General features: G+C 40.5%; 1 long non-coding RNA gene and 1 pseudogene across 2 annotated transcripts in view; both read left to right on the top strand.

Annotated features, from left to right (window-relative positions):
• Positions 1-8,338, top strand: part of LOC143689502 (uncharacterized) — a 14,131-nt gene extending 5,793 nt beyond the window's left edge. Inside the window, exon 4 of one of the 2 annotated variants that reach the window (XR_013178805.1) lies at positions 8,264-8,338. This is a non-coding gene — a long non-coding RNA (uncharacterized LOC143689502). Of the gene's footprint in view, positions 1-3,731; positions 3,851-8,263 lie in introns of those variants that run through there. The other variant, XR_013178806.1, reaches the window with a different exon arrangement.
• Positions 8,339-13,825: 5,487 nt separating this feature from the next.
• Positions 13,826-65,922, top strand: LOC143690371 (transcription initiation factor TFIID subunit 6 pseudogene; annotated as a pseudogene).
• The last annotated feature ends 6,167 nt before the right edge of the window (positions 65,923-72,089 follow it).

Raw genomic sequence — 72,089 nt, 5'->3', positions numbered from 1 at the left:
GAAACCTGTTACTTTATTTTTTCTGTGTCTTCAAATAAGAGCAACGGGAAGTTAAAAAGAAGAGTACATTCAGACATCAAAGCTTTACTGCCAATAAAATGAACAAAGTTCTTTCACAAAGCTCTATTTGGGACAAGAAAACATGGCACATTATTCTGAGAAAACATGAAGAACTCAGGCAGGAATCTTGGGCAAGCAAGGCTTGGAGTACGTTTTCGTGCAACTTGAGAATAGTGAATGCTATTCTGTTTTTAACACAGAAAAGCTGGATTTTCCTAGAAGTTCTCACAACAGCCTTGAATGCTCCTATCTTTGAAGTGTACCCACAGGGCATGGAAAATAATTTCTTCCCCTGGATTTATCAAGTGATATATTCCACATCTTTTTTAGTCACCAGAATTGTCTATTGACTCAAGCTGAAAGCTTCTGGAGATTTTGAGAAGAAGTAGGAGAGGGCTCTGTTGGCAAATATGAATATGTGATTGCAGTGTGTCAAAAAAAAAACCCCACAAGCTGTAAGATACCATACCTACCATAGAGATGCCTATATAATAGGAGGAAACATACTAAATGCCATCAAACCTCCCCATAATTTAGTCTAACCCAATAAATGCAAACTAAACTTTTTTCCCTATTGAGCAAGGAGGCCCATCCACCCAGATGGCATATTCATTTACAGTCAAATGGCCAAATCATTTGAATCAAACAATCAGCAATATCGTTCTTTCTTTCTTTTTTTAAGTCAATTATTTGTCTGTCATTTGCCCATTTCTATCAATCAATTTAATTGAGAAAACAGAACCAGTTCTGTATACATGCACAAGGTATTGAAAGTGCTTTTACTTGAACCGCTCCTTTTTTTTTTTAATAACATCTTTTGACAAATATTTTGCTTTATACTGAATCATTGTACACTCCATTTAGGAGTATAATACTTCCTCAAAATTTTGCCATTTGGTTCCTGCCAGTTAAAAATGTCATGTCAGTTTAAAATGCTATGGAATAGTCTCTGCAGCTTATTCAAATGTAGTTGGTTTTACAACCTCATTATCACAGACATTAGGATGTGGGCCCAATGACCTTGAGGTTCCTCACTTGGACACAAGCAGTGACTATTTACTACTCTACCAAAAGCATTACAAAACAAAAAGGGAGACGATTTTGAAGACCAACATGATCCCTTTGCTAAATGGGTTCAAAACCTTTCTATGACATATAACTTTCTGGCCACAAACTTAATAGCTTCTGGATTTCTTATTTTTTATATAAAATTCTTTGAAAACAGGCTAATTGAGTTAAGGTGATTAGGATCAGTTCAAGGAGAGGGGGTCCCATTAGAGAGAGGACCATCAGGACCCCCAGCATTCTGTCACGGGCATCCTCCTCTCTGGGGGTCTGGGGGCAGCCTTTGTTTGGGACACAGCACATTATGTTATGTGAGTCTCACATTATAGCATTTTGTAGGCAGCTGTGCTGCCCAATTTATAATGTGTTTTAAAAGCTTTTTGATCTCCTGAGTATGTCATCATTTTGGTGTGTGGAAGGACTACATTGGTAGCCCTTGGTCCTAGGACCCACCTAACACAAACAAGGGGGAGTCCGTGGAGCATTTGAAGTGGTAACTAAAGGTCACAGTATGTCCCAGCTATCCCATTGACATTGTCTTAGTAAACAGCATTAAGAAAATTGTTTAATCTCTCCTCTTTCCCCATTTGAAAGTGTCCAACAACCTTCTGCTCTTCCAGAGCCCTGGCAGTGTTCCTAGGACCACCCTTTCTCTGAAGTTTCCTCAAGTGGAAGCTGCTGTCATTCTATACCCAGCCTATCACAAAATCTGCTGGTGTGAGAGGTGTCCTTTGTGCTTCCTCTTCCAAAACCTTCCTTTCAGACTTGTACCACCAGACTGCACTACCCATTGCTTCCCTTTGTTTCTTCAGCCTATGAACTTCCTAGCTTCTCTTGGACATTCAGGAAGGACTTTGGCAGTTTGCTCACTGATAGCTTCTGCCACTGTCATCATTCATGGTGCCTTCATCCTCCATGCTGGTGGTCCATCTACCATTCTGACTCCTTGACCTCCTCTGCCCCAAAGAGCATTCCCTTCAGACTTCAGCCACACTCCAATGGCCATCCTCTAGACTTTGTCATTAACTATAACTGCACAACCTCCAAAATCACAGCAGCATTTGGCATGTTTTCCATCCCATCTTAGTTTCCTAGGACATGACAAAATACACAAACTGGATGGCTTAAAACAATAAAAATGTGTTGTCTCATTTCTGAAGGGTAAATATCTAAAATCAAGGACCATGCTCCTTCTGAAACTTGTAGGGCAGAAGTCTTCCTTCCTTGCCTCCTCTAGATTCTGGTGGTGTGTTGGCAATCTTTGGTGTCCCTTGGCTTATAGAGGCATCACTTCAGTCTCTACCTTCATCTTCACATGGCCTTCTCTATGCCTGTCTCTTTCTTTTCTTTTAACCTATCATGTTGGATTAGGGACCCACCCTACTACAGTATGAACTCATCTTACTTAAACTAATTCCAACTTTATTTCCAAATAAAGTCTCATTCCGAGATGCTGAGGGTTAGGACTTCAACATATCTTTTGTGGGGATACCACTCAATCCATAACACCTGCCTTCTTAAAATACTTTCCTTCTTAGGCTTCCAAGACATTACCTGGTCATCTTCCCACTTCACTGTTTGCATGTTGAGCTTCTCTGATGTCTCCTCCTATGCTTCTCTCTAAAGTTTTGGGTGTCCAAGACTTGGTTATTGACTTTCTAGGCTATCTACACTCTCTCAAGGTGATCGCATTCAGTTCTATAGATAAGACATACCTTTATTCTGTTGCCCATTACATTTACTTATCAAGCCCTGACATTCCTTTGAGCTCCAGATTCAAATAGTCAACTGCCCACTTAGACATTGAACAGTCACCTCAATGTCTACAGCATCAACACTGAGAGCTTGATTTTTTTCTCCTTCTCTCAGAGCCCTCCTCCCCCACACATCCACGCTGTGTCCCTTTCAGTAACAGCATCCCCATCCTCCCAATTGTTCAGCCTAAAAACCTGGCAGTCATGACTGACTCTTCTTCCTCTCTCGAACTCCTCATCCAATCCATCTGTAATCCCTCCAAAATATGTTCCCAAACTGACTCCATCTCACCTGCCACAACCAAAGTCCATGATTTCATCATCTTTCATATCAACCTTTGCTCTGAACTGCTTTCCCTGCTCCCTGTCTTGTCCCTTATTGTCCTTGCACAGAGTAGATGAAGTAATTTTTCTAACGCATAAATCAGGTCAGGTGTCTCCCTGGCTTTCAGTCCTCCGATGCCTTTCAGCTGTGCTTAAAATAAAACTCAAAGTGGCCTCCCTGACCCATGCTGCCCCCATGGACTAGATCCTGCCCTCTCCTCTGAACGTCCCTACAACCCCTTTCCCTCCTTATTATTCTCTGTACTCCAGCCTCACTGTCTTTTCAGCTGCACTCATTCTCACCTTAAGCTATTTGCACCTGTTCTTCCCATTTAGAGCACTTCTTTCAGATTTTTGTGTGGTGGTCTCCCTCGTATTCAGGCTCTGACTCCAGTGGCCTTTCCCTCCAAGCAGTGCCCTGGCCCCTAACTCCAGATCCCAGTTTCTCTTCCTTAGAGTGCCCATTTATCCCCTCAAGGGCACTTGAAAGTACCTGAAATGATCGTATTTGTTTATTTGCGGTTTTAGGTTTGGTGCCGGGCTTCCTCAATCAGAATGTAAAATGATCATGCCTGACAAAGAAAAAGTGAAGATTATGGTTCTTTCCACCTACCACAGAAAAATATTGTAAGGTTTAATAAAATGAATACACCTCTCTCATGTCATAATGTCATTGTCATAAGTAGTACTCACACTAATGAAAACTTTACAAAAAGAAACAAACCCAGCATCCTACCATACAATGTTCAGGGTGAAATAGTAATAGATCATAGACTTACCTATAGCTGTATAATTCATATCTTTTGTATTTCAGGATGATTAATTGGCAAGAACAGGTGTTTGGAGAGTAGTGACTACTTGTTGGAGAAGCTTTTGTAGAGGCTAAAGTTTAGCTTAGCATCAGTCACATCAGAATAGTTTATCAAAGGATATGACGCAATGGGTATGTCCCTGTGAACCTTTATGTATTGGTTTCCTGTGACTGCTGTCACAAATTATCACAATTTGATGCCTTAAAATAACAGAAATGTACCACTTTGTTGAAGAATGCTTTGAAAACTATTGTTTTTTATTTCTTGGCTTTGTATATATGTTATACTATACAATAAAAAAAGATATTGTGAAAACAAATCAACCAACCAAACAACAGAAACGTGTCATCTCCCAATTCTGGAGGCTAGATGTCTGAAATCAAGGTGTTAGCAGGGCCTTGCTCCCTCTGAAACCTGTAGGGGAGAATCCTTCCTTATCTCTTCCAGCTTCTGGTCTTCTGAGATTTCCTTGCCTTTGTCTGCCCAGGGCCTTCTTTCCTGTGTGTCTGTCTCTCTTCTTTTCATAAGGTCACCAGTCACTGGATTTAGAGCCCACCCTAAATCCAGGATGACTTCATCTGGAGACCCTTAGCTAATTACATCTGCAAAGGTCCTATTTCCAAATGGGATCGCATTTGGTGGTTCTAGGTAAACTTGAATTTGGGAGGATATCGCCCAACCCACTACATCTTATACATTTAGCTTGTTCATTTTCCAAAGTAGATTTTGTTCATACAAGACCTAGATAATTGATACCTCCTGAAAGTATAAAAGCCACCTCCCTGTTGTTTGTTGTTGTTGTTAGTTTTTTGTTTTTTTTTTTTTTGCCTGGAATGTGGGAATGAGAAGGGCATGAGTCTGCTGATGGAGCATCCTGTGAGCCTAAGACTGCCTTATCAATGTCCAATGTAAGCCTGGGTGACTGTCCCTAGGGGCAAACCCCAAGGAGAAAGGCTGTAAGGATAATGCCACAAGCTGTGCCGGGGCATCATGTGGCTAGAAACACCTTCGACAAGGCTTAACAGCTATTAAGAGAGCCATCCTGAAGATACGGGTAATGGCAAAGGCATGCAAAGAATCCCTTGGCACTGGGAGTTCACACAGGAGGAAATCCGATCGAGGAGGGGAAGTGAGTCAGAGATTGCTTACAACACTCCAGAAAGCAGACAATCAAATTGTCAAAGAGACTTAGTAGCTCATATGCATAGGCCTGAAGAACTTCTCAGGTTTTTTTCCAGGCTACACTGTTGAATCCCAGAAAAGGTATCATCTCGGGAAGGCCCTTTAGGGGAACCTTGTCTATGCTGGTGGAGGAGGAACAGGTCGTGGGGCATTTTCTGAAGGACAGAAAACAATGGAACTCATCTGGGATCTTGGACAAAGGTCTGGACAGTGTTGGGGCGGGGGCAGGGGGGGGCCCTTTCAGGCATTCCCGGGGCACCCAGAGCCTTTCTGGAGAAGTTGGCAGCAGTTCAAAAACTACGCTTCATCCCATCTCCTTAGAATATGAAGCCAACACTGGATACGGTGTATGCAGGCAGGTGGTCTCTTGTTTATATGCTACTTAAAATTCTTTAAGCCACCTACAGTAAATGCTTGAAATAAATTGTGGGAAATCACTTGGATAATCTTGCAGACATCCATCTAATGCTCAAACAAAGGCCGCCTAGAGACAAGGACAAAGGCTGCCAGGAAGCAGGGTGCAGTTTACCTGGGAAGCCCCAAGAAGTGGAGGGAAGAAGACGCAGCAAGGAAATCGCCCACCTGGGCTTTAAGCAAACTCCGTTCCTTCTATTTCTTTTTCTCAGAATATGTCATCCAGCCTAATTTCAAATTCACTCTCAGAAACTTGGGAACACCTCTTCATTTTTTCACAATGTAACTAATTAAAATACCTCGGTGGCCAATGCAGAGCTCCATTCAAAGAATAAACCCGAGACACCACTTCCTCACCCACTACCGAGGGCCTTGTTGTGACTTATCCTGCCATTTGCTGTGAAATTCTCACGTGAACCATGGGAGATCTGGAGGAGGGAGGGATCCTGGTGTGGCCGCTCATCTCCTTATGAGGGAAAGGGCAAATTCTCAGAAAGGCCAGCAAGCCTATGACAGTGTTTTGGAAAACAGCCGCCCCACAAGCTGCAGGATCCTAGAGACAGCAACCTGCCTCTGTCTCATCGAGGTCCCCTCGCAGTCACCGTGAAAAGCCTCCTGTTTAAAATTTCACTCATTCTTCGCATGATTTCAAGGGATGATATGAAGCTATTTGTTGACTCTGAACATATGCTGTCACCTTGAAAGATTACTTCAAGAGTGATTTAGCTGTATCTACGTATATGTTTATTCAGCAATCATTTGCCCATCGTCTCTGCGTCAGCCTTGAGGAGTCACCGGGATCCAGAGGATGAAAAGATGAAGTTCTGCTCTCAAGGAGCCCACAATAAGGGAAAAATACAGGCAAGCAAAGTGAGGATGGGCTCTGCTGATGATGAGGCATGCCAAGTGAGTTTTGCAGGTGCAAGTCAGGACAAAGCAGAGGTGCCCAGTTTAGCCTCTAAATTCAAAGGAAATGTTTAGGGAAGAAGAGATGCATCAGTTGAGTCTTTAAGGAGAAGTAGACATTAACCTGGAGAAGAGGAGGAGAAAACGCACTCTGAGTCAAGGAGGAACTGATGTTGGGGCTTGTGGGTGTGGGAACAAACCCTTTCTGAGAGCTGGCCAGAGAGAAGGGTGGGTGTGGGCACCTGTAGTTGAGATGGGAAGGGACCAAGTGATGAAGACTCTTCTAGGCTATACGAAGGATGTCAACATTTATTCTGAAGACAAAGAGGAATCTGGCATGAACAGACTTATATTTTAGAAAATTCATTTTGCAGCAGGATAGAGGACAGATTAGAGAGGAGCAAGACTGGAGGTCCAGGATTAAGACAAAGATGGGATTGTGAGATACTTCGTAAGAGGAACTGACCAGAAGAGAGACAGGGGAAAGGAGTTGCCCGGGTTTCTGATTCTAAGTTTCTAAAAAACCACCTTTGCTTATCAATGCAACATGGAAGGGATATGTTTTAAAGGTGACAAAGTGTTTAAATTTTCTGTGGTAAACATTTTACCGTTTCCAAGGCAAACTCAAAATATCTTAATCTGACAGGTTTATTCTACACTTCACTTTGACTCTGAATCAAGAAGCGGAGGTTTTAGCTCCCAAGAGGAATCTGAATTGTATAGTTGAGTTATGATGACTGGATGTTCTCAGGATATATTACAATTCCTTCTTAAATGGGGTGTGACCTTGAGTACACAAAGGATGAAGATCCCAAGAATAGAGAATCTGCTGCCATGCAAGCGAGATATATAAATATGAATGTCAAGCCCCTCCAATGCATGAAAGGCTTTTAAAATGCCTGAGAGTTCCAGAGTGCACAGGGCCCCACATAAGCACAATGAAATGATAATGAAGACAACCAGTAGCAGAGACCACCCACCAGCGGTTTTATTGCTGTAACTAGGAATGAAGGTCTCTCTGGAACTATTGACACTGGATGGCATTGTCATTTTTAGCACATGCTAAAGCTGCGATTGTGAAAGGAACTGTCTCTGTTAAACAGGAGCCAGACTATTTATGGACAGCCCCGATCCCACCACATTCTTGCACCTTCCCCATAGGTAAGAAAAAAATGGAAAATGGCTGCTTGGTTGCCACATATTTTCTCATAAATACCCTGAACATGCTTAATTAACCGAGGAAGAAAAATGTTCCACAGACTTCTTTTTGGAAACCCTCGTGCTTCCGTTCAGCACAGGCCCTCACCTTTCTGTTGAGTCCCTTGTCTTCCAGGCAAACTTGGGGTCAATCTCCATCCAGCCCACCCACATGCCATACATAGGTCAAAGGGCTGCCTTTTAACCTTGATGGGAGCTTCTTTCTCCAAGCTTTATAAAAGGAGACAATATCACTTGCTTTAGTATGTGGAATGCAAATATCAGATAATAAAGCTTCATTGTCCCTGCCTTTGACACTCTTACACCAAATGCATACACCAAAGTACATAGACTCTCACAAATGCACACACAAAATGCTTTCACAATCTTTATGCTCCAGGAAGTGAGAGCAAAGAGACTATTTGGGGGCCAGTCCCTACACTTACTTCATACTTAAGAATCTTTTACATATGAAGAGTATGGTGGGGCTTTGGCATTTTTCAGATCCTTCTTACTGTGTGTTTTTTTTTTTTTTTAATATATATGCAGGAAGGAAGACTGGGGCAAGAGTGGCTCTGGGTCTCTCTCTCAGAGGTCAGCACAGTTCAGAGACAGACCACAGAGGACTTTGAGGTCAAGTAAGTTTATACATTTTCTTCTCATCCAAGCAGTGTGGTTACTCTCGTCTCAAGTGCTCTGTTCAGCTGGACATCCAAGTTTTTGTTTGGTTTGTTGGTTTGTTTTCTGCTGCTTCTCAGGTGGCTGCTAGAATGAGTGAGTCATTCCTTCAAGAAACATCATGCACCAGGCCCTGGAGTGATTAAAGGATGACAGAGCTGATGTGGTGTAGGTCCCCTCACAGCACCTAGGATAGGGGTACTTCACATAGTAGGAAATCTGCTAGGACTGGCTGACTGATAGGAAATCATTAAAAGCAAAGAAACTTGCAAAGAAAGGCACTTAACTGACAAGAATGGAAGGCCAGTAGTACATTGGTGCACAAATAAAATCAACAGCGTTTCTGCTGAGTAGGTTAATCATTTAATTAGGACTCAGGGCTTGCTGGCAGGAAGAATAGCAACTCAGAGAAAGGCACTGTGAAACCTGAAGCTTGATGACTGTTCTGCAGTTTGGGAAACACTACAGAGCCATCGCCAATTTTCTTAAACGATAACAAGCCACAAAGAGAGTGCTCCGACCGTAGCAAAGAAAGCACAGGCTAGAAAGAGTAGACTCTGGGGTCAGACACTCCTGGCTTGGATTTCATTGCTGCCCTTTACTAGCTGTGTAAATGCAGGTAAGTCCATCTTGTTAAGCCTCGGTTTTCTCATCAGTAAAATTGGGTGTGAAAATACTATAACTTCCTCCTGGAATTATTGTGAAGTTATATGAAGTACTGCCTGGAACAGCTAAGCATTCCATAATGTCAGCTCTTAGTAAATATGAGCCGGGGGCAGAGCCAGGGATCTGGGTGAGTGCTGGGTCTGGGCACAAAGTGGCAAACGCATGCCTCCTGACCCGGAATTTTAACTGTAACTGTGACTTCCAAATTAGGAATAGCTCTGGAAAGGGATACCCACTCTGGATGTCACTGACCTTTCAGGCCACTGTTGTCACCAGGGAGATGGATGTGTCACCTGGTTTGTCTTTAATGCCTTAGACTAATGGGTAGAAAAGTATACGGTTCAAAACCCACTTCCTTTATTTTGCTACTTTCAGCAAATTTTTACATGGTTTGGGCAGCCCAAGTAAGACCCATGTTCCCAATGTGCCTGAAGTTATAGACTGCTAGAAAAATGATTTTGTTTTCTTTCTAAGGATGACTTTTCTTTTATGAGAGTACAGCAAAAAGCACCCCCACCTCCCCCAGGTTATACTTCTTCTGGCCTTGAATGAGCCCAAATAGTTCCCAGTAGTTGGCAGTGCAGAGACAGGAAAAGAGAAAGGAAGAGCAGGAGGGTGGAAAGGAGAGGGAGTCAAGGTAGGCAAAGAGGGTAGACCAGGAAAGTGATAAGATTGCCTATACACTTATTACAGATGGAATCTGACATGGCTTTAGGGAAGAAAATCCCTGAATTGAGAAAGAGTAACTCTTATCTAATGAACCCAAAGAAAGAAGGGTGATTTTTATTGGTAAATTGGGTTGTTTGGGGGTCCTTTAATTGTTTTAAATATACTATACATTTTAACAGGCTCATTCTGTTTTACAACTTGATTTTTTTAACAGCTATACTGAGATATAGTTGACAAACTTCTCAAAGCATAAAATTTGATAAATTTTGAAATTTTTGTATACCCGTTGTGCTAGTTTGAAAGGATTATGTGCCCTAAGAAAGCCGTGTTTTAATCCTGCTCCATCTTGTGGAGGCAACCATTTCTTTTAATCTCTATTCAGTTCTGTAAATTGGAAACTTGATTCGAGTATCTCTACGGAGATGTAACTCACCCAGTTGTGGGTTTTGACCTTTGATTAGAGGGAGATGTGACCCCACCCTTTCCAGGTGGGTCTTGTTTAGTTTACTGGAATTCTTTGAAAGAGGAAGCATTTTAGAAAAAGCAAGAGAGCCATGGCAGAGCCACGAGAACCACAAGAGCCCACACAGAAACCTTCGGAGATGAAGAAGGAAAATGCCCCTGGGGGAGCTTCATGAAACAAGAGGCCTGGAGAGAAAGCTAGCAGACTTCACCATATTCACCATGTGCCCTTCCAGTTGAGAGAGAAACCCTGAACTCCAACGGCCTTTCTTGAATGAAAGGCCTGAACTCTTGTTGGTGCCTTAATTTGGACATTTTTATAGACTTGCTTTAATTGGGACATTTTCATTGCCTTAGAACTGTAAAATTGCAATTTATTAAATTCCCCTTTTTAAAAGCCATTCCGTTTCTGGTGTATTGCATTCCGGCAGCTTGCAATCTAGAACACCTATTAAACCATCATCACCACAACCAAGATAATGAACACATCCACCACTTCCAAAAGTGTCCTTGTGCCCTTTGTCATCTCACTCTCCTGCTTCCCCCACCCTCCATACAACTGTGGACCTGCTTTAGGTTGCTGTGATCAGTTTGCATAGCCTAGACTTTTATATAAATGGAATCTTGTAGTTTATGCTCTTTTTTGGGTCTGTATTCTTTCACTCATTGTGTTGTTGTGTGGATCAATAGTTAATTCCTTTGTACTGTTGAATAGTATTCCAGACTTTGAATATACCACACTTTACTTATTCATTCACCAATTGGTGGCTATTTGGGTTGTTTCCAGTTTTGGTCCATTACAATTAAAGCTGCTTTGAATACACTAGTCTTAGCATGGACATAAGCTTTCACTTTTCTTGGTAAATACTTAGGAGTGGAATAGCTGGGTCAGATAATAAGCATATCATTAAATTTTAAAAATTACCAATGGTTTTTCAAAGTGGCTGCACCATTTTCCATTTCCCGTAAGCTGTGTATGGGGATTCTAGTTCCTTTACTCCTTGTTAACACTTGGAATGGTCAGACTTTTTAATTTAAGCCATTCTTCTGGGTGTGCAGTGCTATCTCATTGTGTTTTTAATTTGTATTTCTGTAATGACTAATGATGTTAGGAACGTTTCAAGGGCTTATTTGCCATCCATATATTTTCTTTGGTGATGTGTATATTAGAATATTTTGCCCATTTTTATTAGGTTCTATGTTTTGTTCTTGCTGAATTTTGAGAGTTTAAAAACACGTTATATGTTGGGTTAATTTCTTTTTTTCCGTTAATTAATAAAAAAAATGTTATAGTAAATATATTTGACAGTTAAAAAAATACAGAATTCCTTTATCAGATAAGCAATTTGAAAATATTTTTAAAGATGACTGACTATGTATTTCCAGTCTGATGCATTATTATACCTATTGCTTAATATAAAAAGTCACGTAGGATTATGAGAGTGTAACTAACAATTCTTGGTACAAATTCAGTGGTGTCTCAAATTTGTTATTTACAAGCTTTTGAATTTTAAGGTTTTAGAAAACTAGATTGATAGACACTTACATAAACACAGGAGGTTAGAAAAATTTTTTTTTAAACCTTCATTATCCTGAACAGACACCTTTGTTGCCAGTTAGAGCTATGCTTTTTTATCCTCAAAAAGGGAACAGTAGTGCCACTTGGCTCTCTCTATTTGGGACCTACTGTTCTGCATCTAAGCTTCTGAAGAGCTCCAGGCCATTTGTTTTGCATCTTTATTCTAATAGACCATTAAACTACTCCTCCTAAAATGTGATCAGGGCCCCCAGAGAGTGAACAAGGCACAGGTATAGAGACAAAGTCAGATGTTCTTGAAACACTCCCATTGCTGAGTAGTATGGCTGGAAAAAAAAAAACAAGAGGAGTGTTTTTAAATAGAGATGGTGAAAAATATTGTCTTAAAGGTGAGAAAATGATCAACAGTAGAAATGACAGTTATAAAAAATGAGTAGAAAAATTAGTGGTGGAATAAATATTAGAAACTCTTTATGTAATACTAGAAGCTGCTTCCCCATAATTTTTTTCTCAGTCTCTCTCGAGGAAAAGTTGAAAATCTTTTTTCTTTTTTTGAACCTTAAGAAAAAGCAGTATTTTAGCCTGTCCTAAACATTCAAGATGATGTGTATAAGGGAAAATTCCCAACCCAATTTGCCCTGAAAGTTCCTCGTAAACTTGACAAGCATTGCTTTGCAACTGCTCAAGATAGTCAGCTCGGGCAAACAAAGTTGTAATAATTTAGAAACAAAATTCTTCAATCTAAGAAATATGCCTCAAACTACAGTTGCTGGTAGGCTTGGAGATGGTTTCAGGGCAGAACACAATTTGAAAAAACTGAGAGAAATTGTCAGACGGGTTTTCAGGATAATGTCACTCAACATTAATTAACAGGGTACGGTGTGGAGTGTTATCAATATCAATGACATGACAACAACCAAGATATGGGGTGGGTACTCATTTAGAGAGAACTAATAAAATCAATCAGTGTACATTTTGGGTGGTGGGGTGCCTGTGTGCCTCATCCTACAAACTTCCACCATCCCCCATATGGATAAGATAGGAAGAAAGGCAATGAACATGGATTTGTCTGTAATGTCCATGCCTCCTGGAGACACTGGCTTTGGAGAAAGGGGCAATAATGTAGTCACTTGGCATCACACAGTGGGAGAACTTAAGGAGGGCATGTAGTGTAACCAAAGAGCTGATTGCGGTCATTAATAGCAAAACAGGGCCATGCAGATTTGGAAAGTATTCTAATGAAGGAGGTAGAATAGGAACATACCAGAACTGCCTGTATACCTGCTCCAGATACAATCTGATGGGATATTAGAAATGCCGCTTGCTTTGAGCTGGGAAAAAAAAAAGAGTACTGTATGATCAGAAGCCTCTGCTCAAACCATTCACGTGTAAAGCTCACTTTGGGCTGGGGGTTGCAGCTGCTGTTTACAGAGCTTTGTGCAACTCTGCCTGCCTGCCTCCTTTACACAATGGAGAATCATTCCATTTCTTCTTACCAAGCCCCATCAGGCGGTCCGTTTGTTGCTACTGCTGCTGCCACTGCTGCTGCTGTTTCTCAGCTGTCTGCAGCAAGGCCATGTTGTTTGAAGTTGGGCACAGTGTGCCTTTGAGGGGGCTCTTTGACCCATTCATCGCAGCTGTCCCACTTGTGCTTACCACAGAGCAGCTGCCCGGTCCCCCGCACACATCCTGCCCACAGGGTCCAGGATGGGCCCAGCACCCCTTTAGTTCTGAGAGGCTGCTGTGCCCCTCCTTGTTGTTTGTTGTGAATGCTGTCTTATGTTCAGCTCTTGTGGTTACCTTTCTGCCAGTTGTTTATCATGAACTGAGCCAAGATGATGAGCCTGAGGTTCATGAGGACTGGTTAGTGTGCACACTTATTCTGAGACTCCAGAAGGCTCAACTTTAACCAGAACCCTCATAAATGTGAGCCTCTAACCCCAGGGGAGACTGGACAAGAAAGCATCATTGGCCAAGACCTGCTCCTGAGAGGAGGCGAGTCCAATATGGTGCTGGGCACCAGGTGAGTGGCACTTTGGTGGTGGGTCTCCGTCTGTCAATTCTGTGGGGTAGGGGATGTAGCAAGAAGGTGAAACTCCATAATGGCTGAAGAGAAGAGGCTGCAGCTCAGCAAGACTGAGGTGTGAAGGTGGTGGCTGAATCAATAGTCGTTGCTCAGATTCGGGATGAGACCTGGCAGTTGCGGACAGATGAGGTCGGCTACTATAGCTGGAGAATGCACAGGATACCTTGAAGTTCATGCACATGGGAAGTGACAGGAACTCACCACCAAAGACATTAACTATGTGCTGAAGCTAAAGAACATTGAGATACTCTATGGCTTCCACACTATTTCATTCCATTCTGTTTCACCTCCAGTAGGAACCAGGAGCATTACATCTATAAGGAGAAGGATGTTGATCTGAGTGATATCACCAATACCTCTTTGCTCCAGGTAGCCCTGGACATCTGCCTCAAAGCTCAGTGGTTGAACATTGAAGGCTGCCAGCCAGCTATGCCAGATAATCTCCACCCAACTACCCAGCTCCTGCAAAGCAGCAGAAGGCTGAGGCCACAGAACCCTTGAAATCAGCAAAGCCAGACCAGAAGGAAGATGGACCTTGAAAGGAAAAGGCCATGTGGCTGCCCCAGCTAACTGCAAAGGGAAAGAAAAGACGGCCCCAACCTTGCTGGAAGGGGGCTCTCTGCAAATGAAACCTTCAGGTATCTACCAGTCACCTGTAGATCAGCAGATGCATTATAAGATCATGGAAGCTTATATGGGGTCTTGCGAATCTGAGAGAGCAAAGGCTCTGCAGAGCTTTACTACAGACCCAGGCCCCTATCTGATGTTGCCTTGATTCAGTACCTCCATCTTGGAGGGGTCCATGTGAGTGTGGCACAGAACAACCTGGCCCTGCTCATCATTCTGATGCACATGGTGACGTTGCTGATGGATCACCCAACCCTACGTCTAGAAAAACACACTTGCAAGCTGATTCCAGCTGGGATGACCTGCATCGTGAGCAGACAGATGAGTCTGCCACCAAATGTGGACAATTACCGAGCACTCCAGGATTTTGCTGCCCACTTGGTGGCCCAGTTCTGCAAGCATTTCAGCACAACCACTAACCACATCCAGTCCCATATCCCCAAGAGCTGGGCAGATAGGAAAACTCCATGGACAATTCATTACAGCTCCATCACAGGCCTAGCAGAGCTGGGACACCATGTGATGAAGATTCTGATTCTGCCACATCTGCAACAGGAAGGAGAGCAGATCCACAGTGTCCTGGATGGCGCTTTGCTGAGCCAATGTGGACCAAATTGGAGCTGACTGCACATAGAGCCTCCTCGTGAAACACTGTGCCCCAGTTCTGATGATCAGAACTGTCTGCTGGGCAGAATTTGGGTCTCTCAGGCCCCTCCTCTGCTACCATATGGTTTGTCTGAGCCCAGGCTGCTCTGTAGGCTCAGCAGGTCAACAGGACTGACCACTCTGGCCATCACCCAGCCCCAGCCCACACTGACCATCTCCCAATCCCCTCAGCCTGGCTTCACACCCCTGAATTGTTCAAGGTCCCTGGCTCCATCACGTTGCCCATCCAGACACTGATATTTGCCTCTCTGCAGCCTTCCCCTCCTCTAACCAAGTTCATTATAATGTCTTCATCTTCCAGTGCCACATCCACCCAACAGGTCCTGTCCCTGAGCACCTCAGCGCCTGGTTCAGGCTCTACCACCACCTGTCCCATCATCACCGCAGTCCCCAGTATGCAGCCCATTGTCAAGCTGATCTCCGCAGCTATAACTGCACCACACAGCCCTGCTCCCTCTCCTCCTGGCAGGTCCAGAAGCACCTCATGGTCTCTTTTACCCCACAGGTGAAGGAAAAGCAGATCCCTCTTCCCATCCTTTTCCAGTTCCTCTTCCCTCAATGTCTCCATCTCACTTTGGAGGCAGTGGCCTCTGTGTGTTGGGGGGGAGCATAGGAAGCTGAGATAATACCCCCTCCAGCCCCAGGGATTCCAAAGGATGATGGTTCCCAGCCTCCCTGCATCTGGCTCCCCACAGCCTGTTCCTTGGTGCTGTCACTCATCTGCTCACCATCTTCTTCTACAGCCTTTTACACATACACATACACACACACACACACACACTGAGTGGAAGTTATTCATTCCCTCCACCTTCCTTTCTTTTTATATATTATACAGCAAGTTCCTTAGAATAAAGGTTTGATTTGCAAAACAAAAAATGAATGGTTGAACTTACGGAAAATTGTCACTGTTTCCATTAAAACAACACAGAATTTGCTCTGTTACTAATAGAGCAAATAAGACTCATCATATTTTTAAGTTCCCTTTTATTAGATTTTAAAAAGCAGTGTGAGTACTTGGGAAAGTTTTGTTTGTTAGTTATACAACTGAAGCATTTAAAAATGAAATTGAGTATATTGCTTTTATGATTGTAGTTTAAAATATTTAAAGGAATTTAAGTAGTGAACTATTTCTTAAAAGTGGCTGTAAAAGTGCATTCAATTTAAAAATAGAGTAATAGGGTTCGCAAGTTGATTCCAAATATTAAGGAAATACTAATAAGTTGATAGTAGCCCCCACATTTCCTCGGGAGTATGGATCCCTCATCAGCCCCCACTGACCTGCGATGATGTTTGAAGATGGATGCCAATTTAAATGCCATCTTGTCTCAATGAAAAGTTCTGCTTCTTAGTCAGCATTTTTTTACCCTATGCATAACAGAATTTATTGATACTTCAAAATCTTATGTAATTTGTGTAAATCACTGACTGTCTGGAACATTTCATTTATGAGGCCTGGAAAATGAAACTCAGTTTTTTGCCCAGTCCAGGACACTGAGCTTCACTTACAAAGGACATTCAGATAACACCCACGGCCTGTGTCACTTACTGATCTCAGGGTGTATATTTTTCCCTCTGTGACTGCCTAAAGCACTCGTAATTATCTTTAGTGTATTTTGAATAGAAAATATTTCCTCAGAAGTTCTAACACAAATCCTAAAACAAGCTCCAAGACCACCTATTTCCTCTATGTCAATGCAGACGAAAGCAGGAGGTCGACTCCTTGATGAAAGAGGTGAAACCACTGATGAAAAAAAATGTGCTAGTCAAAAAAATTAACATTTCGGTGAGCCTTGACCCTAACCTTCAAAGTACCCACAGCATAAAGGATAAATCACTGATAATTACAGTAGTCACTTTGAATCTTTCTATCCTTTCGGAGACTTCAGGGGCTTAACATTAATATTTGATTTATTGGAATAAAAAATACACACATTCAAAAACCTAATATTTCCTTAATATTTGGGATCAACTTACAAACCCTATTACTCTATTTATAAATTGAATACACTTTTACACCCACTTTTAAGAAATAGCTCACTACTTAAATTCCTTTAAATATTTTGAACTACATTTATAAAAGCAATATACTCAATTTCATTTTTAAATGCTTCAGTTGTATAATTAATAAACAAAACTTTCCCAAGTACTCACACTGCTTTTTAAAATCTAATAGAAGGGAACTTAAAAATATGATGAGTCTTAAGCTCTTTAAATTCTTTAAGGACTGTTTACAACCTTAGGAAAATTCCCCTGTACTTCTCAATGTAAAATCGTAGGTCAAGTTAACTAAATTTCACATTTGAAGTTGTAATCACAACAATATTCTGTTATATATTGAAATACGCCAATTTCTCCTGAACATTCCAAACACTCAAAATATCAAATGTAGTCATTTTATTCCAAAATTTAGCGTAAAATCTCAATATGTTGGTTTGATTTATTTCAACATTCAAGTATTTAATTCTATATCTTCCCAAAGTTTTTCTTTTTTTAGACATACCCACTAAAGAAACAGCTCTGTCATCTAAACCCAAGCAACTACACAGGTACATTAGAGGGGAAAAAACTAAAGACAGCCTTAGTCAGATCATAAAACTTGATTCTTGCTGAAATCATGATGAGACACCATAAGGTCTCTTTATTGTCACTATAATAGGCTCTAAAACTTGAAAGACTTAAATCATATCATTACTTAACCATATCATTACTTAACCTGCAATCCTTACCTAGACTGCAACTAAATTCTTTCACTGCCTTTGGATTTGGGTTTCTTTGACTCTTGTGAGATATGTAAATATTATCTTTTAAAAAAAATAGTAGTAGAGAAGTTGTGGGTTTACAGAACAATCATGCATAGAATACAGGATTCCCATATACCACCCTGCCACCAACACTTGCATTAGTGTGGAAAATTTGTTACAATTGATAATAACACTTTTTTGTAATTCTACTATTTTTTTTACTGTAGTCATAGTCATTCCAGTTGATGAAAGATTATTCAAGCAGTACTATAATTACAGTCCACAATTTATGTAGGGTTATTTTCTCCACATTCCTGACCTATTTTTTTCATGCTTGTCGTTATTTTATTACTCATCTACTTATACCCTGAATAAAGGAAGTGTCAGTCACCCGGTTTTTACAATCACACGGTCACATGAAATCTCATCTTTTTGATCTGTTCATATCTCCCAAGTTTCTGCCTGCCTGACAGCCCAAACCACGCCAATGAAAGGCAGTGAGAGAAATATGCACAGGGTGTGTGAATGGGAGGTAGCTAACCCAGCCTTATGAACAGGAGCTAGTACATAATGATGGAAACTTCATGGTTAAATTTGTGTTTTCTAGAGATAGCTCTGGTAACAGTGAGGAGAATTTATTTGACAAAACTGAAGGCAGGAAAGTTGTTGCAAAAATCCTGTTGAGAGATAATGAGGTCTTAAATCAGGCAAGGAGAAGTTATGCAAAAATAAGGGGTACAACTATGAATATACCTAAGAGGTAAAATTAGCAAGATGCTGATAGATTGGAGGCAAAGGGAGAGGAGTCAAGGGTGACTGCCCTAAGGTAACTATTTCTTTAAAATTCAATGCTTAAGAAAGCTTCAAAACAGTGAAGTTTTGGTGGAATTTTGAAGCAAATATCTATAGGTAGATATTCCATGTTTTTTGCTTGAAGTGAGACTAGACATTTCTGAATGGCTGTTGTACTAGGTTTGGGTAGGACGGTGTGATGGTTAAATTCATGTCTCAGCCTGGCCAGGTTATATGTCCAGTTGTTTGGTCAAGCAAGCACTGGCCTGATTGTTACAGTGAGGTTATTTTGTAGATTTAAATTATTAGTCAGTTGATTGCATCTTTGGGTGATTGCATCTATAATCAATAAAGAAGATTGCCTTCAACAATGAGAGAAGTCTCATCCAATCAGTTGAAGATCTTAATGGGAGAACTTATGATTTCAGTAATTAGGAAGAAGAATTTTTACCCCTACTTCAGCCAGTGAGCTTCTCCTGGGGAATGTATTGAAGCATTCATCGGAGCTCCCAGCCCAATGGAATTTGGACTTGCCAATCCCCACTGTTGCATAAGCCAATTCTTATAATGTGTCCTAATATTTCCATGTGTATATATATAATATACATATATGTATAAGTATGTAAATATACATGTATATATCTCTTGCCAGTTCTCTTTCCCTGGAGAAGACTGGCTAATACAGATTTTGGTAACTGAAAGTGGGGTGCTGCTATGACAATTACGTAACAATGTGAAAATGGCTTTGGAATTGGGTGATGGGTAGAGGCTGAAAGAATTGTGAGGTGCTTGATAGAAAAAAAAGCCTAGATGGCTTGATGAGACTGTTAGAAATATGGATGTTAAAAGTTCTTCCAATGAGGACTTAGAGGGAAATGACGGATGTGTTATTGGAAAATGGGAGAAAGGAATCCTTGTTATAAAGTGGCAGATAACTGGGTAAAATTGTGTTCTGGTGTTGGATTGAAAGTGGAACTTCTAAGCGATGAACTTGGATATTTCACTGAGAAGTTTTCCAAGTGCAGAAGATGCAGTTAGCATCTATAAACTGTAAGCTGGCTTATACTATAAACTGACTTCTCTTTGCAACTTATAATAAAATGTGAGAGGAAAGGGATAAGCTGAGAACTGAAGTCTTAAGCACAAAGAAACCAGAAATTGATGGCTTGGAAAATTCTGAGCTTATCCGAATAGGGTGCTCTGAGACTAGAGCCAGAAGTGGTTCTACCAGGGACCTCTCCGAGCTTCCAGGAAGTGAGTTCCCCAAAGGACAGGCCTCCAAGTGAGTGTTGAGCTGAACAACCCTTTGCTGAAGAGGTTGGGGCTGAACATGGATCCAGTCAGTCATTCTAGTGTAAGTCAGGATTGGAAATACAGTTATCCAGGAAGAATCTGCAGAAAGCTCTATTATCTGATGGTTTGGACCTGCTTGAACCACAGGCAAAGCTGATAAAGATTTCACAAAATTTGTATCACTGTCAGCCTGGGCTGAAAGAGATAGTGAAGGAACACATTGAAGGCAGAAAATATCAAGGGCAGAACCAGGGAAGCAAAATTCAGGACCAAAAGGTTTTCCTTGAGCAAGGAGAGCAGGCTCACTCACATGTGTGGAAAGGAGAAGTCCACCACTGAGCTTGGAGGGGGCAGGCCTTGCACCCTGCTTCTCAAGGAGTTCTCAGACATGGTGGGGCCTGTGTCCTGGCATTCATAGACATCCCAATTCTTGGAGACGTGGGGCCTTCACCCCAGTGTTAAAGGAGAACATGGTACTGCACAAGTGCTAGAAACTGGTGGAGCTGCCACTCATCAAGCCCAGAAGACCAAATTTTATTCATAGGTAATTCTTGGGCCTTGAAATCTAATGGAGTTTACCATGCTGGTTTTTTTTTAACTTGCTTGGGAACTGAGACCCCCGTTTTCCTTCCAATTTTTTTCTTCTGGGATAGAAATGTTTTTCCTGTGCCTGCCCCTCCATTGTATATTGGAAGCAGATAACTTGTTCTGTAGATTTCACAGGTCCATCAAACAGATGAATTTTGTCTTGGGCGGACTGACCCATAACTGATTTTGATAGGACTGTACTTAGCAGTGTTACTGAGACGACTTAAGATTTGTGGGATGTTGTCATGGAATGAATATATTTTGTGTGTAAGAAGAACATGTCTTTTGGGGGTCTGAAGGGCAGACAGTGGTGGTTTGAAGATGTCCTTGGTATTGTCTGCATTCTGGTGAGTGGGAACCCTTTGTAAATAAGGTGTTTTCAAGATGCTATTTTAGCTAAGATGTGACCCAACTGAATCAGGTTGGGTTCTGATCTGGAATGCTGGAGTCCTTTATAAGCAGAATGAAAGTTGGATAGAGAGAGAAGCTACAGGAAGCAGTCAGGAAGCAGAGGTCAGTGGAGCCAGGGGAGAAAGAAGACATTGCCATGAGTATTACCAGTGATGGAAAACCCAGGGAGCTCCCAAAATTGCTGGCCAGCCCAAAGATACTGACCTCAGGAAGAATCAAATCTTCTAGGCTATGAAACTTCAAGTCAATAAATTCCTGTTGTTAAGCTAATTCCATTGTACAGATTATGTTTTAGAAGGTAGCAAACTAAAGCAGAAGGCAAGGCTGCCATTTTGCTTTGAACATTCAAGAGCCAGACCTGTATTCTCTCTCATTAGGAAGATCATTTCCTTTAGTTTAAAGGCTGCTTTTTCAGGAGGAATTTTGCTATTCCCTCAGACTCAATGAGGGTGCCCCCCTTTCAAGCACTTTCACAGATCTCTATATTTCTTCCTTGAATCATTTATCCAAAATTCATAATTAGGTAATTATTCATATGATCATTGGGACAATGTCTGTCTCTGCTATACCATGAGAACTGGGACCATGTCTGTTTCGTTCAGTGATAAATTCCCCACACCTAGAACAGTGACCAGCATTTAGAAGGTGCTCAGTAAGTCTTTGTTGAGTGAATAAATAAACAAATGAATGATTGACTATAGGAGTGAATGAATGAATGAATGAAAGTAATAGTAATAGACAGCATAGGTCCCTGCTATAGAGACAATCCAATATGCTCCTTACTTCAGTGCTTCTCTGGATTTTTCTCAAGCCCATGAGGAGCAGTATGTGAGAGTGGTTAAGGCATTGGCTTCACGGTCAGACAAACCAAGGGTCAGTCTCTTTTCCAGTCCACAAACAGATTTCTTAACCCACTAAGGCTTTAGTTTTCTCACTTGTAAAATGGGAATAATTATAGTATCTGTCCCATATGCTCTGTGTGTGTGTGTGTGTGTGTGTGAGTGTGCGTGTGTGTGTGTGTGTGAAGAGTCTAACAAATGGCACCATCAGAGGGAAGTAGTCCCCACAAGTCTGCCCTCAGTTCAGACACCAGCTGCAAATTCGGGGTCTTGAGGACTACTCTCACATTACACCAGCTGACCCCAAGTTTGCGGAGCCCCACAACCACTCTCAGATTTGAATTCACTAGAACAATTCACAGAACTCAAGAAAACGCTATAATTACAATTAAAATTTTATTAAAGAGAAAGGATACAAACTAAAGCAGGCCAAAGAGACACACATAGAGCTATCTCTGGGAGGGGTTTAAACATGGAGCCTCTGCTCGTTCTTTCCCGGCGGCGCCATGGACGGCAGTGCCTCCTCCCTGCACCGTGGGTGACCATATGCACAGAGGATTGCAAAACAAGGAAGCTCACCCGAACCTTTGGTGTCCAGAGTTTTTTTGTTGGGGCTCAATCACATACTGCCTTTGTGGCTAACCTCTAGTTTCCAACCCCTCCCAGAGGTCAGAATTCTCACAGCACCGCCCGAAGCCCTCATCTGAATCACATTTTGGAGTGCCTGGTGGCCAAAGCCCCTAAGAAAACAAAGACACCCCAATCAGGCAGGCCATTCTGGGGGCCTAGAGATCACCTCCCAGTATCCTCACCACAGTGTGCACACTGTGTGTATTTACCCACATATATTTACACACTATACACACACATACTACTTATGCACCATGTATAGACACATGTTCAGTTTTATTTCAAACAGCAGGGGATTATACACGAAATCATTTTAAGCAAAGCAAATGCCTCAAAATTAGCTATTTGATATTCTCTTCTATCTTACATTTCTTTTTCTTTCTTTTCTTTTTACATGGGCAGGCACCGGGAATCGAACCTGGGTCCTCTGGCATGGCAGGCAAGCATTCTTGCCTGCTGAGCCACCATGGCCTGCCCTTGCATTTCTTTTTATTAAAATATAGAACCTTCTAGAATGTAGGCAAAGGCTGTCCATGTAAAAGCTATAAATAGGAGGAGGGAGTTCAGGGAAAGGCAGCTTTTAGACCTGAGAGTCTAGGGAACTCTTAGAACATGATGTACAGCCCTCAAAACAATCAGAAGAAAAATAATTACACTGTGAATTATGTTAAAAAATGATTAAACCGTAATCAAAAGTTTGGAAAAGTTTAAATCTTACAATAGAGAGTCTATGAGAATGGTACTTTAATCCCAATGTTTCGTGTAAACATTTGTTACATACACTCAGCATAAGGAATATTTTAGATATTACATTTTAAAAAATACAAACTGTAAATTGCAGGGAAAAAATTTATTGCTGGAAAATTTTCACTCCACATCTCACACAAAAGGTGGCCTCTCAAGTTTATTGTCAATTTTATGGTAGCTTGATTTATAGTAACATTTTTAAAAAACATACAAATTGTAGACGTGTTTGATAACACTGGGGAATTCTGACTCCTACCTTTGGACTGAATGTGGCTTCTCAAGTTTACTGCCAGATTTATGATTTTGCGATGCTCTGATTTATAGTAACTGAAAAAGTTACTTTAAGGCATTCTGTTTTATACCATAATCCCCTTTGAATTATGACCACCTTAATATTTTGCTTTGGTATTTTTCTGTCTCTGAAAATGTTGTGGCCCATGAAAAAAAGAATCCAGGGGATCTGTGTTCCTCCAATAATCTCTGGCTTCCTAAAATCTCCTGATCTCATCAGAATTAATTGACATGATAAGTTACTTTATGTAAGACAATAATGAGGTGTTGTGGTTTGATTTTTTTATATATATATATATATAAGTAGAAGTAAGCAAATGACTAACTCCATAAGCTATATTCTGACATTATTAAAATATGAGGAAAATCAGAATTTGAACTCAATGGATGCATATTCCCGTTCACGAGTCCCATTTTGACACCCCTGGTATTTTAGACATACCTTTTAGCAGCAGGAGATAATGGGTTGCTAAGGGGCTCCGGGCCGCATGAAGTCTCTCTGGACTCATTTATACCCTCTGTTTGGGGCTTACTGAGTATGATTCACGTTCCGACTGGATCTGCCCACACAGAAGCTGTCGGGGCTTAGGGGCAGGGTGGGGGCAGTCACGACAGCTGGAAAGCACCTGCCGAGTGGGAAAGGTCTGGCTTATATGCACCCTACATAGAGGACGTATTCATCTGGGCCAAGATGCAAATTAAAACACATGGCAACCCTCATTGCCTTGTGGAAAAGCAAACAAAAATCAGATTTCGTGATGTGCCCTCCCTCACTGCAGGCTCAAACAGTTGACGGAGAAAGGAGGCCTATTTGCCATTTTCTCAGAAGTGTGGGATTTCAGAAGATATGACACTTGATTCACTTTCATGCATATATCTTTGTTTAGTCATACTGAAGAGGAGTTGGGTTTTGAAATGTCAAAGCATTGGCCTCAAGAAGGCGGGCATGGTTCCCATTTGTATAGCATGGAATTTCGGGAAACAAGGGCTACATATGAGATGAGGGTGTTAAGCTGAAATCCATATCCCTTGTCTCTCACTCTTCTGAGAAAACCAGTGGCTCTAAAGATCTTCGGATATGTAAGGACAGTATAGAAGACCCACACAGCCTGGTGTGTCCTTAGAGGAGGCTGTGACCCCTGATTTTATTGTCTACTTCTGGAATCTGTCTCCTTCCCAGAAGTCCACTGCACAGCTTAAGCTCTCTGTGTTGCTGCCTTTCACGATGGTGAATTGGCAGGGTACTAAGTATATTCACACTCAACCAAATGAGGCACCTAGCCAGCCACCCATTCATGTGGGCATGTCCGGTAGATTGACAGGCTATGCAATAGGCTAGAAATTCAAAGTCTGTGGATTTGAATCCCTGCTGTGCAGTGTGTGACCCTAGGTGAGCCTCTTCACATAAATTCTGCTTTGGTGTCCACATCTGTAAAAGGGAGGACTAGTCACACAGCTGGTAGATATTAGTAACATGTTGCTGTTGAACTGATGGATGGGAGCCCTTTGGAGCTCTGTCACCTTCTCCTTAGAGTACGTAGAATGTTTCCAAGACATGTACCTTTTTAGTATTTTGTTAGATCCTACACATAAATGCCTCATTCATTTCTGGATAAAACTGCAGCTCCCTCCTCCAGTCTCGGGCACCTCTGACTGTGCACCATGTTGCTGCATTTGCATTGGGTGCCAGTGACAGGGGGGCAGTTAAAGAGGTGGGGAAGTGGGGAGGCTGGAGCCAAAGATATGCAGAAAATAGAACTGCCCCAAAGGGAGAGGGCCTCAGTGTCTTGGAGACACCAAGGTCTTTAGAGTCCAACAGAGCAGGGTTCAAATCCACCATGAGGCTGTGACATAACTGCCTCACACCTTGTTTTTCTCCTCAGTGAAATGTAGATGATAATAGTGCCCAGCTCAGAGCATTGCCGTGAAAAGGAAGCACATAAGTGCACACAGAGCACCTTAGCACACAGTGGGCATTCGATAAGCGATGGCTCATATGCTCAATCCAACCCTGCAGCCAAAATGCAGAGGGTATTGAACTCCTATTTACTGTCCTATCTTTTTCTGTAGATGTCTCACAGCCAAACTGAGAATCAAGATCCAGCTGAGAGAGGAAAACTGGATTTACTACGCCCTCTTTATGACACCTGGTATAGTCACCTACCCTCTCCCAGTTTTAATGTGGCCCTGTTCACAATAAAGCATCGGCTCCTGCTCTAATGTAGAAGCTGATTTCCTCTGGAGAAGAGGCGCTAAGTGCAGCCTGGGAAGCCTCTAGAAGTAGCTCGTCATAAGTTTAGACGTGATATGAAGGAAGACATGTGCCCGGAATGGCCTTGCTGGAGACAGCTTCTCCGATGACATTAAGGTGGCTTGCTTCCATATCTGTTTTCCACTCTTCAGGAGCAGGGATCCTACTTTCCAGGGGGCTGCAAATTTCCAAAGAGGTAATGTACACAATGCCCTGGGCACACGGCTCGGCACATAGCCGGTTTCACAAAAGGGTACCTAGTCAAATGCTGCTGATGAGTATGTTTGTGTTCTCTGTGGTCGCTTTTGGGAGAGATTCAATAATGTTAGTTAAACTTTTGTGTGTGTGTGTGTGTTTTATCTGTAATGATCATTTCAGAGTCTATTCTTGTATTCCCCGGGTGGTTTGATACTCTTGAGCCCACAACGTAAACAATGATGGAAAAATTTCTCTTTTGTCTGTAATTTCAGGAAATGTTGTGGTTAAATCTGTGGGCATGGTTTCCCATCATTCAGGACTGAAGGGCAAATAGAGGATAACTCTCACAACTTCCTCTAAGCCACCCAGCATCAAAAACATCCAGATGAGTTCATTCTCAGCAAAGTGGAAATTTAAAAGTCATTTTAGTTTCCAATGAATATCATTCTTCTGTATTTATTAGTACTAGGTTGAAACATTTGAACCTTCCACTTTCTGTAAGTCAAAGATGGTCAAATATTGGCATCATAATGACAGAAGTGGCTTTCACAAACATTTCTTTCTTTAAATCAAAAAAGTATTTAATATAGATGCAAGCATTGTTTGGAAGATTACATTTCAGCTTGTGGTGAGTTACAGACTCAAAGTGGATAGCAGTAATAGCTTGGAAGAAAAATGTCAAAATCTGTATAGAGGTAGCAAATGCTGAAACCCTAAATTTAAGAGACAAGAAGAAGTCAAAGTAGTCATTAGAACTCTTTCCTGGCCTTCAACCAAAACTCTAACACATCAGAATAAAGAATAGGTCTAACTGAGTTATGAAGCTTTCTAGAGAACCAGTTCCTGCATCTAACAAGACACCAATCTCTCGATAGTTTAATTGAACAAGAAGTTCGTTCATGGGCGGTGAGATGGTGGTTCAGTGGCAGAATTCTCGCCTGCCGAGCCGGAGACCCAGGTTCGGTTCCCTGTGCCCGCCCCCACACACACACAAAAGAAGTTCATTCATTCAGAATGATGTTGTTTGTGTGGTGAAAAGTGGTAGTAGCAGTTGATCAATTGCTGAATCAGAGTCAGTCACAATTGACTAATTAGTAGTTTAGGTTTAATTAGCAGTGTAGATACTGTTTTACATAATTCTTCACTCCAGTATTTGATATTAGAATTTGGTATTAAGTATCAAATATCCTGGGTCCATTTGATTGGGTGCCTAAGTACTTCCCTGCTTTTCAAAGATACCATGTCTTTTCTCTCCCATTCATTCATGAACTCACTCAACAATGAGCACCAGCTATGTACTAGAAGCTGTGCTAGGAGCTGGGGATACAAGATGATGGAAAATCTAGAAGGGTATATTCTACCTTCTACAACGTTCTAAGAAAATCTGGAAAAATGTAACGCAAACACTGCAAGAAACATAATTTTAAATATAATGAGGCAGAGGTTGAAACAATTGCTTTTCAAGTCCTAGGTTTCCAACACTAGCGTTTTAATAAGTAGTTATTCACACATTTTCAACGTGAAACCTTGAATTATAATTAAGGCTACACAGGAAATCGCTTTGGAGGCAAAGCAAGGGTGTCTTCTTTGAGTCCACCTGAATGGCCTTGGATGTTTCTACACTTTAGAATTTTGCAAGGACTAGCCAGTCTGTTCAGATTTGTACAGGTCTCCTGGCCAGAATGTCCCCAACTCTCACCCAGTTTTTCCTTACTATAATAACATCATGATTTAAGGTCTCAGAGGCTGAGGTGACATCAAGAATCTCCTTTTAAATAAGACATATATAGGACAGCGAAATTGGAACAGGGCCACCTGGGGGAGGGCAAAGATTATCATAAGGGGAAGGAGACACTGACAATGGAGCTGGGGGGTTTACCAGTGCTATGCTCTGCAGCACCCACCACCTCATCTACATTGGACCCCATCATCTGAGATGTTTGGGAGGAGGACAGCAGGAAAGAAATGTGGCTCCCTTCCCCTTTTGGCAAAAGAAGTGCCGCCATTCCTGATTCTGGTGAGGCATTTGATGGCTACTGGCATCCTTGAGTGAAGACCCTCTGAGATCTGCTATTTCAGGGCCCGTAGTACACCTGAGCACTCAGCTCAAGAAATGAACATTCTTTGTGGATGGTGACCTGAGCTGGTTTCATCTCCCGGGCACCAGGCCTCTGTGCTGCTAGCTGACTGGCTAATAACAGGCTAATAACAGAAACAGACTGACAAATGATTCCCCAAAGCCACAAGGATTGGTCTTTATAATAGTGAATAAATATTTGATTAGGTATAGAGCTTTGTCTCACTGATCTTGCAGCAAGCCCTGACACTAGGCTCGCAGCTTTGAGGGACCCTCGCAGGGTCACTACAATAGACTCTTACTTGCCTGGAAAAATAATTTTATTGATGCCCTATACGTAGGAGTCAAACAAAGTTTTTGACCCATAATTCTAGTATCTTCAAGCAGACAAGTTCTCATATTCAATGGTCCTTAGCTAAAATAAACATGGCTAAATTGAACATGGTTATTTGTAGATAGTGACTGCTAAGTGTAATTTGCTTCAAAATAGAAGTTATGATTGATAGGGCAAGCAATGTACTGAAAACATTCTAAAATGTCATTATTAAGCTTTTAAAACAATGCCTGATGTGGGAGAAGGTCTTATATGGGAGAACACATAATGTTAGCCGTATATATACCATCCTCTTAAGTGTTGAAAGCACAAGCAGTAATATCTGAAAGTGAGCTATGTGATGGCAAGTCCTGAAATGGAGAGCGTGCTGGCTACCTAGTACTAGGTAATAAACCACCTGTTAGTGGCATCATCAATGACAATCATTTCTTTCTTCTTGTCCACCACAGGTTCTGGGGTTGACTGGACTCCGTTTTTTCCTCAGGGTCTTTCATGCAGCTTGGGCAGCCTGCGCTGATGGGGCTGGAGGCCCTTCCCGGCTTCCTCTCGCACAGCTGGAGGTTGAACGTTGACTGTCTGTTGGACCCCAGCTATTGCTCAGATCACCTCCATGAGGCCTGGGCTTCCTCATATTATGGCAACCGTGTTCCAGGGGTGAGCATCCTAAAAAAAAAAAAAGACAGCGAAGTAGTTCTAACCTAGCTCCAGACATCTCTCAGCATCACTTCTGTCGCTTTCTCTTTGCTAGAAGCCAGTCGCTCAGGCCAACCAGCATTGAAGGGGGCGGGAATTAGGTGCCCCATCTCCATGGGAAGAGTGCCAAAGAATTTGCAGACATGGTTTTAAACCACCACAGATGGATTTTATTCATGATCTATTCATGGGGCCTGAAATAACTAATGAGCTCAGTTTGAAAAGGACATTTTTGCTCAATTCAGATGTTTTCACATGTGAAAATCAGGTTCAGTGTTCTAAGAGCTGTTTTTGTTATTCGCCTTTCACTATTTCATCCAGGTAATGTGCATATTCAAAGAATTACACCTCTTTTAATATTTTACAACTCTGTACGTTGTGATCTTTAATGACTTAAATAGTGTTAGATTATTTTAAGTTTGAGTTTGAAACTTTATTTTTGGCTTCCTGTTAAGCCCCTTCCTTGACACAGTTTGGAGAGCTGTCTTTGCTTAGAGAACTGTTTGTGTGCAGCAATTTAAAACAAAAGTAAACATTTAAAAATCAATCAATTAAAATATTGTCAAAATGAGACTATGTAGAATGTAACAAGTGGCTGTTGGGATTTTAGCCGTAGGGTTGAGTTACAAGAATGCTTTCTTAATTTAATTGCCACTTCTATTTTCAATAATTTATTTCAAAAGGAAAAGGACTTGAAAAATGGCAGAGAGTATTTCATCTCCTTATTAATACTGAAGAAATTAATTCAAAATTCTTGATAACCCCTATAAAGGCAATAGATAGAGAGAGAAAGGCTGTTATGTCATTTCACTCGCAAGTAGGACAAGAGTAGCTCAGTCTTCTTGAAGAAAATATAAGGGCTTTTAGAAGAGTCAGCGTCAGCATGAAGAGAGGGAAAAACCTGGCTGTCTGGAGAAACCCCTAAAACAAAGTAACCAAAATTAAATGCAGGATGAAAATCTAGGCATAAAAATGTATAGATAAATCAACAAAAGCAAAACAAGAAGTGAGATGTAAATTAGTAAATCCTCAAGGGGAGTTAGAAAACACTCCTCAAAGAAAAGTGTATGAGAAAAAGTAGACCCATTTTTAGATGGGTCTTATGGGCAGAATTCATTGAATTTCAGGTTAGGGGGTAACAACTTGGTGTTCAGTTAAGCAAAAAGGCTTATTTGTATATCTGCAGATTCTGAAGGCTTCAACACAAGGAATTTTTCTGGTTATTTGCAAAGGTACTGGCTTTCATTTTTGCAACATGATCAAGTGATAAACTATAACAGGAGGATGAACCCCTTTTTCAATAATACTGTAAAAAAAAAAAAAGTGAGAGTAGAAACTCTCCTAGGAAGTCAGCCCCCTAATGTTCAGAAAGGACTACACCCAAAACTCAACTCAGGCCATACCTCTTTCCTTTTTATTTTATTTTATTTTTTGTATGCTGGATGGTGGGGGTCACACTTCATTATTTTTCCACGTGAGTGTCCCATTATTGTAGCACCATGTGTTGAATTTGCGGGGGGGAGGGGTCGGGGTTGGGAATGGAACCTGGGTCTCCCGCTGAGAATACTACCACTGAATTACCCATGCACCCCTCTCCTTCCTTCTTTCAAAGACTGTAAGGAACACCCCGGGACTCAGTGTCAGGAAGTTCTTCCTTATTCTCCTCTAGCTCCCTTACCCAATTCCTCTCTAAGGCTATTCAATAAGAACACAGCTGTCTTTTCTTCATTAGGTGAAACAATGTGCTACTTTAGCCTTTCTTTATTAGAAACCCTCTTTCCATTTTCATTTCAGAAATGAGACATATCTGTTTTTTCCCAATCACCCCCTAAGTTATGAAGCGTGTTCTATTTTCCTTGGTTGCCCAAACAAATACCATGCAGTGGATTGGCTTCAACAATGGGAATTTAGTGACTCACAGTTTGGGGACCAAGAGAAGTCTAAATCAAGTCCACATCAAGGCTTCCTCAAAGTGAGGCTTTCCTCCCGAAAGCTGGTGATCTTTGGTCACAGGGTGCACATGGCGGTCTCTCCTCACCTCTCCCTTCTCTTCTGAACTCTGCTGACCTTCAGCTTCTTGCTTCCTGTGGCTTTCTATCAGTCTGAATTTCATTCTGCTTATAAAGGACTCCAGGCATAGAATTAAGGCCTATCTTGTTTGAGTTGGGCCACAACTTAACTGAAGTAGCCAAATCAAAAGTTCCTACCCTGTGGACAAGGATTCACAGCTGGAGGAATGGATTCCGTTTAAGAACATTTTTTGGGGGGGTACATAGCTCCAAACCACCTTAAAGACCAAGCCTGGTCCAAATAGTACCGATTCCCTCACATTTATACTTCCTAAAAACTCTTTTTACTTAAGTCATTCAAGCAAGCAAGCAAGCAAACAAACAAACAAACAAAAAAGCACTATGGTTCTTGTTGATTATTATCTTTAACCTGTGGGACACTCTGACCCTCAAGATCATTTATTCCAAAATAGCAGTAACCACTTCACATCTTATCTTGAATTTATTGAGTTTCTGTCCCATATTTTTAAAATGCTATAAATTACAGGGTAATCCAGGAAGTAACACTATATTCTACTTTACATTAATATTTTCTGTGTACATCTTCTCTTTCCAATTAATTGAAGCTTCTAATGGGTAAGGACTATTTATTACTTATTATCACATCTTTTGCAGGGTTTAATAAAGAGCCCTATACATATATTTATCCACAGAACATATTGTTGTACCTATGCATATAGTGTGTATGATAGATGACTTCAGTGTAATCATGACTTACCCTTTTCTTTCTAACTAGAAAGTGTTTCATGGAATTTTGTTTCCCCAATAATTGCCAACTAGGATGCATGCAGTAAATGTTTTTTGAATGAGATGTTGGTTGAATCAGCTTTTGTTGGGTGGATGGATGGATAGATGGATGGATGGATGGATGGACAAACGAATGGATAGAACATCAACTTATAATACCATCCAAAAAGTTCTCCAGAATAAATTTGAACTTACACAGGTTTCCTCTGCCTAGCTTCCATTTAGGCAGCCTTAAATCTGATTAAGTGATCATCCTAAATTAGCTTATAATAGTTAGGAAACTTTCAGGAATGTTGTCATTTACAAATAAGAAAGGAGAGTAAAAGAAAGGGGTTGTTCTGCTGTTGGCCATGAATCCACCAGCGGGTGCCGAAAGCGGCGCTGTGCGTGCTCAAACTGCTCTCACGCACGCGAGTCAGATGCTGCACGTCTGTGAGCATGAAAATACCCAAAGGAACACATTTCTTCTGTGTTATCTGTTTTCCAAATAGCAGCAGAAGGCTTTGGGAAGAGGTCGTGAGCCGCTTGGAGGAGGAAGTCGATCTGAAATGCCTGAGGAGGTGGGGAAGAAAAGCAAGAGAGGAGCTAAGAGACCCGGGGGCGAACATGCCTAGAGATGCCAGAAATGAGTATCCAGCGCCCCACGCCACTTGGGCCAACTGCTTCAATTCACTGAGCTTGTTTCTTCATTAGGAAAACTGGGGGATTGAATTACTGAATTTTTGGTGTCCCTTCCAGCTCCAGAATGTCGTGGTTCTATGTGAGCTAAAATCAACAACAACAACAACAAACTGGTATCTGCTTCTGCATATATGCTCCTAAATAATTAAGTGGTTAGCAGGAAGCCTGTATTTCCAGCTCACTGCTTTAGAGATACTAGTTCACAAGATGTTCTTCCGCCTTAGGGACATCATTTGAATATTTTATGAGCCTAAGTCTTAAGAGGGTGGTGTGTATTTGAAGGCGGTGGGGGAAGAGGGAGATACACGGCAGGTCCTTGGTATTGGACAAATCATGCCTGACTATAAGAGTACAGCTCTTCACACCATCCCATTCATGATCCAGCTCGTACAATAATTTTTAAACTCCTATAAGGTCTTAGATATGCACATTTCCAAAATGTTGCTTCTCCTAATTTCTTTCTTAAAGGATGTTTTATCTGTACCCATGTAACACTCCATTCCATTGAATTCTCCCCATTTTTTTTCCTTAACCCTACAGTGTCAGAGATGTGCATGCATTTTTGGTTGCTGTTGTCTTCTTTGTTTTTAAACTGTCTAAAAATACTAGTAAAGGAAAAGTGATCAACAGATTCAAAGGAAGAGGGAGATACAGTTAACACTGAAGCTGCTTCTTTTTGGGAGCGCTTACAAGTCTAAAATAAGAATCTTAAGTGCCATTTGCCTGGAAAAGAGAGTATCAGGGAGACAGATGTTTCTCTCATTATTTTTGTTCTGAGACATCACTGCTACTATGGCATGTCACCATTCGAGAGGGCCACCAGTGTACGGCAGGAGAGCTGAGCATTCTCTAGCCTTGTGATTGCCACTGGGACTCAAGGAAGGAAATGGTAGCCTGCAGGTCTTTCTTTTTTAGCTTAGAGGTATTGAGTAGTTGTTTGTTCCTAATGTCAAGAAATAACCTCATTTTCCTCTGTTTCCAACTAGTGTCTTGCCTGCTGTGTTTGGTGGGTAGAAATTTTGTAAGAAGCCAAAAACTAAACCAAGCAGGGAACTTGGGCACTGTCAGAGTCACATGCATACTTCTTTCAGTCTATTTTGAAACATATGTTTTTTCCATATCCCAAAGTCCCAACTAATTTATGCTGGGACTTTGCTGCACTTGAGCACGTTCAGGCATGGGTGATGATTTTCTAATTTGCTTATTCAGCAGGAATGTCAGTGTCTCCTTCCAGGTTTACCCATGCTGGCCCTTGAGTGCTAGGCTTAAGCTACCGATGGTCAGGGAAATGCTGCAGTCTTATGTGCATTGGGCAGGATTTCCTGCAAAGGGTCAAGAAAACATACTTTCCCATTGTCTTTGATTAAACCATAAGAGGCCCTTGTGTCCAGTTGGAGACCCTGTTGGCCACCGCTATGGCAACAAGGAAGGTGGGCAGGTCACTCTGTCTCTGGGTCCCCACGCTGAGGTCCTCCACCCACCCCTTCACCTAGTGGGTAAAATGGGAAAACTGCAGCAGGAACCACATAGAAACAACAGAACAGTAACCAATACACCAGAGGCACAGTTTGGTTTATTAGCACTCTTGTTTAATAGCATTTTTATGATTCATCTCTCTCTGAATAATAGGAAAGAGCACCAGGGAGTAAGAAAAGAGGGAAAGGATCAGAAATAACCCTGTGATTCTTGAAGTGACAGTCTCAGTGTCTTTCATATAAGAGATACAGTTTTAAAGGGCTTAGTCCTGATGCTATGATAGGAAGTTGGCAGATGGGCTAATAGTCCAAACTATGGACTGCCATTCCCAGGGTTTGTACAGTGTCTAACATGGAGTTGGCAGCAATAAAAATAACAATAGAAGCAGTGAGCAGAAACTCCTGGATATGACTTTTAAGCTCTATCTGATCTGAAGCTCTGCCCACCACAACCTGGAACTTGCTTCCTGTACTGCAGGTTTTTGTCAGCTTGATTCCTTTGTCTTACAAGCCCTGTCTTTAGATTCCCTTGATGCCCCTTAAGTAGCTTGGACTGTCGTGACTTTCCAGGATTTGTTTGTGACTGTGGAGATGGACATCCACAGTGAACCTACTTATTTGCTTTGTCAGCCTTTCCCAGGATGGCTCCATTGTAAAGCTACATTGCAAGGGCTTCTTTCCTTATCTCATATCTCATCTGTGGTCGCTCTGAGTACATAGCAGAGGCCAAAGTTTACCAGAACATTAAGAACTGAGAAGGTTTATAAAAAGGCTGAAAATGAAGGTGATTTATTTAGAAAAATATTCTCATCATGTTGATTTTGGACAAAGGAGTTACCTGGTTTTTAGAAAAAGTTAATGCTGGTAATCTTTCCCAAACAAAAAGGGTGGGGATTGGGAATAGGCCATTAGGGATTAGGCAATAAGGATTGTCCAACAGTATCATGGAAGCTGGATGTTTCCTAAATTGGGGAGGGAGTTAAACCACCTGCCATGCTACCCCTAACAGGGCCCTGTGACACTCTCTTCTCTTGTCAGTTAAGAAAGTCACCAGAAGGAAATTAAGAAGCTAAGAATAGTATTTCAGAGAAACCCAAAAGGTCAGCAGTAAGTTAACCTCAGCCTGGAGAACCTTCCATTATCACTGTTAGAATGCAAAGAAATTTATTTTTTATTCGCATACACATTTTCAGAGAGGTGGGCTAAGCTAGGCAGTGAAAAATCGACCCACAACAATTTCGCGCACACCCGCACACAAACCTGCATGCACATTGGAAGCAGTGTCTAGGAATGATGGATAGGACAGACCAAATCTCTATCCTCAGACCAGTCTCTCCATGAGCTTGGGTGAATTGAATACACTTAGAAACACCCAGTGTCCAAGGCACTGTCTCACATTGTGTTTGTTCTACTGTAAAGTTCCATAAAAGAGCTTGCATTCTCATCATTTAAAAAACATACAAAGTTTATAAATATAACAATCCAAGCAGTACAAAACAAATGCTTAAAAGGTAAAAAGTACCAAACAATCAAAACTAATGTTTGTTTTTAAAGTTCAGTATAGTAACTACCCATGTTGGGGGGCAGGTAGTAATTCTAAGGGAGTACAAAAGAATTTCTGGGGTGCTGGTAGCATTCTATTCCTTTTTATTTTAATCTGAGCGCTGGTTACCCAAGTATGTCCAATTGTAATAATGTAACTTACGAACACTTTTCTGTATGTCGGTTATATTTCAATAGAGTGTGAAATGCCCAAAGGTGACAGAGAATATCGTACAGACAGACGTTCAGAGGGGTCAGTAGCCAGGGTCTGGCCTACGGATGTCTGTAATGAGTGAGATGGAAGCTGAGCTTAAATTGATGGGGAAAGATTTGAATTAGTGGAGCTGACTCATTTCTCTCACCCAGAGTAATTTTCAGTATGGAACAGGTTCTCAGTAACAGTTGTTGAATAAGTGGATGAATGAATGAAATATGCACAATTTCCAAACAAGAGATTAAACAACACAGTTTCGTGGGTCGGACAACCAGATGGAGCTTCCATATTCTAAATTCACCTCTCAATAAGTACATTATAATAAGTCAATTTACGGCCATAATGCAATTTTTTTAAGGCTTGGGATCTCCCAAAATGTGTTGGTATGCATATATGTGGATGGTGTATACACACAATTTTTGTTTAGTGGGTTCCATGTAGGATATGAATTAGGCAGACTCTTCTCAGGCTCTCCAACCTGATGCAACGTCAGCATATATAAAAACCCCCTGGATGGTAGACTCCATCTCCATCTACCAAGGGCAGGGACTGGATTTTCTCTATCTTTAATTCCTAGGATCTCACACAGTAGCTGGCACATGATTGATGCTCAGTGAATTTCTGTTGAACAAATAAATGCAAGTCAAATGTCCAGACTGATTACATCAGAGCCGTCTCGTGTTACCTCCTTTGTGGGTTTGATAACTATAGGCAAAGTCTAATATTATTTTTTTCAGAGTTTAGTATGCAAAGTGAAGGACAGGGAGAAATACTAGCTGACTGCTTAAGTCTACGCCTCAGAAGGCATCTGTGTCCTCAGTCTTGTAGGTCCAGAAAGTTAGTTATTTTTCATCAGTTCACCCAGGAGAGACAACCTCTGGGAAAGGGCTCATAATAACCACATACACACACATGCGTACCAAAATATAGATTCATATCATTAAAATTGATTATATGGAGATGTGTTTGTACTTAAAAACATGTATCATTTCATTAGTAGTTTCGGTTTCTAGTTCAAAAGTCTTGAGAAATTAAATAGACATGCAAATTTTAGTGAGGTACTATTATTTATCAGATACTGTGACAAATTTTAGGTACTTTTATGTGCTATTTCACTCAACCTTGTTTAATCCTCAGAATTACTGTGAAATTCATATTTATGTTCTTGTTTTATAGATGAGTTATACAGGGTTCAAGAGTCTAACTCATATTCCTAGATAAGATTGAGCACAAATAGACATACAATAAGTGCTTATAGGAAAATGAGTAAATGAATGAATGAGCACCTATTTCCCTGTGAATAAGCAGCAGAGATGGAACTTGAGCCCAGGTCCTCTGATTCTAAGTTCATCGCTCTTGTGGTTGTGATAGCCTCATCTGCCCATGGACAGTACAAACATTTACCCAACAGGGAGATTGGAATATTTCTATCAGGGGACTCTCTTTCTTAGCTGATGGTGGGGACACATGGGTAAGTTATTTTTCTCATGCAGAGTCACTCACTCATTTCTCCAATAAACTTTTAGTAACTTAAATTTATCATCCCACTGTCTTCTCACCTCCATGGTTTCTGCTGAGAAATCTACATATAGTCTTATTGGGCTTCCCTTGTATATGATGGATTGTTTTTCTCTTGCTGCTTTCAAGGTTCTCTCTCTCTCTTTGACATCTGACATTCTGATTAGTAAGTATCTTGGAGTATGTCTGTTTGGATCTATTCTATTTGGGGTATGCTGCACTTCTTGGATCTGTAATTTTAAGTCTTTCATAAGAACTGGGAAATTTTCAGTGATAATTCCCTCCATTAGTTTTTCTCCTCCTTTTCCCTTCTCTTCTCCTTCTGAGACACCCACAACATGTGTATTCGTGCGCTTCATATTGTCATTCAATTCCCTGAGTCCCTGCTCACTTTTCCACTCTTTTCCCTATATTTTCTTTTGATCGTCAGATTTCAGATGTCCCATCCTCCAGTTCACTAATGCTATCTTTGCCTCTTGAAATCTAACATTGTAGGTTTTCATTGTTTTTTTCATCTCTTCTACTGTGCCTTTCATTCCCATAAGTTCTGTGATTTGCTTTTAAGACTTTCAATTTTTTCTTTTTGTTCATCCTTGCCTTCTTTATATCCCCCCACTCAATTCATTGATTTGATTTTTGATGAGGTTTTCCATGTTTGTCCTAACATTCTGAATTAATTGTTTCAACTCCTGTGTCTCATTTGAATTGTTGGTTTGTTCCTTTGGGCCATATCTTCAATTTTCCTAATATGACTTGTTATTTTTCACTGGCATCTAGGCATTTAATTTCCTTAATTAGTTTATTCTGGAGGTTGTTTTCACTTTTTTTTACCTAGGATTTTCTTGCTGGATCACTTTATTGTCTATCTGTTCTTTGACATTCAGTTCAGCTTATTCTGGACCTCTAGCTTAGGTTTTGTTTAACAGATCAGAATTTTTCAGTTCTTATTTTCTTGTTTCTTGCCCTGCTTGTATGGTGGGTCTACTTAGGTGTTATAGACCCCAGCCAGATTTTCCCAGACCAAACTGGCCTCCTCTCAGGAGGAAAGAGTCACCTCCGTCAGTTTTCCCTGAAGGTGAGACCCAGCAGGTTGAAAGGCTTTCCTGTGAAGTCTCTGGATTCTGTGTTTTTCCTTTCCTGCCCAGTATGTGGTGCATTTCTGCCTGCAGGTCCCACCAGCATAAGGTGATGCGGTACCTTTAACTTCAGCAAACTCTGCTTGCTGGTGGTGTGGTTGAGACAGAAGAAAGGTTGTAGTCTGGCTTTAATTGCTTCACTTTTTCCAGACCCTTGGGTCTGAATTCCTTGAGGGAGGGATTCCACTTGAGCTGGGCCACACCTCTCTTCTGGGGAAGGCACAGGTTCCAGACAAACTCTCAAGCAAGCTTAATGCTGCCCATGACTGGGGCAGTTGGAGCCTGAGAAGCCTTGCAGCGGTATCCAAAGAGTAGTCAGGCCATAGAAACACAGTCACAAAAAAGAAAAAGAAAAATCCTTTTCAGAGCAAGACCCCATTCCTCGGGTTTGCCAATCAAGAGCTTAAGTTGATATGTTGCTCTGTGTATCTCCAGGTCCTATGTGCCCCCTCCTTTCCTTCAGGACCCAGACCCTTTCAAGTATTATGTGCTATCCAATCCAAAAAAACCTCTGTTTTATTTTTCTTTTTTCTATTTCTGTCAGCCCTGACCCCTCTGCGCTGGGGCAAAAACCAGCAACCTCCACTTTTATTTGAGGTTCAGCTGAGCTGGGGACCTATTTTTAGTAGTCTGAATTAGTTAATTAATTCCACAATTGGAGCTTGGTTGTGCTCAGTCCCTGCTGCTGGTAAAGTCTCTTTCCTTTCCCCTCTGGGAAGCAGCCTGTGGGGGAGGGGCACCAGCCTTCATGGCTCAGGGGACTCACAATTCTGGGTGGGCTCATGGCCAGTCCAGCTTGTCCAGACTGGTGTACACTGTGTGTCTGGTCACTGACGTGGCCCCAGCAGTTGTTCTGTACTGTTCCTGGCTATTTACTAGCTGCTCTGGAGGACGAACAAAATTCCACTCCTCACTAAGCCGCCATCTTGGCCTCCAATCAACTTTTAATGAGCACAAACCATCATGTGAGTTTTAGTGGGCCAACACTGAGATTCGGATAGATCATATGTAAAGCAGAGTGAGTAATTGCTATCTTACCTAGTTACATAAGAAATAACTAAGTACTGTGGGGCGAAAGGTATTAAAGACACAATTCCTGCCCATAAGGAACTCAGTCTAGTGGGAAAAAGACAAGAAACCAAATGAATCTGACAAGTGTTCCTAGGGATTTCATGGATGAGCCTTGGGGAGAATATTATTTTTCTTTGATTTTCCTTCCTGTTACTTTGATCATTGCTTTTACAAAAAATAGTGTTTAATGCCAACCATGGTATCAAGGTATCATTTTACTTCAAACAAGCATAGGGTGGCAAGAGATGCTGTTGTACATGGTCAAAGAAAGCAAAAAAAAAAAAAAAATCACCATTACCAGATATGGCACTGAGATTAGTTTCCTATAGATAATAATCAAAGAAAATACACTCAACAACTCTGTCTTTTTACATAGACCCAACTTAAGTTGGAGATAATGTCATGGAAAAGAAAGGATTGATACATCTTGAGTATCTTTATTTCTGCATTCGCTATTGAACATCATGGGATAAAAAAGCCGCAATGTTCTTGGGGGACCCAGATCCCCCCAGTAGAGGGAAGTACAGATCCAACAAAATTATCTGCCCATCCTTTCAACACATCGAGCACAGTAGATGTTTTTGTATGGAAACTTACAAAAATTGTGGCTTTGCTTCGACACAAAACTTTTTCTATCTCTCAAAGCTGCTCATAATAGTCCTGAAGAGAGGAATCCACACACAATTGTGAAGCCACAAGTCCTGGAAAATAGTCAAAAGGGCTTGTGGTTTGGGTCAGAGAAGGAATACTGAAGTGGTATCTCTGTAAAAGTCATTCACTTCAGTATCACCAGCGTTTCTTTTGATCATTTGATGAATGTCATGAAAGAATTGGCTAAGTCATATCCCATGGTAACAACTACTGACATCTTTCATGCACCTAGCTCTTGGTTTTTTATTTTGTTTGTTAAAGCCAATAATAGTCTGTAAGTCCCTTTTGGAATTCTGAAAGTCCACTGACATCTTCAAAATGCTAAAAGGTTTCTTTGCCAAACAAGAGTCTGAATTGGACATAAAATCTTGGTACTCATTGAACTGATGTAGCACATGCTGTCTTTGGCAGCAGCACACCTGGTTTTGCTGCTTTGGTAAATAAAGAAGCACAACATACCATTGTGTCTCACTGCTTTTTTAACATCAACATGTGTCACACGTGAGACTTAGGCAACAGTTTGGAAATCTTTTCCACTGCTGCTTAACATTTGTCAATTTCATCAGAGTCAGGGACTTGAATTATCCATTACCTATTGAAGAACCTTTTGTCAAGAAAGTGGAAAGAATACAACATCCTTCCTTAATCCAGAGATGTTCAGTGACTTTCTAAATGACAGGTTTTGAAGTATTTGTTTGTACCTCAGGCAAGAGTTGTTTTGTGGTTGTTTGCTTGCATTGAAAAAAAACAGGGGCTCTCTCACAGAAGGTAGGAGATTATTCATGTGCTTGACTTATGTGGCAGATAATTTTTTCCATATGAATGGCATCAATCTTTCCACTCAAGGCCCTACAGTCCTCATTATAGGTGCTGGCACTCTGGAAGAAGAGAATGAGGGCAGGCAATCATATAAACATTCCAGCGCCAGAGGAAGTACTGCTGTAGGTTGAAATTTAAAAACCACCAAGCTTTATCAATTGCTTGGAGGGGAAAATTACGTTATGTGGTCATCAGTCTCCAATATGATCCTCAATAATTCTTCCCTCCTACTATTCATTTCCCTGGGTATTCCCCCTACAATGAATAGGGCTGATCAGTGTAACCATAAGATACAGTGTGTAATTTCTAAGGCCAGATCATAAAAGACATTCAACTTCCATCTTGCTCTCTCTCTCTTGGATCACTCACTCCAAGCTGGAGAAGCCAGCTGCCATGCCATGAGAACACTCAAGAAGCCCTCTGGAAAGGTTCGTAAAGTGAGGAGCTGAAGCCTCCCGCCAACAGCCAGCACAAACTTGGCAGCATGTGAACGAGCCAACTTGGAAGCGGAAGCTCCAGCCCCAGTCAAGCCTTCAGGGAAGACCCACGCCAAATTCACCCAGCTAAACTGCTCCTGAATTCTACTGAAACTGCATAAGATGATAAATGTTTATTGTTGTTGTAAGTCACTAAGTTTTGTGGCAATTTGTTATGCAGCAATAAATAACCGATACTTATAGACACCTTGATACTCTGCAGAGTTCTTTTGAAGATTACTTCAAATCAACTAAAATTGAAACATGTATTCATAAGCCTTTTCTTATAGACATAGATGGAATCAATCATCCATATTTTTCCAAAAAATTCTTATCGATTGAAGGGCAGAGGAAATGATGCAATGTACATTCAACTCAGACAATGCTGGGAAACTTTGATTTTTCTAGAAATCAGCCTAGAAAAGCAAGCTATTGAAGCTCTGATTCCATTTGCTTACCTTGTGGTTTGCAGCATTTATTGGCATCACATTAAAAAGTTGATTTTTTTCCCCAAAGGCCACACTATCATTTCCACTCCTCAGTCAAGTGAAGCAAGGTATGTTTCTCACTGAAAGTTACCCTTGATCAGAATTGTTTTACTGTTTTTTGAACTGTTTGCATTTGTTTCTATTTTAATGAAGGAGCCATTCATTTTTTAAGGACAAATGAGAGAGAAGGAAAAAACAATTCTCTGTAAAGATTTTAAAAATAATTCTTCAGCGTTGAGGAAATAAATTCCTAATGTAATAAAAATGAATTTTATGCAAAATTTTGTGTATCTGGGTGTTTGTACATTTTGCCAGAAAGCTGTTCATAGGTTTTTATCAGATTCTCAATGGTAATTATGACCTCAAAAGGATTAAGGATGCCGGAGACCCGGGTTTGATTTCTGGTACCTGCCCATGCAAAAAAAAAAAAAAAGGATTAAGGAGCCTTTTGATATACATGTGACAAATGCCATGCTAACAGTATCGATTTTTCCTTGTCAGTTGTCCAGAACTTCTGCCATTTTTATACTTTCTCAAGACAGTCTTATTACAATTTTCTATTTTATTAGTATAGGGCCCAATATTTTCATTTTGAGTCAAAGGCTTTATTTTGGGAGAAGTTTTTCTGATGTTTGGGAATCCTCCTGATCTTATCAAGATCATCCTCCCAAATGATCTCTTAGGGCAATTATTTACAGGAAAATTTTCCACAGAGAGCTCATCATATTCATTTATGTTGATTCCTGTTAGCTTCCATTTCAAAGTATAATATTTTGTAAATTTATAGCCCCTTATGAAGTGCATATTTTCTGAGGCCTGCAGCTTGCAAAGCACTGGGTCCCTGGAATTCACTAGAAGGAAGCCAGAGTAATGAGTAAAAGGGATGGGGAAAAGTGAGAGACAGCTGCAGTACTGGCTACTCTTAGGGACTCTGTCTAGGGACAAAGCATTATGAATTTCCTCTGCCTGCTTTGAGGTTGTCCAGTTCTGCCTGCCCTTAAATTTGGGAGAAAGTTTTTTTTAAAACAAATCACTGGGAGTAAGATTTAGGATCAGAATTTTATAAATTTACTTTTCATGCAAAACATGAATGGATTTTGTCTTGGTGGGAGGAAAAGAATTTCTACTCTTTTTCCCAGGCTGAAAGGTATTTAGATATGGAAAGTCTTCACATCTCACTTTCTTTTATTAATTAGCAGGGACATCTGCATTAACATGGGATCATTAATTTATGATCTAGTAGGTCTTTTGCACCTCTAACTTCCTGATGAAAGAGAATGAAACAAAAAGGAACTGTTTGATCAAGACTTCTCCCACAGATTTAAAAGATGGTTCTTGAATAACATTAAAGATACTGACTTCGCTGTTGTCTGTTTCATTTGTTGTGAGAAAAACATATTAACCAAAAATGGAGGCATTAAAATTCAGACGTTGTGTTACTCCCTGCTAACTCATTAACACAATAGCATAATTGTCATTCTCTCTAAATTCCAAATAAAATCAAATTTCGGTAACACCAACCCAAGATGTACCACTTCTCAAAGCAAAAATTCAGCTTCTACTGAGAGACTATCAGAAAATGTAATTGAATTGGTAAAGTTTTTGTTACACTTATTCATTTAACTGGCCTACATTCTCATCCATCCACACCTATTTTCTTCTCTGTCTCTGTTTGAGTCTTGGTGAGTGCTCCTGACACAAAGTTTCCTTCCAAAAAAAGAATCCTCAGAAACAGTAATACACAAGTAACACGTATCACGAATGCATTTCTCTTCCGTTGCTGCTGTTACAGGTTGTCACACACTCAGTGGCTTAAAACAACACACATTTGTTATCTTATGTTCTGGAAGCCAGAAGTCCAACCGGGTCTCACCGGACTAACATCCAGGTGTCAGCAGAATCACGTTCTGTCGGGAAGGCTTTGGGGGTGAATCAGTTTCCTTGCCTTTTTCAGTGTCTGGAAGCCCCCGTTTCTTGGCTTGTGGCTCCCTTCCCCCACATGCAAAGTCAGCCACAGCAAGGCGAGTCCTTCTCACATGGTGCCACCCTGGTCCTTCTTCTGAAGTCATGCCTTCCCTCTGATTCATCGTCAGCTTCTCTCTTCTGCCTTTGAGGACTCTTGTGACTGACTACACTGCAGCCAACTGGAGGATCCAGAAGGCCCTTGCCATCTCAAGGTCATTAATTTAATCACATCTGCCAAGTCCCTTTTGCTATGTAAGGGAACATTTTCATAGATTTAGAGATCGGGACATAGAAATTTGGAGGGAAGGCGGGGTGGCAGGGGACAATATTCTGCTCCGTCCAGCGAGTATCTAAAAGTAGCATTCTTCAAGATACAGGGCAACCTACCTTCTGAAAAAACTGTGTTTTATAACTTACAAGAAGCAACTGAATCCCCCGGGTGTATACCCACATAAATATCACGTAGACAGACATCATGGCAGTCAACCACAGAGGTATTTGCTTTCTTTGCAGTGAACCTCCCTGAAATCTGGCCACAAATAGGCGAACAAGGAACGCCTAGTACATGAAACAACCCTATGTAGACAGGGACCGTGAATTTTACTGTTGGTTTTTAAGATTTAACCATTTTAGTGTTGTTGCTGTTGGTTTTTAAGATTCCAAAAAGGTATCAAGAATTGGTCTTATAAATCTTACTATTATTTATTTTTAAGAAAAATTGATCTATTGGGAAGAAATATATGTCTTAAATTTGTTACGCTTGAAAGAAATAGGGAGGGCAGCCAAGGTTTCTTTCCATTGGGCTTCGTTCTTGTTTCCTCCCCAAGATGCAGGCACATCCTGGATCCACATTTTTGGATTATGTTAACCATTTTCTTCCCAACAGTCATTATTTATGGAGCTGAGTATAGACTACATATCTTAGCCACGGCCTTTTTCAACAAATACTTATAGCATGTTTTCACGTCCAAATTCATAAGTTTTGATTATTTGCATAATGTATAGTTGGTATTTTATGAAATTGGCACGGTTGCATAATTCTGACAGTATGGTGTGCACTCAGTAATTTAATACACACATATAATTCATCCAATTTTGATCAGATTAGGCAAAATAAATGAAAATGAAATTGCTACAATTACAAAGGTCCTAACCTGTCAAATATAAAGGCCCTGTGTGAATTTAATATACTTGAAAATGCTACCTGGAATTCCAAACATGAAATAAGATGAAACGGTGTCCATTCCGGCTTCTCAGATAGGATGCAGGGCAGAAGTGAGTAAAGGAAGATTTATTTCTTTGCTGGGCAAATGGCACAGATTTCCTTTTGATGGTCAACTGCTTCCAAGACAGAAGGAGACCATGTTGCAAACTCCACTCTTGATTATAAACATACTTCAAGTTACAATCATGATAAATGTATGACATGTGCAGCCCACATTTTTATTCCTATTCAAATATCTTGGGCAAATGAGAAGGAATGATAGTGTTTTTTTTTTTTTTTTTTTATTTTTAAAATCCTACCAGAGATTCCAGTTACTTAATGTGCTTGTCTAATTGCTCACATACTACCTACATAATATTTATAACAAACATTCTTTTGTAAAGTTTCTTAATCAGCTTTTGAAGGTTGCCCATACCCTCTTTAGCATAATTCCCCTTTTCTGCATGCAAAAGCTGAAATATGCCATGTTCTTGTTTTACCCTCTGCCATCCAGTCTCAAGAAGCTGGATCTGATAAGCATAGCATTAAAGAAAAAAAAAAAGGCAGGGGACTGCCACCAGCTGTTGCTAATAAAACAACTGCAGCCTCTGCATTGGTAGCTTCCTCCTCTAACTTCATATCCCCATGGTGTTGGCAGTAATTGGGAGGGGGTTACAGGGGCATTTCTTTCTCAAGAGAGACGATAAGAATATTAATATTAATGCAATATCTGCTCCTTCAGATGGGAAGGGATAAAATGAAATGATTTAAAGAAGACTTGATCAATCATTCCATTTCTTGGCAAGAAAATGAGGCTTTGCATTTAAGAAAGCACATCTGGGTAGAATCACAGTGCTTAAAAGAATTGGGTAGTTGGCAACCAAAAATTCACCTCCTTGCTAGAGTTAGATGTTTTCCATCCCTCTAAGACTTCTGACCCTGCCGAGGGCAAAGCCAAACTTTGAAATCCTTTACATGAAAAAATGTGCTCACAGTGTGGTACTCTTTTTGTGACTTTGCTGCTTTCCTGATTTACTAGCAGGGTCCAGGAAAGCTAGGGAAGCATCTGGGGGATCTGGTCCACTTGTCTGATTCTTGAGAAAGGGTGGCCGCCCTGAGAACCTTCCTGGCTCTGTGACCTCATATCTTACCCATGCAGATCTTTCTGCTCCCACTGCTGCTCAGGAAGTGGCTGCAACCAAGACTTCTTTGGATGAGCATGGACAGTCAGCCAAGCCTTTCAAAGTCTGGGAGAAGTCAAGAGGTTGCTGCTTCAATTATGACCAGGGCATCAGGGAGGCTTCAGCACAAAAGGACCCTGCACATGTCAGATAGACATGGGTTTCTTATGACATGATTTCAAGGTTTTGCTACTGAAAGCACAAGTGCAGCCTTGTGTAGGAGACAAAGATGTGTGGCCTCAGGGAGGGGGGTGAAACACTCTGATCTTTTCACTGCTCTCCCTCTGAATAGTGAAGGACCCAGCATGGAGACATGTGTGACCTGCATCCCCCTCGCCAGATGCCAGAAAGCCATTAGCTAACGAAAGAAGCGACCTTTTCCATGACATTCTGCTACCCATCCGCTCCCGGAGAAGAAATGCCAGGAGGGAAAGGCTCTGGGAGTCAGAGCAAGGTGGGGCTCATCAGGGCAAAATCAGAGAACAAAACAGATTTGGAAGCTCACAAGAAGATAAGAAAACCCAACTCCAAATCACAGTGAAGAGGAGACAGGTTTTGAGAGAGGATCTTCATTAGAGTTTTAAAGGTCATAGACACACCATCTTCCCAAAGAAATGCACATGCACATACACAGAACTCATTTCCCCAGTCGTTATATTCATTTGTCATACCCTGATTGTCCCAAACAAATAAACCACCTTATGTTATCCTTAATATAGTAAGGCTCGTCCCAGATCTACTTCAGAATCCCTGGGTGAGCAACCTGGGAATTACTGCATCCGTTAACAATGGCTCCTAGCCTTCTATTCCCTTTTCCCTTACTCCCAACCTTTTTAATATTTTTTAAGTGGCATTTTTGCAAAATATTTGAACCATCATTAGCAACATCAAGGAACATATGCCTGTTTTCACATGAGAGGCACTCTTTGTTCAAAGAGAATTTTCTTGTTTTTCCTATTAGAATACAAGCTTCATAATGTTACGGAGTTTCCAGTGCCAAGAACCGTACCTGACATACAATAGGTGCTTAATAAATAATTGTCAACTGAAATGAGTTAATGAATGAATATAGATCTGTTCTCTACCCTCTAAGAGCACAGAGCTTAAGAGAATACTATCCATATGACCCAAAGCAGATGGCCGACACATAACTGGCAGCAAAGTATTGGCCAAGTTCTGTTTCATAAGATGATTGATTCAATTCCTATTGCTGTTTCATTTTTGGACATCTCACAAGCAGATGAGATGCTTCAAGGTCCTTCACGTGCACATGCGTCCATGCACATGATTTCTAAAGAAGTACTATTCTACTCTTTAGTACATTATATTATTGCTATGGAAACAGCAATATTTTAAAGGAGAACACAGGAACTTTCCAAATACAGTATTTATTCTTCTTGTACTAGCAAAATAATGTGTTTTGCCTAAGAACTGTTAGGTGGCCTGCAGCTAAATATAAAAAGACAGATTCTCATTATGTGTACATCTATGGGAAAATTTGGTCCACTGGTTTTTGAGATACATTTTAAAATAAGCTCAGCGCAAAACTCTCAACAGACTTGGGGCCTTCAATGCAACACTTAATATGTTCACTTTGTTTTGAGTTAGAAAAACTATTTATGTATGAATTTTAGACACACTCTCTACAGGGTTGCAAGCTAGCATTGCCTTTGGATTTTCAGAGACCAACTTCATTTGTTACTTCTCTCCATCCATCAGTGTTCTGTAATGTTCAGCTAGCTAACGTGGCTATAGCTTTCCTGGACTGACCTCAAATTTTAACCAAAAAGTTATAAGACAAAGCATGAATCACCTAGGCTTCACTAGCACAAAAGAAGAGGAACCAAACAGGACTAGACAACTATCATAAAAAGGTCATTCCTTCATGTTCACACACCTGAATGTTCAGTGTCAATTGCAATATTCACTTGCACATTCTTTCCTTCCTTACTGCTGTTTTTAAAACAAACTTTGATAGATATACTTTTAAAACTTCTCTTCCTGCTGACAAAAGTTGGGATCAATTTAAGACATTCCATTCCATCATTATAGTGGTCATAAATCCTTCCTTCAATTACATGCAAAATTGATGGTTTTGCATTTGTCCTTAGTTAAAACGTGTATGTGGAGGTGGTAACAGGTCTTTTCTTTCCTAGTGATGGAACAGACTTGAAGCCAGTGAGACCTAGATTTGCAATTTAATTATTTCATTTCAGTGAGGTCATACAATACTGTCCTTCTGAACCTGGCTTATTTCACCCAGCATAATGTCCTCAACATTCACCCATGTTTTTGCATGAATCAGAACTTCATTCCTTTTTAATACCAAATAATATTCCATTGTATGTATTTACCACATTTTGTTTATCCATTCATTGGTTGATGGACACTTGGGTTGCTTCCACCTTTTGGCAGTTGTGAATAACGCCACTATGAACATCGGTGTACAAATATCTGTTTGAGTCCCTGTTTTCAATTCTTTTGGGTATATACCTAGTAGACAATTGCCCGGTCATAAGGGTAATTCTATACTTAGCTTTCTGAGGAACTGTCAAACTGTCTTGCACAGCAGCTGTACCGTTTTACCTTCCCACCAGCAATGAATGAGTGTTCCTATTTTTTCACATCCTTTCAAACACTTGCAGTTTTCTGCTTATTAGTAGCCACTCTCATTGTGATTTTGATCTGTGTTTCCCTAATAGCTAATGACATTGAACATCTTTTCATGTGTGTTTTAGCCATTTGTATATCCTCTTTGGAGAAATGTCTATTCAAATCTTTTGTATGCTTTTTTAATTGGGTTGTTTGTCTTTTTATTGCTGAGTTGTAATATTTCTTTATATATTCTGGATATTAAACCCTTATCAGATATGTAGGTTCCAAATATTTTCTCCCATTCAGTAGGTTGATTTTTTTTTATTAATTAAAGAAAAAAAGAAATTAACACAACATTTAGAAATCATTCCATTAGTAGGTTGATTTTTCACTTTCATGCTAAAATCCTTTGATGCACAAAAGTTTTGAATTTTGATGAGGTCCCATTTATCTCTTGTCTCTTTTGTAGCTTTCACTTTGGGTGTAGAATCTAAGAAACCATTGCTTACCACAAAATCTCAAAGATGCTTCGCTACATTTTCTTCCAGGAGTTTTATGGTCCTAACTATTATATTTAATTATGGTCCCGACTGTTCCATTTAGATCTTTGATCCATTTTGAGTTAATTTTTGTATAAAGGTGTGAAGTAGAGCTCCTCTTTCATTCTTTTGAATAAGGGAATCCAGTTCTCCCAGCACCATTTGTTGAAAAGACTGTTCTGTCCCAGTTGAGTGGACTTGGAGGCCTTGTCAAATATCAATTGGCCATCGGTGTGAGGGTCTATACCTGAACTCTCAGTTTGATTCCATTGGTCAATATATCCATCTTTATGCCAATACCATACTGTTTTGACCACTGTAGTTTGCAATATGCTTTAAAGTCAAGAAGTGTAAGTCCTCCAACTTAGTTCTTCTTTTACAAGATGTTTTTGGCTGTTGGAGCCCCTTACTCTTCCAAATAAGTTTGATAATTGGATTTTCCGTTTCTGCAAAAATAGGCTATTGAAATTTTTGTTGGGATTGCAAAGAACCTGTAAATCAATTTGGGTATAATCGACATGATATTTGGCCTTCTGATCCAAGAACGTGGAATGTTCTTCCACTTATTTAGATCTCCTTTGATTTCTTTTAACAATGTTTTGTAATTTTCTGTGAACAAGTCCTTTATATCCCTGTTTAAATTTATTACTGGATATTTGATCCTTTTCATTGCTATTGTAAATGGAATTTTTTTCTTGATTTCCTCCTCAGATTGCTCATTACTAGTATATAGAAACACTACTGATCTTTGCATCTTCATCTTGTATTCTGCCACTTTGCTAAACTAGTTTATTAGCTCTAGTAGCTTTAGTGTAGATTTTCTAGGACTTTCTATATATAGGATCATGTCATCTGCAAATAGTGAAAGCTTTACTTCTTCCATTCCAATCTGGGTGCCTTTTATTTTTTTCTTGCCTATGTGCTCTGGCAAAGTTGAATATGCTTTCTATTCTTTTTTAATGTTGACTAAGAAGAAAAAAGCCTTGAAAATTTGTTTCTTGTTTACCACTTTTAATGGACCTGGCATAATTAAATTCCCAATACGTTAACTCCCAGAGATAAGATTGGCTGAAAATCCTTCCTTCCCCATATCCAGAGAAGATTATATTCATCCTGTTATTCAAGACCACCCTTCACCCCAACATTGGGTTTCATCTTTTTATTTATAGTATTTTATCTTTGATCCCATCTCCTTCTGCCTGTCCCATGGCATGGCTCCATCAAGTTTCCTCTTTCTGTCTTTTATATTCCATTGCAAGTGCATGATCCCCAGTTTTAGCTAGCCTCAGGGCTGTCCAGTGATTCTTCTGCTGAGCTATGGTTGCTCTTTTCCCCCATCCATTTCATCAGAGTTTCTAAACTTTCATCAGTCTTCTCCGTGTCCACCCTCTAGCTCCTTTGTCTCAGCAGATGCTCAATCTGTCATAGAAATACAGATGCCACTGAGGGTGGTCTGTCCCAAGTTCTACCTGATTCTCTGAATGTACTCATTCTTGTTTTGGCTGCACTTCTTTCCTCACAATGCGCATCTTTCCCCTTGGTTCTCCCCCTCTCATTTGGTCCAGGACTCTATGCTATCATTTTTCCCCACCCATCCCCGAACACCTGTAAAATCTTTTCTTGGACTGATTCTTTTTGTTTATTTTTAAATTTTTAACCATTTTTTTATTGTTTCATATATATACAAAGCAAAGAAAGAAAAAAGCAATAGTTTTCAAAGCACTCTTCAACAAGTGGTTACAGGACAGATCTCAGAGTTTGTCATGGGCTATCATACGATCCTCTCAGATTTTCCTTCTAGCTGCTCCAGAACACTGGAAACTAGAAGGAATTAAATATGTTTTTTATCATCACAATTGACATTTTCCTCTTTTTTGTGTGTGAAAAATAGCATAAATACAAAAAAGCAATTAACTTCAAAGCACAGTGCAACAATTAGTTGTAGAACAGATTTCAGAGTTTGGCATGGGTTACAATTCTACAGTTTTAGGTTTTTACTTCTATCTGCTCGAAGATACTGGAGACTAAAAGAAATACCAATGTAATGATTCAGCAATCATATTCATTTATTAAACCTTACCTTTTCCGTATAACTCCACCATCACCTTTGATCTTTCTAACTTTTTCATGTTGTAAGGGTCTGTCATTACTGTGGGGTAGGGAGATGCAATTATCTGATGTTCTGGAGAGGCTGGTCTGTCTAGGTTTCAGGACTTATTAGGTCTTGGACTGACTCTTTTGAGCTTAGAAATGAGATCAAGAGTATCCCACCCCCACAAATAAACAAGCAAACAACAACAAAGCACTCACTTTGAACTTGAGCCTGCCAAGAAGAGGAATGAAGAACAAATACCTGTTCTTCATTCTACCTCTGTGTACTTTCCCTTCATGTTCCCTCTGCCTGGGGTAAAATTCTACTTATTACTGTATGTTCAAATCCTGCCTACTCTTTAAGACCAAATCAAATGTTATTTTCCTTCTTAATATCCCCAAATGCAAATAGCTTCTTGCATCCTTGGATTCCTAAACCATGCATTACCTGTGCCTCTCTCACCAGCATCATCTCTTTCTTCTTCCTTGTGTCATAATTATGAGTATGGCTAGCTCATCCTATATTGGAAGATAGGGTCAGATTTTGTGTCTTCTTAATCTCTGTATTCCCAAGAATGCCAAACACTTGTGCATATAAAGTAGGTATTTAGTCATGTCACTTAGAGAGATGAAGAATCTGAGGTTGCAAAGGTTTTAGTGACATGCCCCAAATCGCAAAGCTCATAAGTGGCAAAGTTGCCACTAATTTCAGTGCTCTTTCATCTCCTTGTATCAGTCCCTGCCTTCTTAAAAGTTATGTTTCAACCAGGTCATAATTATACCATTTTTGAGGTCTGTGGGAAGTTCCCTTGAATATCTGCTTTCTGAAGGAGCTTTTAAAGACTTACTTTTATTTCATGTTTCACATAGTAAGAGCAAAATAAATGTTGAACAAATGAATAAGTAAATTTGATGATATCCGTAGAACTTGAATTTTTTGAGAAGAAAAATCAGAAGTGTTTGGAGTGAGTAAATACCACAGGAGGGGCAGCTGCTTCCTGCTAGCAATCACATGCTGGAGCCAAATAAACTCTTTGCTGCTGATGTAGGATGGTGGTGAAGGAGAATGGCTGCCCCCGCCCTGAAAGGTGGTGTGCCATTCTTTTTGTTGTGCCACATTTCCAAGTTTGACGTTTTGGTGATTTAACATATTTGCTAAATTACAATGTAAATGTCATTTGTTTTCAAAATCTAGTTCTGTCCAATTCTGATCCTTAAGATCTAAGATAAAAATATTACCAGCCATAAGGAGACCATTAGGAAATGATTTTTTTCTGCTCTCAGAATTTCATACTGAGGGTGGATCTACAAATGTTGAGCTAGAAGAGCAACTCTAAATGATTAAAGAAAACTAGTCAAGACTGTTTCATTGTCAGCTTTCTGTAAGGTCATGTAGAATATATATTCCAACATGCATACAGTTGGCCCCAACTCTGCGTTAAATTTTGAGAATCCGGGTGCTTCTGTTGTTTATCGCATTATTCTCAGTAATTGGTGTTTACCTCGATCTAAGTCTTATCATATTTGACAATGGTAGGATTATATGAAAAATCTCATGGCACCACAGGTTATCTTCAGATCAAAATAAAACCACTGGATAATAAGCGGTTTGCAGAGCTGAGGAATGTACATTTAGTTATGGGACAGAACACTTTGTGATTCTGAATAGGGCTGGTGAAAGCATTCAGTTAACCCCCCAAAAAGAGCCTATTAACCAAAGAGTTTAAAAACTCTATTGCACCTTAAAAAAAAAAAAAAAAAAAGATGTTCAGCAGCAGATAACCACCCTTTGGCAAGAAAATGAGAGTATTAGCCCATAGCAGACTTTTCCAGCAATTGCCTCACTGAAAAGACTCTAAATAGAGTAATTACATAAAGGTAAACTTAATGACATACAGAAATGATTGAGCACATTTTAGGTGGGTTAACTGAAGGCTGGATGTATTTGTTTTTCATTCCTCACTGAAAAGTAGAAGCTGTGTTTCATATCTGTGGGAAGGAGTCACAGGAGTGAATATAAAGATTAAAATACATCATAATTGCTTTAGTCAAACGAACAGATTTTATATATAAAATAATTCTGTAAGAATAATTTAGGGAGTGTTTTGCATAGAAATGAAGTATCAGTTACAACTCCATTTCCCGACTACCTTAGACAATTTGTCTTCCCAAAATGGATATTTTAATCTCTAATTTATTAAAAGATGAAATGTTGGAATGTTGGATAGATTGAAATCATTTGTCAGATCACGAAGTCCTCATAACATTTCTCAGCCTTAATAACACATCTGCTCTTAGAATGTGGTCTCTTGATAATAGCTGTCTGAAAGTGTCTGAATTTAGGGATTATTTGAGACAACAGATTTCCTTCTATTTGGAATTGAATGAGGCATCTGCTCCCTCACCGTTAGCTTTGTGCGATAGTCTCAAGGCATTCATAAAGGGGCAGATCATTTTGGACATTATGAGAAGGAAAAAAGACCTCTGTTGACAATATGAAATTTGGAAAGAGGAATTAAGAACCTTTAAGAGTAGTATTTTATGTTCAGAAAGAGAATTCCACAGTTTCTTTTCCATCTGGGGAGAAAATGATGACTAGAACTGAAGGAGCAATATAGCACTCCAAAACCAACAATTAAGGGAAAATCTCGATAGAACTCTAAGTAGAAATTCACAACATTTTATCGGATGTGATTTAGAACAACCAACAGAACTCAGTGGAAATGGGCAACCACGATCGGTCCAAAAACCATATGCCAATTGAGCATTCAACTGCAAGAGTAGGCTAAACAGAATGAAAGTCATACATAAAAATTACTTTCTGCATTTGACTTCTAAGAGAATATTTAAAAAAGAAATTAAAACCATAACAAAACTTTTATGTACATTCAAGGATAAATTATATTTACAAACAAATGCTGGTCAAGAGCTCAAACTCTCTGAAGGTTCTTGAGAGATAAGAGACCTGTATCATCTGCCTACCTTATATTTAATTATAAAAACTATCACTTACTGCTAGGAAAGTTCATTTCAAAATGATAGTTTTGCTCTTCTAGTCCCACACACACTACAAAAATGTTCTCTATATTTAAAAAGAAGTGAAAGAAAAATCTTAGCCAAGTTTCATCGTATTTGCATGTTGTCATCCTACAAGTAGCTTCACTGATGGTATTAGTGGGTGTATCACAACAACAAGATAACATTTTTGTTACAAACCAATCCATATTACATGTACATATGCAAACATATATACAAATAACACATATATTAGATATATGATCTTTTAGGAGGCCTAGATTCTCAGATTGTACAGCTGCACGAACTTGATTATTTTAACACAAAAAAAATTGGGCCCTGCCTGAAAAAATTACAGCTTTCCAAACACTTACTGCATAGGACAACACCTAATTGTTTTAGAATAAGTAAAGGTGTAACGAGTAGCACCTGCCCAGTTGTCTTTTTTTTTCCCAGTGCATCCTTTCTCATTGATCTTTCTGTTACATTTAACACCACTGATTACCCTCCTTTTGGGACCCTTTCTGCCTTTGGAAACTTTCTGCCACCTTATTATCTCTCCGTATCTCTTGAATCGCTAGCCCCCTAAATCATGATTGTCTTCTCCGTGGTTCTCCAAGGCTGCGGGTCGGAGAGTAGGGGTGGGAGGTGGGGAGTTTGGAAATGAACCGGGCCTTTGCCGTTTGTTGCTGTGATTGGGAAGTGCTGCTGGCATTTAGTGAGGGAGGAGCGAGGAGGGGCAAGAGTGTTAATTTTCTGGGATACACAGAGCTGTTCCACACCTTGAGTATTTGCTCTGCCCAGAATGCAAACTGCGCTATACTTTTCAGAAACGCTGAGTGGAAAAGCCAAGTTCTGGGCCTTTCATTTTTGTTTCTGAACCCTCACTCTGGATCATTTTGCTTCAACTGGGGTCGAATGTCCCATACACACATAAGACCACCAAGTCTGGCTCTCCAGCCTTGCTCTTTAGTCTAATACCAGTTGCTTGTTGAAGATCTCCTCATGGGCAGTTCAGACGGATATCTACCCAGAAGCCAGGCTGGGCATAGCCAGTCTCTTTTGCATCTTCCTTCTTCTTTCTTCCCATATCCAAATAGTTGGGTTCTATCAATTCTCTTTACCTACAATGTCTTTTGGAATCATTTCCTTTCATGTTCCATAGTTACCCCTTAGCAGACACCTCTGCTCATCCTATATGTGGCTTCCCTTCCCAATCTATCCTACGTGCCTCTGCTACAACCATTATTTTTATGGAACACTCCCTGACCATTTTCAATAATTCCCTGTGACAAATCTTGCCTATTAGTTCACATTGTAAGTCTTCACCTCCACCTTCAATATCTCTTTCTCTCATTTCACCCTTTGTCTTTTAATATCCCCTTGCTTAGATTTTTGGTCCCCTCCAGGCTGATCTGCCTGATTGTATTATGTGGACATTTCATTCTTTTCTCACTCCTTTTGCCCCTATTATCAATGCTGATTCCATCTCCCCCACCTCTCCCTTTGTAGGCTCTGTAGCAGTACCATGTGGTGACACATTAAGAGTTTGAGGCAAAAAAAAAAAAAAAAAAAACAACCCACAATATTAATCCAGTTTTTATTTAAAAATTTGATATTTTTTAGGATGTATTTTTCTGTATCATTTGTGATTCTTAACTATTGCATTGGAATATCGTTTATCTTGATTACTGAGTTTCTTGGCACCTCCTTAAATTCTGCACCAGAGATGAACACCTCACTCATCTCACCCTAATCCCAGCCCTGCTTGCGTCCTCATCTTCCTTTTCCTCTCCCTTTGCTAAATTTCACCCCCTCCTGAGAGTCCTCCCTGCTGAGAGCCCTCTTTATCTGTGTTTTTAGCAGTAATATAATCATTGTGTCTGTCCAGCATTACTATCAGAGGCTAAGGCCAAAGATGAACTTGTGAAAAATGTTGAGGGTGGCAAAGATGGTTTTAGAGCCTCAATCCCAGAGAGATGATGAGCAAAGAGGAAATGGGCTTATTTCTTAGGAGTGAAAAAAGATAGTGCCACACATGTCTGTTCTGCTTCTTGTTTTTCCAGTGTGTACACGTTGCCAAGGGAGAGTTCTTGTCATCTTGAGGTTTGGGATATGTGATCCCCCTCTCGGACCAGGGATCCAATGCTGTGCTCTTCGCAGAACTAAAATCATTGCTTAACAAAGACCCATGAGCATCCCAGAGTGTGTGAGCTGGACAGAGACTGAAACCTCAGATAAGACATCAAGATGCAATCATAAGAACCTTGATCTTTAGAGAATATGAGAGAAACAGCTACCACAACAAAGCACCCTCACATTATCCCACCATTATTTTGCTTTGAGAACTATCTGCAGATAGATTAGGTTCAGCTCATCAAACACCCTGGAAGTCCATATATAGAAAAATAAAATTAAAATCAGCTTTGTGTGGGGCTGCCTTCCGTAAGTCGCTTCCACAACTGCCCCTCCCAACTGCCGTGGCCCCTTTTGGGTCCAACAGTTCATCTCCTTCGCAGTGAAAAAGAGTCAGTTTAGCTCCTCCTGCCTCAGTATGAAAACATATGGCTACCAGATAATACGGTTAAGCATTTCTGAGGCGAGTGGCAGAATAAATTAGTTTCATCTCACTAAAGGAAGAAGACACACCACGTTTGAAAACATGCACATGTGAATTTGAAGGTGGGACTTTAGTAGCTGAACTGGCCTTTGGTGGCTATTTTAGAAATGAGTAGAATCAGATTTTGGATTCATTCATTTCATGTTTCTAGAAGTTCCATTCTCCACCCCTCCCCTCATTTAACTGAGTTCTGATATTCAAAGAATGGGCAGCTGGAAAGCTAGGTCAAACTACTTTCTTTCTCCCCTGAACCTCCCTCCCTGTCTCTACCTCCTCCCTACTCCTACATCCCTTTTCAACTACTTTCTTCTCCTTTTCCCACCCAAATCCCCTTTCACAGACCCTGATATGTTTCATAATCCCAACTGCACAAGAACAAAAATTAAGTAAACTTGACAGCCATAAATTGTTTCTCCGCAGATACGCCTTTCTAAATAGTTTCAACGTATTACAGCTTTTATGCACAGCAAACGCATAAATTATACATGGCCTGTGCCAGACACTTCCAAAATGCAATAACTTCTCTAAGATTTGATTATTTTGAACATTAGACAGGCAGCAACAAGAAATATCTTTTTTTCAAATTAAAAAGGTACAGAAAGGAGATGTAAGTAAACATGAATTCATTGTTGCTGCTACATTGGGACCCACCTAACTTCCCAGGTCTATTCTAAAGAGGTCGTTTGTCCTTGGAAAGGGCCACCAATTTAGGGGAGTTCCCCCCAGGTGAGCCAGGACGTAGGGCAGGTGTGCTGAGCTGCAGGACCTTGGAGGTGGGGAGAGAAGTCTCGCCCTGGGTCTCTGATTGGCCCATCCCCACTCATGGCAGGGCCTCTCCCAATTCAAGACTCTTAATTTAATCATCTCTGCAGAGACCCTTTTCCAATATAAGGTAATATTTAAAGGTTTCAGGGATTGGGATCTAATAATTTTAGGGGTGATTACACAGCATTACTATCAGAAGGCTAAGGCCAAAGATGAGCTTGTGAAAAACACTGAGGGGGCAAGGATGGTTTTAGAGCCTCAATCTCAGAGAGACAGTGAGCAAAGAAGAGATAGGCTTATTTCTTAGGAGTGAAAAAAAGATAGAGCTCACATGTCTAATTTGCTTCTCATTTTTCCAAGAGGGAGAGTGGTCTTCGCATTCAAAAAGATTGAGCACAAACTATCAAGAAATAAAGACCAAGATGAGTGAAGACTACTACTCTAAATACGTGTTTAGCCATGTTTTGTGAACTCAAATCTGTATGTTGGGTTCTAGTAGCAGTGGTAGATGGGACCCCAGAAGCTCTGTCAGAAAGTTCCTTGTATTGTATGATTCCTAATTCTTCAAGCTGTGGCTTAAATGTCACTTCTTCGAAGAGCAGTCTCTGAACACCCCAAGGATTCATCTAAGTGTTTATTATCTGTCTCACCAAGGGCCTGTGAGTTCCACATGGTAAGGATTGTTTTCCTCTTAGTTGTCAGTGTCTACCCAGCACCTGGGGCGGCTCTTAGTACATAGTTAATGTTCAATGACTCCTTGTGGAATGAATAATCATAATAATAGCCAACATTTTTTTAGCACTTAATATACGATAGATACTCTTCTAAGTAGTTAATATTTACTAACTCACTTGGAAGGAAAAAAGAAGAAAGAAAAGAAATGAGGGAGGGAGGGACAGGGGAAGTAAGAGGGAATAAGAATAAGGTATGAGAAGACATTGACAAATGCTTCTACTTTCAAAAGGAAGGATAACAAGAAGTTTTTAAAATACTAGCACTTGGTAAATTCAAAGTCTATCCAAACTAAAAATCTAAAATACATTAATAAACAGAGTTTGTGAATAATATGAAATCTCTTAGATCTTATAATGGATCTATATAAAAAGGCTGAATTTAGGTTTCCCCCAAAGCTGTTGTATGAATACAGAGTAAGTAGAAATTCATGTGAAATAAATAAAAATGAAACCTGGAGCCCTTAACCTACTCTTGCACTGCAGGAAATATGTTTTCACCTCCTAGCGTCCCAATCATATAAGTGGAGTGACCCAATTACGGGAATAGTAGGAGCCACGGACAACATGGCAGAGTGCAAGGAGCATGAGTCAAGTTGACTTAGGTCACATGAGCAAATTATTTAACATTTCTAAGGTTTTCTCTCCTTCCCGTTGTACAGTACATGCCTGAAAGTGTTATTATGAGGATTGAAAGAAACAAAGAATGAAGGGTCTGGCATATGGTAAGTTTTAGTCCATTTCTCCCTCTATCTTTCTTTAATTTCTATTGTACTTTGCACAGGGCAGTAATAGATGGAACAATGAATTTTAATTCTGATTTTAAGGAACAAAGCTACAGTACAACCAGAGGAAGGGGACCAAATTGGTGAAGTAGCTACAGATGACATCTTATTGTAATAAAAATACCTTATATTCCCATAACGTCTGACAGTTTCTCATAGGGTTTGAGTTTCAAAACAATACTATCAGTTAAGCAGATAAGCTTAATATGCCATTTCATACATGAAGCTACAAATTCCCAAGGAGATTATGTGGCCCACCACATGTCACATCCTTCATAAATAGCAAAGCTGTGGCAGGAATGCTAATTTCCTGGGTGTCTACCATAGTAGTTTCCTCTTTTTGATACTGTCTCCCTTACAAGTAATGATAGAAGGAACTGGGGATTATTTATCCTGGAGACGTCTAAGGGAAGACAAGATACCTGCCTTAAAATAGTAGGAGGGTTGTCTTACAGTAAAGAGAGCTGATTTCTCCCTCCAAAGTATAGACTCTGATGGCTCTGGACCCGTGAAATTAGAGCTGGACAAACTTTGACTTAGCATCAGAGAGAGATTTGGGGGTAAGCAGTGAGAGACTAAGGCTGACTAGTGAAATATTCAAGGGTGCAGGAAAGGATTCCTGAATTAGGTTATCACATGAACTAGATCCACTAATTTATTTCATCATTAAACACATAATTTTGGAGCAAAAAACTGGGCTGGGCATTGAGGGAGATGGAGAGAGAATTAAGATGTTGGCCCTGACCAGATGGATCACCTCAAAAATCCCCCACCACTTTAGAAATCATACGAATGCTTGACATTCTTATTTAAACAGATTTTAAGACATTTGGGAAAACACAATTGGCATCAAGAGTGGAGACTTCTACAACTGATAGTAATGCTTATATCCACCGAAGGTATCTTGATTTTTCCGATAGAGAATGGACATCAGAACAAGTATGCATGGATGTGTGAGCACTGTGTTCACCTTTCTCAACTAGACACAGACAACATGACAGGGTGACAGGTGCTTTCTCTCTCTACAACCTCCTTTGGAGAAAAATTTTTACTTCCTCTTGTGCAATCTAGAATGCTAGCGTAACTTATAGGGAGGTAGGGGTCAGTGTCTCTAAATCGGCTTGCCTTTGAAAAATTTAAAATGTAGCCGTGTGCTATTCTAAAGCATTTCAATATTTGCATTTCCAATGCTTATAATTTATAAGCATTAATTTTATGAAACTTGGAAAGATCACTGTTTGTCTCGTTATTCCAGTTCTGCCGGCATCACACCAGAACTCAGAATTGTGGAACATATGAGATAGAAACCTGACACTCAGTTCTCTGCGATGTGTTAACAGAGAAAAAAATTATGCTGCTGTATAAAAAGCTGGATAATCAGTCTCAAACCTCAAATTATAAGATTAAATCAATAAAGAAAATAATTGAAACAGAACACTCAAATCAAAACCTCTGAAGACAGTCCAAGGGATATAATGGAGAGTTGTGCAATGAAATAAAAACAAACACTTTCTTAAACTGCTGTTGAATTTATAATCTGGATTAAGAATAGATCTTGCTCAAATCCATAGCCCATATATTTTTCTTAAAATAATGTGTTGAAGGGTGTTTTGTGTGTTAGGAATGTATTGTTGTATTGGTTTTGTTTGTTTGAAAAAAAATACCTACCACACTTGGCACATCAGGAATTATATTTTCTATGATTGAAAGCAGTAAATTTGTTTTAAAAGCTGAACTTACTGGTCCACAAGCAATTTCCAGCTCACTAGATTTTCTAAGGCCTTGCCACATTTCTTAGTGCAAAATCAAGATGCACCTGGTGACCACAAGCCATCAGAGCCTTAAGAAATCACACACAAAAAAGCAGCCCTATGGATCAGAGTTCCGATTTTTATCAAAATTCTTACTTCAAAAAGTTTGATTTCTCTCTGACATGATTCTCCCAAACTCCCATCTCCCTCAAAAGACCCCAGACCAATGATCTATCATAAATTGGAATTTCAGATTCAACTGCTGCGTGCATAGAGATTTTTCCCTCTGATTAACTATTTTAAGAATTAAACATTTAAAACCTTCATTGTTTCAAAAAGCTATTATTTATTTCTTGAGCTTTCAGCATAGAAGTGAGCTAGAAACATAAGGGCTGAGCAATGGTTGAAAAATTTGCCTCCCCTACAGAAACAATGAAAAGTAGGATTTTTTTCTCTTTTCAGTTGCTTTATAGGGCAGAGTCTTGTACCTGCAGAATAGGAAAGAGACTGGTCTAATTGTACTTAACAAGTATTAAGTCAGTCTAAATCCTCTTACTTGAGTCCTGCCCTTCCCTCGGCAATGACTCATTTCTCCTCTAAATTGTAATCTTAATGTTATAATAATGGAATCTCATTTCATTTTAACTCTCAGGCTTCCCTTACTGGAGTCTGCGTACATCTGTCTATCATGGTCTGAAGTGACATGCTAAACTAAGGTGATGCCAGGAGACTATTTATGATGACTACAGAGTCTTGAACCAGAGCCCCGGACCCCTGCTTTGATCCTTCTCGACTTTATGTTAAAAGGAAAAAATGCATCGTTTGTTTCAAAGGCCTCCACTGAAACCGATTCTATCATTTTCCTTGAAGGCACATTCCTGTGTCTCTAATTCTCAATGGTGGGAAAATATTTGATTCATAGAACCAAAATCCTTCATAATCCAGAAAGCATTCCCTTCCCTGGGACAATTTAAGAGCTTGTACCATTCCCGTGTGTCTCCTTTGTGCCCATGAGGACTAGAATCAAATGGACCTGCCGTCGTCTCTTCTTCGAGTCCTTTCAGCGTCCCCACTGTCCTGGGAAAATGTGCACATTCAGGGTGATTTGCTTCAGAATCTGTGTTCTGTGACTGCCTACTTTAAGAAATCTGAAGAGCTTCATGTCCGGCATAGTGATTAACAGTGTGTCTGCCTGGGTTCCTCTTCTCGCTGTAACTATGATCTTGGACAAGCTGCTTCCTAACATAAGCCTAATAACACCTTCCGCAGAAATCTGTTGAGAAAATTCAGTGAGATAATGCACAGAAAATGCTTCGAACACAGTAAACCCTCATCAAACGTCAGTTAATATCACTTCAATGGTTTAGCTGCTTGATTATCAGATCCAGGATTCAATGTTGGGCTCTCATGAATTTAGGGACTTTCTATGGGCTAGAAACTTACCATCCTTTATGTGTCTTACAAATACATGCAATAGAGGGGTTGAGATTTAATACTGGCTCACATTGAGCCTCATTCTTTTTGGCACCTAAATCACTCTCTAGTAACATTATATGCAATGACAATAAGTACCCTGGTACGTGGCAAGGTTTGTATAGGCAGAGATTAAAACGGTCCGAGAGATGCCCCACCCATGATGACACTTGCTTGCAGGTTTGGATTTGGGCTCTCTCAACCACATCCAGGGCTTTGCAACTGTTCTTTTTATTTATGGATAATTTTTAGCATTTTCTTTAGATCATTTAGAAGCAGGTAAGTCGAGAGAGCATCCCAGAGGAAACCAAATGGCAAAGGGGAAAGGAAGGGACTTAGCAGAGACTAACACAACACAGTTCGAAATGCGCAGAAGGAAGAAATGATTGATGTGGTCACAAAGACAGGGAAGAAAACAAGAGTGACTGTGCCAAGCAATCTTTTGAGTTGGGTCCTGGTCCAGGAGTACAAGTCGGAAGATTAATCTGGGGAGAAAGGAAAGCCTTAGGAGCACAGTCACAGGCATCCTTAGTGTTGAGAAAAGCTTGGATTATATCCACAAATCCAGAGAGGGCTTCCTGGTGTGCCACTGTATGCTCAGCGGGGATGAAGAAAACACTGGTCTGGATTGTACTTCTACTTTCCAAGGCATCAACCATCAAATGATTTTTCTAAAAGACTCCCTAGGCAACTTTGTACAATGGGGGTACAATACTTCCAGTGTGCTAAGAAAGTACATTAGTTGACCATCTTGTTAAAGTCCTACAGTATCTAAAGTTCAGTGGTAGATCTGGAGCCTACCAACACAGGCACCAGGAATCTTGCTCATATTTGCACAAACAGGGTTAACAGTGATCAGCCGTGTCTGATGATTTTCCTTACTTTCTCCCTCCCTCCCTTTCTTCTCTCCATTCCTCATGCAAATATCAAACAAAAAAATTTTTTTTGCTCATTTTTAGTTCCGGATCCTTCTACAGCTTTGCAGGCATATCAGCAATGTATCCCTGATGACGAAAATGTTATCAACACAAAATAATTAATATGGGCTATTTATTGAGGAGGGGGAAGAGGGATTTCCAAATTGTATTTAAAATATAATATGTTGTGTGTGTGTTATAGACAATACATATAAAGATACTATGAAGGGTCAACGTAAGCACAGCAGTAGAGTCAGAAAGGAAAATTTTCCTTTTAAAGGTGCTTTCTCAGATATAGTTTGTAGTAGTCATTAATAGAGTAGACAAAATTACAAGTTTGGCCATTTTTTTTAATGAAGTGCGTCTCACCATACAGGCAATGTCAAGAAAAGAAGAACATTGGTTTCAGACTTTAAAAAAAAAATCAGTTTTCTGAAGAAAAATGTCCTTTGAATAATTATTGGATGTTCTCCCCGTAGAACAGAATAATGCAGGTAAAATGCTACAAGGTTAGAACCCTAGAACCCTGAATCACCTACCCATGGGGCATCAGATTCTAGTTCTTTCATCTAGTTTAGACAAAAGTCTCCTTTTCAAAGACCCAGGATCCCATTTCCTAGACTCAAAGAGCTTCAATGTCTGGAAGAGACCTTAGAGGTTCCCTGGTCCAATCCTCTAGTTTTACACTTGGAAGCTAAGACCCCTAGGGAGGTGAGTGACTTGGACAAGCAATGAGCAGAACCAGGGTTGGAAAGCAGGTCCTCGGGTCCCAGGCCAATACTTTCCCCACTACAGCATGCATCTTCTCTTGACAGAAATGGAACCTGCATCAAGAGTCTCATGAGAGATGCCATGTGTTTTTTTTTTGAAGTGTGATGCATTTTTTATTCAACTTTGAGAAAAATACTGCCAAAGTGTTCTCTAGGGAGTAGAGCCTCTATAAGGAGAGAAGGGCTGTGTGCTTGGAGATCACAATGAATAATCATTCGTTTAACACTAGACCGCATCCCAAAGGCCACCACCCCCTGGGAAAGGATCTGATGGAGAGCATCTGAATCGGCTTAGGAGGGGAACAGGGAAAAGTTGAGGAACTTAACAGCCAAGGGATTTTGGAGTAGAATCGAAAAGTGAACAGAACTGGAGAAGAGAAGAGCTAAAGGTAGCAGAAGAGGAGCCCAGATCATCTTTATTTCATATAAATGTTTATCCATCTATAATCTTTTTCCGTGCATTTGTTAGGAGCCCAGTAAGGCAAACCAGGGTGGGAAGCCAGCACTTTTCTGTGTGTGTGTGTGTATTTAACCCACCAAAACTTGGGGAGCAGGGCACAGTGTGGGAGGATAAAGGAGTCTGGATGGGGTCAGACACAAAGACAAGCTTCAAGAGAACAATAGAATTGAAACATAATGGCCGGATGGGACAAGCATAAAGCGTATTGTCCCCAGCTCAGCAGTGGAATGGTGATCAGTTCCCTTAGTACAGATCAGTTCTCAGGATTCCTCATTTGTTTTAGAATAGTCTCAACTAAGTTTCCTTTATTTTACAAAAATATTGTGGGGGGGGGAGGTGTGCTTTAAATTTATCCAAGCTTAGATGTGAATCCATTTATACCACTTGGTACAATATCACTGAAGTTCCAGGTAAGAGTTTTAAAAATTATTTTATTTCCCAGATAGTACTAGATATTACAATATCTAGCTATATTTCTTCACCTAAGCAGGTGCTGAATAAATATATGTTTAGTCACCCTCCAATTGTTTGTCATTGGACTTAAGATAGTGGTATACGTTTAATATCAAGCTACTGCTATATGCATGCTCAGGAAGATCTTCCACGTGTTTCCTTCTGTAAACACAGTCTCAGAGTATAAGAATTCTTATAAGATCTCACATCTAATTGATTTGATTTTTCTTTCTTTCTTAACTGATGTTGAGAGAAGAGTCTTTTCAGTTATTACTATGAATAACGTAGTTTGACACTTCCTAAATTTTTTTCTCTGCAGTACCTGAGCATAAAACAATACAACGACAGAAAAGAACACATTCTTTCTTTGAACGAAGTCCACATTGTTTCTGAGACCAAGACTTCGAGAATCTCTGTTAACTTATGACTAATTCAGAGACAGTGTGAAAAGAAATAAGAGACAGGGCTTCCTCAAGGCTTTTCCTAAGGGTCTTTTTTACATCTTTACATGACACATCTCTGAGTGCAGACTGTCCGGGTCCCCCTGCAGGAACTGCCTGCCTGCCTGCTGGCCGAGCCGACCAGCTCCACGTGCCTGCGTGCCCCTCAGATCTCCAGAGGGACCCGGCCAAGGGCCTATGTGGACTTCCGTTGGAAGAGCAGTCCTGTGTTCCGACCACCTTTTCAGTTCTGGCTTCTTCACCAGAGAGTGTCTGAAAAACCAAAATGATTTCTACTCACATGGAAATATATTCTTAACAGAAAAAAAAAAATGAGATCTCTGTTCAGATAAGTACTTAATTTCCATTACACATTCAACAAACCCACCAACACAGCAGGTGGCTTTTTGGAACCCTGAGTCATTTGTGGGTCATCCGACAGGCCGCCAGGTTCGGATGAGAGAACTCCTGGGATTTATTAACTGACCACTCTTGCTCACAGTGAGAGATTTTCTAGAAAAATGAAACGAGGCATCGTATTTCACCCAAAGAAATACCATTCTAGGCAAAAACTTAAAATTAACTTATGATGAATTTTACTTTGCTACTTTTATTTCTAAAACGTAATTAAAGAATAGAAAATTAGTGATTTTCACAGGCAAACTTCTAAGCAATCCTAACAGTGGTTGTCACTGTTGTCCCATCATCACCATCATCATCATCATCATTACCACCACCACCATCATTTTCAAATTCAGGGAACTGTGCTTCCATGCTTTTTATTTGAACTAGCTTAAATCCAAACCATGCTTGAAAACACCGCTATGTTTTGTGATCCATTTGAATTAAAGTGCTTAGGATTCAGTATCAACAAGCAACAAATGACCTTTTTAAATACACCTAATTTACTGAGTCCATTGGATTAATGATAATAAATAAAACCTCTGAAATGCTTCATAGTAACAACAATGCCTTTCAAATGATTCTGCGCTTAATGGCCAATTTCAGAGCATTAAATGTTGTTAACAATCAATTTGCTGGAGATTATTGTGCTTCAGTTTATAAATATCAAATTATATAGGTCAGAGTGTTACCTTTACAGACCAATTGCAGGATCCATATTGACGTGCTGTAGAATAATTGCCAGACATTTTATTATGATGGCTTTAAGAAAAAAATCTGATTCTCGGCAGGTTATCAGGCTTTTGCGCTGACACTTTTCTCTAACTTTTTTTCCCTTCAGGATCAGGTAATTAAAAGGGTATTGATGCAAAGGGAAGCCGAGCACCACATGGCTTGGCAAAGTGTTTCCATAAAGTTCTGTCCTGTAGCTGTGGATACAAACTCAAGCTGGTCATGTGCAGAACTCCAGCATGTTGAGCCCACTACCCCTCGGCACAGCCAAATGTTTCAGCAGCTGCCCTTTTGTCCTGTTTCTTAAATAAACAAAGAACAGATACAAATTAATGACCTAAATTTATGGCAAAACACACTGCCTTCCCAGAGCAAATAGCCTTAAAAGAACAGATGCTAAAATAACATTTCTTACTCACAGACCCCCAGAGAACACACTTTGGTGAGCACGTTGGTTTGTAGTCTATAGAAATTAATAATTTCTTGAAATGTGATCATGATGTGCAATGTCGCGCTTAGCCCCAATCTCACGGGCTCCCAGGAGTGGGCAGAGTGCACCCATGGTTTGCTCCGTGCTCTGCCAATCTATATTCTACGCTAGGATTTTAACAGCTTTAATTCACCTCTGCATTTTCTTTGGCTTTTTGCTAAGAAAGAGCAAAAGATCATTTTACCAGAATTTACAACAAGACCTAATGATCGGATTTGGTTACGTCGTCACCGCAATTTCTAAAGAGTGTCAACAATGTCAAGAAATCTCCTTCTTTGCTTTACTCTGAACTGCAGGACTGACTTGTATGAAAATGGGTTTGTTTCTGTTAAAGTGAGTTAAAAATTTGCTCTCTGGTTTTTCTCCATGGCTTTTGTTTTAGCGAATGCCAATTAACAAAACCCGATAGAAACAATGAAAACCTCAGTGCTGATTTTGCATCCAGGGACTTAGCAGAGGCTTCATAATTTATGGCAAATAGGGATGAAGCTAGGTCACCTCCAGGCAAGCATTAGAATGAAAAGGTACAGTATGTTCATTGGCCACACGTTGCGCATTCTCTTTATCCCACACTGTACAATATTTCCAATCTTATTCAATAATTTAATATACATTTTCTTGTCAAGCTTCTTGGCAGCAGGCTATGCAGCTTGCAAGATGGACTGAGAATGCCACAGGTGGGCTGATTAGCGGGTGGCATTTCTGAATTCTAACAAGCTGTTAGCATTATGTCTGTTTGCTTTAGGTACAGATGTGAAATGATTTGACAGTAGATTTCAAAAGTGTGTGAGTACATTTTTGTATGTCAAACTATGGAAATCTGTTTTTTTTTAAGTTTCACACATTGATGGTATGTATTGTATTTATTAATTTCAGGAAGTATATGCCACTGACATGGCATAAAAATTAAAAGCAGTATCCATAATGTAAAAATTGAACAGATTGAATAAACGTCCCACCCCCAGTTAATCAGAAAGTCTTATCTTGCGCTTCAGTGAAAGTCAGAGGTTGGAATATCTCAGCCAGGAAATAAGAGTCTTTGAAAAGTTTGTTTTAATTGGTTTATAGTGTGATGGCGATTTTAAAAAGGAAGAAAAGAAGCAAAAGGGAAAACAACAACCACACGCAACAAATGGTGGGTGAAACACTTGCCAGTCACATTAAGCGACATCTGTCCGCGTCTAAGATTTCAAAGGTGGTTTCAGGCTTTCTAAAGGGAAGTCGCCTTGACATAATAAAAGGAAATTTAAAGCAAACCTTAGAAATTTAAATTTCGGTGTATATTTAAGGCTACGATACAGACGTGAGATAAGAGAAACACCTGAAATGCAGAGAGCAACCTAGGAGACAGCTAAAGGAAATCTCAGGTCGGCAGGAGCCTTGCCTTCTCTGTGAGGATAGGTCAATGACAACCAGCATGAGATCAAAGAGGGATCTTGGCGCTCAGGTGTGTGGGGGCCAACTCCTGCTTGGAGGCTATGGCGGAGGGTTGAGACAGTTTTATCGTGCTCCAATGCATCCTCTCTGCCCGCCTCCCCGTCCCTGGAGACTCCATCCCTGCTGAATGTGGTCACACCTCTACTTATGCAGGAGTCTTCTGGCAGATGGAAACATGCCTGTCCTTCTCTGATAGGATCTGAGAAGTCCCCCATTGATGTTCCAGCAGGGTCAGGAGGAAGAACTGAGCAAATACTTAAGGTCTTCCCGTTGCGTATACAGGAAGTGCTCAAGTGGAGGACCAGCCAGCATACGGAGAAAGAAGCGCAGAGAAGAAGCACTGGCAGCAGTTCTGCGTCATGGGGCTGGCGGTGGAGGCCTCAGGATGACAGTGCTTGGTCAGCACCAGCCACTGTCAGGTGTGAGAAGTAAACACGACAAGTGCCAAGCAACATGAAAGAGGCTCAAATTTTGTCTCCATTATTATAATTGATGTTAAGAGCACAACACTCTGATTTAGAGATGGAAAACCCTGGCTCCGAGAGGGAGCGTGTCATTTCCATGAACAGTGCCTCATTCGTTCATCCTACCAGGGCTGGGAGACGGGCTGGGAAAAAGGCAGCTCCCCAGGTGAGAAGGGCTCGTTCACACTCACACATCACGCAACTGGGCTTCTCAACCCCGTGCCCACTACTAATACTTAATTACTTTTTAAAAATCCTATATTGTTACATATTAGATTATAATATCTATTATAATGCATAGTATATTATAATAATATAAAAATACTCATCCAACAAATATTAATTGCGTGCCTACCTTGTGCTGGGTGCTTTTCTAAGTGCTGAGGATGAACAAGGTACTGAATAAAATAGACAAAAAACCCTGCCCACCAGAAGCCTACACTCCAACAGGGGAGACCAATAATGAGCAAAACAAGTAGTGACTTATATAGTCCTTGAGAAGGAGAAAAGGCCTATAGAAAAAAATAAAGTAGACTTGAGTGGTTGAGAAGAGGGTGGGGTTGGGAAGCCTGAGGTCAGAGAAGACCTCCCTGGAAGAAAAGAGGGAGGGAACAGCTCAGAGACCAGACAGACAAACAGCAGGTGCAAACGTCCTGAGCTGGGAGCAGGCCTGGCCCAACCCAGGATTGGCCCTGAGGCCAGTGTGGCTGGAACAGAGTGAGCTCGGGGTGAAAGTGGCCATGCAGCCTGAGAGGAGATGACCAAGATGGACAGCCTTAAGTCCACTGTAGGGACGAAGAGCGTTTTCCAGACTTGTCGTGAAAACCTCCCACTTCTGAAAATTCCTTATAATCTTATAGAGGAAAGCATCCCAAATTCCGAGTGAGTCTTTGGAGTGCAACTCATTTCAAAACTGGAGCCTGCCCTGGACTGTGAAATAGGCTACACGAGCCTGTCCCGTCTCTGGGTCAGGCACTGTGAGTACAAAACTGGAACATTGTCTTGGACCAAACGACTATTTTTTACTTTTGCCAGGTTTTGTCCCCGTGTCTCACGTCTCTTCCTCATACCATGTAAGAGTGTGTTCATTCCCTAGAATGAATACTCGATACCACCATCTATTCCAGCAATCCACAATTTAAAATAATAATAATAATAATCCTAGTCCCTGGATCTCAGAGACCATATTTTTCGGTTTGTTTGTAAATTAGTGTTTCTCATGATATGCCTTTGGCTAATAAGAGAATTTTGTACAAAGCTTATATATTCTACCACCCCAAATATACTCCAGTCTTAAAAGTAATGAGAATGGAGTTCCTGATAGCCTGATTAAATGTGAGGACCAGCACCCCTTATCCTCACTGCCTGGCATAGTGTAGGTGCCTAATAGAAATGTGCTGAATGTTAAAAGGCATTCCCATCAGAAAAAGAAGGTGGGGGTGAAGTGAAACTGATTTTTAATTTTACCTTCTCAATACAATTGGGATGCAGGTTATTTGTTCCTCCAACATCCAACCTACTTCCAGAAATAGCACATGCAGGAGAAATGCAACTACATCCTCGAGGGGTAAGGAGCCAAGAGAAGACCTCTCTCTCCTGGGTCAGCACCTCGGGACGGGGGTTATAGGCAGAGGACCCACTGGGTGTTATTCCTGGGTGAGGGGCTTTGATGTATTCTCCCACCCAGGGACTCTGAGCAAGAAGTCAGCGTCCACAAACACTGGCTGACCTCTTGCGTTTGTCCAGCTGCTGCGAGTTCTTTCAGCTTCCCCACTGGAGCCCAGCTGCTACCCACTGCCGTCACTCACCCTGATGGCCAGTCTTTCAGATGCAGCAAGTCATCCCAAGGATTTGAAAGTTACGCCTCCCCACCCCTGACATCACCATACACAATACCTTTACAACACCAGAGCCACGAAATAGCTACCAGTCTGCATTTATGCTCAGCACAAGAAAAACATGGTCTCCTTTCAAAAATAACATTCATGTTTTTAAACAAGCAACATTTCTTTATTGCAACGTGCCCATCTCGGTGCAGAAAGAACGCCGCTGCTGTGTCATGCGGAGGGCCTGCACTTGAGTGATGTGTTTGGGAGAGATGATGGATTTGGGTTGATCCATCAGTGCTCCCAGCTTGCCTGGTCCCCCCTGTGACCAATGGCAGGCATTTGCGAGACAGCTGGCGGGGTGAGGGGTGCAGGCTGAGGCTGTGCTACGAGCTCACTGGCCTCTGCACGGATCAAAGACTCATTAGCTTCCCGCTCTCACCAAATCAACTTACTGGCTCAGACAAATCTGTATTGCTCTAAACCTTTAGACAGCTCTAAAATTTATTTGTCAACTGGGCAGGGTTCGGATCTGATTTTTGACAGTTCCCATCCAAAGACAAAAAGTACACAATCTCAAAGCCATACATACTGCATGTGTTGTAATTCTAGTTTTCTTTGGCAAATACAAATTAAAAATCATTTCCCAAAGTACCAGAATAATACGTCAGGGTTATAAAAGATGACAAATAGGCCACAGGAAAATGGACAAATATCTCACCTGCAATGTCTGATGGCGAACCATTCTAAATATGACTTTATTGTTTATGATGCTTCAAGAGTTTCTTGAAAGATTTATAAGATTGTGAAATTGATAGTGTGTCGGTACATGTTTCCTGGCCTATCGGATATGATTGTTGGTGCAGTTCAATGGACAAAAAGAAAGTTGAGAGCTCAAGATACATGGAAATCTAATTTAGATGTTTACACAGATTTGCTATGTATCTATTGGCAAGTTATTTAATTCTTCTCTCTCCTAATTTTACCAGACTCAAAATGGGAATGACAATGGACAATTATTCATCCTTTGGATAAGCCATGGGAAGAAGAGTTAAAAAAAAAAATCCCCATGAAATATGAAGGTTTGGCAATAGGATAATAAGGAC

Source organism: Tamandua tetradactyla, chromosome 7, assembly GCF_023851605.1.
Source record: "Tamandua tetradactyla isolate mTamTet1 chromosome 7, mTamTet1.pri, whole genome shotgun sequence".
Classification (NCBI taxonomy): Eukaryota; Metazoa; Chordata; class Mammalia; order Pilosa; family Myrmecophagidae; genus Tamandua; species Tamandua tetradactyla.
This window is presented reverse-complemented; position numbering and strand designations above follow the sequence as displayed.